Source organism: Phoenix dactylifera, chromosome 8 (assembly GCF_009389715.1).
Source record: "Phoenix dactylifera cultivar Barhee BC4 chromosome 8, palm_55x_up_171113_PBpolish2nd_filt_p, whole genome shotgun sequence".
In the NCBI taxonomy this organism is placed as follows: domain Eukaryota; kingdom Viridiplantae; phylum Streptophyta; class Magnoliopsida; order Arecales; family Arecaceae; genus Phoenix; species Phoenix dactylifera.
Window position 1 is genome coordinate 25,366,212 of NC_052399.1, and position 71,621 is coordinate 25,437,832.

At 39.1% G+C, this 71,621-nt stretch overlaps 5 protein-coding genes across 7 annotated transcripts; 3 read left to right on the top strand and 2 right to left on the bottom strand.

The window, feature by feature from the left end:
• The first annotated feature begins 257 nt into the window (after nt 1-257).
• On the top strand, nt 258-14,307 carry LOC103708610. 3 transcript variants are annotated; one of them, XR_001879545.3, is made up of 14 exons: nt 261-542; nt 657-753; nt 888-975; nt 4,923-5,072; nt 5,354-5,485; nt 7,398-7,548; nt 7,636-7,674; nt 7,759-7,833; nt 11,814-11,873; nt 12,039-12,103; nt 13,226-13,316; nt 13,397-13,579; nt 13,688-13,879; nt 14,014-14,307. XR_001879545.3 is itself a non-coding variant. In XM_008793621.4 (12 exons), exons 1-12 carry the CDS (start codon nt 426-428, stop codon nt 13,436-13,438), a joined length of 1,107 nt encoding a protein of 368 aa, XP_008791843.1. In that variant the 5' UTR covers nt 261-425; the 3' UTR covers nt 13,439-13,686. The 3 variants fall into 3 exon arrangements, 1 of the variants encoding a protein (XP_008791843.1); XM_008793621.4 differs by lacking the exons at nt 13,688-13,879; nt 14,014-14,307 and having other exon boundaries at nt 13,397-13,686; XR_003385981.2 differs by lacking the exons at nt 13,226-13,316; nt 13,397-13,579; nt 13,688-13,879; nt 14,014-14,307 and adding an exon at nt 10,301-10,570 and having other exon boundaries at nt 258-542.
• Nucleotides 14,308-15,169: 862 nt separating this feature from the next.
• LOC103708609 (non-functional NADPH-dependent codeinone reductase 2-like) lies at nt 15,170-19,297 on the bottom strand. Its single transcript, XM_008793620.4, has 5 exons — nt 18,870-19,297; nt 16,828-17,071; nt 16,569-16,748; nt 15,647-15,875; nt 15,170-15,547 (listed from the first exon to the last, which is right to left on the bottom strand). The coding sequence occupies exons 1-4, from the start codon at nt 19,175-19,177 to the stop codon at nt 15,657-15,659; spliced, it is 951 nt and encodes a 316-aa protein (XP_008791842.1). The 5' UTR covers nt 19,178-19,297; the 3' UTR covers nt 15,170-15,547; nt 15,647-15,656.
• A 7,764-nt stretch (nt 19,298-27,061) lies between these two features.
• On the top strand, nt 27,062-27,746 carry LOC120111743. The gene is made up of 2 exons (XM_039129628.1): nt 27,062-27,657; nt 27,731-27,746. The coding sequence occupies exons 1-2, from the start codon at nt 27,062-27,064 to the stop codon at nt 27,744-27,746; spliced, it is 612 nt and encodes a 203-aa protein (XP_038985556.1).
• Nucleotides 27,747-34,597: 6,851 nt separating this feature from the next.
• On the bottom strand, nt 34,598-35,621 carry LOC103723713 (2-keto-3-deoxy-L-rhamnonate aldolase-like). The gene is made up of 3 exons (XM_039129629.1): nt 35,602-35,621; nt 34,793-35,291; nt 34,598-34,621 (listed from the first exon to the last, which is right to left on the bottom strand). The coding sequence occupies exons 1-3, from the start codon at nt 35,619-35,621 to the stop codon at nt 34,598-34,600; spliced, it is 543 nt and encodes a 180-aa protein (XP_038985557.1).
• A 3,924-nt stretch (nt 35,622-39,545) lies between these two features.
• LOC103719266 (PHD finger protein PERSISTENT TAPETAL CELL 1) lies at nt 39,546-45,767 on the top strand. The gene is made up of 3 exons (XM_039129360.1): nt 39,546-40,521; nt 41,395-41,686; nt 44,212-45,767. The coding sequence occupies exons 1-3, from the start codon at nt 40,221-40,223 to the stop codon at nt 45,584-45,586; spliced, it is 1,968 nt and encodes a 655-aa protein (XP_038985288.1). The 5' UTR covers nt 39,546-40,220; the 3' UTR covers nt 45,587-45,767.
• The last annotated feature ends 25,854 nt before the right edge of the window (nt 45,768-71,621 follow it).

The window sequence follows — 71,621 nt, forward strand, 5'->3', positions numbered from 1 at the left end:
TACATCCTTCCTAATTTTTTTTCCTCTAACCTTTCTCACATCTCTAAAATTTGAGGCACAACAAGGTCTCGATGTGGGCGAATTATCCATTTTGCCCCTAAACATACATGATCATATAAAATGTCTCATATCTTAAATTGAACGAAAATGCATCACCATGTACTGATCTATGGTTACTCGACGCTTATTTTACCTCAAATAAGTCCACCACCAATTCAGATTTAATAATCGTGAACGCTGAAAGAGATCCCATTGTGGCAGAATGGAAATTCAAAGCACCCTCTGTCCGGCTAGTGAAGACGACGACAACGATGTAAATCTTCACAAAAGTAGACAAAACCCAAATGCGGTCTCCTCACGTCCATTGCATGAATCCGGTCACCGCCTCGCCCTGAGCTCCAGCCGTGCCGAGCGGCGGAGGATCGATGGGTGCCGTCACCTTCCATCCCATCTCCTTCTCCGCCTCCCCCGCTCTTAGCCCCAGAAGCCACCACCAGCGAGCATTCTTCTCCCCTTCTTCTTCTTCTTCTTCTTCTTCTTGGGTTAGTCCTTCTCTACCTCCTTTTTCTCCTCTAAAAATCTTAATCTTTTTGGGGCTTTAAAAAGAATTGGATCCCCTGACGCCCCTTTTGTCGCCCAATGTGCTTAAACCCTAGCTCGAGCTCGTGGGGAATCGGCGGATTCTTCTCTCACCGGGGCGTCTGGCTGTTCGATTTCGTCCTCTGCAGGCGGCGATTTCGGCCCGAAGAGAAGGTGATGGGCGGCTTTTTTTTTTTTTAAAAATAAAAGTTCGTTTTTTAGGGAATAGTATTCGAGGTGGATGCAGGCTTTAAAGCAATTAATCCTGTGTGTTCTTTTGGTTACTTCATTTCCTTTTTAATTGGCAGAAATATTCGACACTGAGCTGCGGTCTGTGCTTGAACTTGCTACTGATGATGAATTGTACGAGCTGGAAAGCATTCTCTTTGGGCCGAGGTAAGTATTCTCCTTTACCATTCTTTTCCTTTAATCTTTCAGAAATTTATTGTATTAGTCTTTATTTGGAACCCATTTTGGAAGAGCTAAAACTTTTCATTTTGTTTCCACACTGGTTTGCTACCTTTGTTGCCAATTAATTATGTCATTCTTGGTAGCTGGTACTTTACCAGTTTGGATGAGGTACTGAGAACCTCAAAATGAACGAACTCTACTGTGCTGAATTCTTCTAGCTTGGTTAGGGAAATTTATCGCTACATGAAAACATCTTATTCTGGGGTGACCTCATACTAAGATGTATAGGATGAATGAAATCAGAGTGGTGTGAAATTGCATGTTGTAGTTTATATATTTATGAATAGTTTTATCCTTGGATTCATATATCGTACCGGCTCAAACGGGCGGACCGTACCATACTAGTTCGGTACCGGTATTCAGTATAGGTGGTATATCGACACTTGGTATGCCAAAAAAAATTTGTATGTACCGTACTGACACTGTGCTAGTGTGGCACCGGTATGGGGTCCGGTACTGAGACGACAAATCTTGTTTGGATTAGTAAGCAAGAGGTTTCTTTTGGTACTATGTTGGGTTTGAATGCTAGTTAGCCTTCTTAACTTTTCATACTCCTAAGAATCTATACATAAACTTATACTGGGTGCATGATCTGAGGTTTCCTTACCATCATCCTTTCTTGCCCAATGTTGCAATCGCTAGTGATTTGGCGGGATAATGGTGATGGAGAGAGCATGGGTCAGAGGTTTAGGAAGAGATGAGAATGGTGGGATAGTGGTGGTGGTTTGCAAGAAATATGCTTAAATGCAAAGAAGCAAGATCTATCGTACTAACCCGTGCCACCCCTTGCCGACTGGATTGTACTATATTGATAAGTACTGATATAGAACCGAGGTTTGATTTAGTATATGAGCTGAACTAGTACAGTTCGATATTGGTCCAAATCTCCTAGTTTTGGGTGGTACCATGGCTAGGAGCGAGAAGAGTATTGGAAGTCTGCGTCAGTATAGGGTGCATACCATGTACCATACCGTATAGAATCAGTAACACACTTGTTCGGTTTTTGGTACTAGTTTTGTGGACCTTGTAAAGAGGAATAGGGGATAGAACATACTTGTACAGTTCTTGGTACTAGTTTCATGGGCCTTGTATAGAAGAATAGGGGATAGGAATGCATTGAGGAAAGGGTGGTTTTCTATTATGTGGAACACTCAGGAGAGATATAACTTTGAAAAAGCAAAATTAATCCAGTCAATACTCAGTTGATGCAGCTTTTGGTTTATGGATATGGCTTTTCTTCTCTTAAATTTTTAAATCATTGATTTTTCTCTTGGTTCCATTGTAAAATTGGATACATTAGTGTAAGATACATGAAATAATTGTGTTCTGTTACTCTATGAGTTTGGTCAAGAAGTTTAAGAATTCATTTTCTTAGTAAGTTTTAAATACATAGTTTGACCTGGTAGAAGGAAGTAATATCTAAAATCAAACTTGATTGTGGCGATGTTATTAGTACCCAATAGCCTAATAATATATTTTGATTGTTAGAAGATAATTAAATTAAGATCTAAAAACTGGTCTTAGAAGCTTACTAGGTTAGGTTTGGGTACTAGCTTGGCTTGGGCTGATAACTAGATAACATATATAAATTTGAATTATGTAAAGTTACAATTTTTGTATGTTAAAATATCTGCATTTTGCATATTGGTTTGTTAAAAGTGCTCTCAATTGATTTAAATTGGATACATCAAACTCAAGAGAATGAATACTTGAAATTCATACAAAAGGTCATGGTTGTCTATTTGTATTATGTGGTGACTACGTAAGAAATGAAAAATCCAAAACAAATTTTGTATATGAAAATCCTAGTTATAAAATTGATAGATGCACCGTTGTAAGGTTATGTTCTGTTGAACGCAATATTCAAATTACATTTTGAAGACCTTAAGGATTTGCATTCAGGGAAAACATAATTTTGAAATTATACTTTAGAGATATTCAATATCCAAAACCCTGTGAGAAAAAAAGACATTAAAATCCATACTAATTATCTTCTCTATTTTGAATTCAGATCGTCATGAATTCAATCGTTTTGCACCTTATAAGTTAGAGGCATGAGAAGTGAATGTTTGATGGACTTCATTAACTCTTTCATTGCAAGTTCATCATATGAGATTGGGTGGTATCATAGATTTACTTAATGGAACACTTTCACTTTTAACTAGAAGCCAAAAAACCCTACTTCCTTTGGAAATCTGACTTCCTAGTGGTCTCAAATTCAACAAATCTAACCTAGAGGCCTTATCCATCTACTGAGGGCTAGCTATGTAAATCCTTTGTCACCGTCTCTTTTGATCAAGAGCTATAGAGTGTGAGGTTCAGATAATCTCAAGAGCATATTTGGCTGCTAAAAAAGGAGCTGAAACTCATTTGCAAAAAGGTTGTCTAGATGCTTTAAACCAACCTCAAAGGCATCTTGATAGCTTCAAATCTCAGTGGAGTGAAATATTACAGGCAATATTGTAACTCGCCACTGCAGGTAATGTCTTTTAGCAAAATGCCCTTAAGGTTCAGATAATCTCAAGGGAACTTTTGGCTGCTGAAAAAGGAGCTGAAACTCATTGGCTAAAAGAGTGTCTAGATGCTTCAAACCAACTCCAAAGGCATCTTGATAGATTCAAATCTCAATGAAGTGAAATATTACAGGCATTATCGTAACTCGCCATTCTCCTATTTCTGTAAGAACAATTACAGATCTCTTTCTCTCTGAAAAATTGGTCTTCACTTCATTGCCGATGTCTCCCAAAGCAATTTTCTCCATCTCACAGACAGATCATGGGAGTTCTAGTGCCTATTATGATAGCATTATAGACATGGTAATGGAAGCGAGCATTTTGCATTTCATTTTCTCAATCTTATGGACATGTAATTTTGATCTTGTTGTTCTGATGAAGGTTTCTAATCCTTAAAAAAGAAAGGAAAAATTACTTAAATACCCTATCAACTTAGGGCTAGTTTTATTTAGTATCCCTCAAGTTGAAAAGTATCAAAGTTGTTTCTGAAGTTAGTTAAGTGGTTCAATATAGTCCCAAGCCTCATTTGATGTCCAACACATTTAAGACGCCATCATAAAGGATAACTTTACTCACATAGAAATGGCTTATTTATCAAAATATGCCTTCTCTACTCCTCTTCTCATCTCTCCTCACTCCCACCACCTCCTCCTCTTCCAACAATTCCTCCTTCTTTCTAAACCCCGCAACTGTCCTCATCCCTCCACTCCATCCCTCCTCCCTAACGTTGTCCACCAGAGCCTCATCCACTCCCACCTCCTTCTGTTCCAACACATCCTCCTCCTCCTTTTTAAACCCCACCATCATCTTCATCCCTTCTCTCCAGTCTCCACTTCCTCCTCCTTGTCTCTAAACTCTGCCGCCATCCTTATCCCTCCTCTCCATCTAACCCGATCCAAGCCCCACCCACTTGCACCACCTCCTCTTCCAACACCACCTTCTCCTCCACTCCGAACCTCCTCATCCCTCCTCATCTGTCCTCGCCATCCCTCCTTTCCATGTAAACGACTCCTCACAAGGGTATTTTCAGTCCTAAAAATCTTATGTGACTATTGCACGATGGAATTTCATGAGCTCAGATAAACAAAGATCGATAGCAGGATTACATGGAACCAATTAACTAACTTGAAAGACCACTTTGAAACTTTTTAAACTCAAGGGATACCAAGTGAAACTGGTTCTAAGTTGAGGGAGAGTCTAAGTAATTTTTCCAAAAAGAATTATAAAAACAATTGCATACATACAGCCAAATATTCATTTTGTCTACTGTACCTACTTTCAGCTCTTTAGCTCATAAAGGATTTAATCAAAGTATCCTTATTATCTGTATAGTGATTCAGATTGAACATTTTTCTGCAGCTACTTCAGTCCCTTGCTAAAATCATTTACAAGTAGAGAACATGCTGATTTTCTTATGGGTGGAGAGGCTATTGAGGAACGAGAAGATTTTATAGCACATTTAGAGTCAAGATTCTTGTACCTTGCAGCAGATGCCCGTTCAACATTGCGGTCCGTGAAGTTTTCTGGATTTTGAGTCTTTGTGCTTGACAGCTTTTAGTTAATTCAAACTGTGATTCTTTACTTATTCTTCTATTTTCTTCTTTTGGTGAACTTAGTCCATATAATGTTTTGAGCCTTATTGCCCTCAATTTCTTACATATGTTAAAGGATTTCCAAGTGCTCTTTCTTTTCTTTCTTTTTTTTTTCTAAAGAAAAAACCAATTTAATTTTAGTTTCCTGTGACGTACCTTTTGTATAAGTATCTGACCTTTTATGTCTTTTGTTGAAAGGGGTTGGAGACCATCTTACAGAAATGTCTTACTTGATGTGAGAAGAAAACTGGGTATTCCATGTTCAAAAAAATTGTCAGCAGAAGACCTTGAAGTTGAAATTTTTCTTCACATGTTGAATGAATATTCAAGGTAATTTTTATAAGTTTTGCCTGCTAGTAATATATATAAAAAATCAACATGGGAAAAGAGAACAAATTCATGCATGACATCTTTCCATCTAAATGGAAACTGAAATTCCATCTAAGCTAATAATCCGAGTTTGATTCATGTTGGCAATAAACTGATACTTCAAAATTATTGCATGTGTGACTTGTGACGAGAAGTATTTGTTGCAGAGACCATGACATAGATTGACCATTATGGTATTATCCTGAATGCCTGAATGGTCAAGAAAAAATGAGAAAGAGACCAAAGAAAAACCTCTTTGAACTAGGATCACCATACTCCAAAGAAACCATACTTGCAATAGAAAATCAAACAGACATCATGCAATCACTTTTATTTTGCTTCCTATTACATCATTGGGCATAGCATAGATACATGTCTTCTTGCTCTTGAAATCTTGCATGTTGTTTGCCCCTGAACTAGAAGCTTGAAATATTCTGTGTAGACTTCTTTATCTTCGCCTCTTTCACCCTTTTTTGTCTTGAGTGCTAGCCTGCCAAATTTCATCTATGTGATGTATATTCTTAATCCACTATATTCCCATCTATTCATTTCATGAGAAAATGAATTGAAGCCATTACAATGTTGCCATCAGTGGAAGCGCTCTGATCTGAAATTATAAATGTCTTTTTCATATTTATTTGGAGCAACCGAGGCCCACTTCACCCAAAAATATCAACCTCTCTAATAATGTCTTTTGCTGAAGCTTGTGTTGCCCTAAAGATTCTTTCATTTCTCTCTTTCCAAGTCTTCCACCAATCTGCCATCACCTACTTATCCCAGCCCAATCTGAGATTTTTCCTTAGTCTTATTTCCACCTCCAGATATCCCAAACTGACAATATAGACATAGGCGATGCACTGATATTCAGATACTCTTTGAATATTTGCATTTCAACTTAGTGAACTGGCATTTTATAAGGAGATTATAATGTCAAGCCTTGAACCCATCACCTGGGTTGGCCACGTAACATGGCCATACATGATCGTGAGGACCCATGCGGAAATAATACCTTCCATTTAATCTTTTTGGATGAGGTCCTGGGTTATTACAAATGGTATCAGAGCGGATCCAGCCCATGGCTTATATAGACTAGGAGATACTACAGCACATGCCTATTGAAGCTGACCACGGGCTGATTGTAGTGCTTGTGATTAGATTTGAATGGATTTGGATCCTTAACCTGGCAATGACGCCAATGCTTAAACAAGGGGAGTATGTGAGGATCCATGCAGAAATAATACATTCTGGCTAGCCTTTTTGGGTGAGATCCTGAATTGTTACATGTAACCTGTCTCCATTGCAGATGTTAATATCTGTTTGTTTGATGCCAACCACGAGAAAATGTTGACTTTGTCTGGTTTAGGAACTTTTCATAAAGCAGAAAAGTAATGATTAATTTGAATGATAATATCTCAAATATCTGCTTGTGACTATGTTTTAGCTTTAGGTATGTTGAGAGAGCTATACCATCTTCTGATACAATGAGAATGGCTAATATCATAATTTAGAAGTAACAACTGCAAGCAAGAATGAGTTCAGGAGGGGAAATTGAAATTTATGTTGTTCAGAGTTCAACATAGTGCAAGAATGAGAGTGAGAGGTGCACACTAATTTTTCTGTTGGTTAGCAGCTTTGCACGTAGGTATAATTTTTAAAACTCCATTACTATCATGAGATTCTTCATACCTCTAATTGATACATGATGAAGATGTTTAACAGTTAGCATGCGTTTTTTTTTAAATTTTTTTTAAAAGAAAAATAACCATGTAATTCCCTTGGAAAAGATTCCTTGTCTCCTCTCTTCAGTCTTTCATTTAGGTATTAGATTTTTCTAGTTTTTTTCTTTGATTTTTCGATTTGCTTTTGAAATCAGCAAGGAGGTGGGCACTATTTCTTTTCCATGGGATGGCAGCAAACATTCAAATGGTCATGGAAGTCTTGAAGTTGGACTCAGCCAGTGGAAGGTGCATGCCTTTCCTGCATTGAGATTTGGGGCAAAAGAACTCCAGCAAATATTTCTGAAGGTTTTCTTCTTTGAAAGCTTTGTATTCAGCCAAATTATGTTCTATTGTCATTGGGCTATCATAGTAAATCTGTTTACCTCTCAATAGGGTGGTGGCATGTTAGGTGTGGCAAAGATTTATGAAACGGTATGAAGGCATTTTGCGTATCATGACATGTGGAGTTATCTTCTTGCAATGCCTCAATTCTTTATTATTTTCCTTTTACGATAGTTAGCTCAGAGACTATCTGGAAAGATGCTACTGGAGGCTGCAAACTATGAGATAAAGCATGAAATTGTAAAACAGGTATGCGGTTGCATTTTTTCAAACATTACACAACTTCTTGTTATCCAATAAACAAGTTTTTTCTTTGACTTTCCTAATATTTAGCTTAGAATGAATCAGGCATATAACTTGGTTGATTGTGATATATTTCTGAAAATTATCTCAGTTTGTGATATTTGTTATATAGTGCAGCATGTAATGGACAAAGTTTGTATATTGTGTACGAACATCATTGAAATCCTAGGCTGCCTTGATAGAAACCAATTTTGTGTCAATATGCAGATTATATATGTATGCTATCTACCTGTCTATTTTTAAGTTATATTATGTGCTATTAGCATTCTGTTAGCAACTTGAGAGTCCCTTTGTATTTTCTTCTTCTTTTCCTTGCCAATACATTTTCTAAGTTATCTCATGGGTTTATCTTTGGTTGATTTAATTACTAAGATGCAGCGATTTTGCCCTTCTTCCAACTTTGAGATTGGAATAAATTTGATAATCTCTTGATACCTTTTTCTTGCACTTAGATATATGCGTCTGTAGCCACAAAACATTGCCGTATAACCTTTTCATAACTATTTGTGATCTGCTCGATGAATGTTTGCTCGAGCTATCTTTGATGTTATTACTAGCTGACACCCTTCTATATTAGGGACCCTTTAGTTCTATATTATACTAGTTAAAGCATGTGCTTTGCATTTGAATCATTAGTTTATGTTATATTTTTCCTTTTTCAAGAAAATTAATGTAAAATGATACAATATGTTTACTCTATTACTAACATAACAATAAATTCGTCCCAAATTTTAGCAGCCTGTAATCTAATTATGCATTATGATGTGTGAAGCATACACTATTCCATATGCACTTTATTGGGCCTAAACTATTGATTCTGAATTGTGATATTGTATAGAAGCTTCTTGATTCGAATATCTAATCTATTAAATAAACTTGATTCATCATAAACAATATTTAGTGTCCGCACTGCAATTTTGATGGCGCTCCATACTTTAGTCATATAGATGTTGAAGCAACCCTTGTTAGCCTGCATTTGTGGAATCTATGCTTCAAAAACCATTGAAGTGGAATCCCATGCTTACTAATGTAGATTAAGTTTGAAATATATGGAGATTTAATCATATTCTTTTTTTTTATTTTCTATTTTTGGTTAATTGCTGTTTTGTTGGTTCTTAGGATTCTTTCATTTAAATCCTCTAGGAGGTCTGTTATGTTCCTCTTTCTTATTATTTTCCTACTTAGTTTTTGTCTATTCTTTTACTAAGTTTTTAGGTCCCATTTTAAGTAAGAATATTATCTATTGGCGCTTCTATAGGTCTAGATTGCTTTAGGAAAGTTTAAATTGTATTTGGAGATATTTATGACTAATCCAATGGAGAGAAGAAAAAATTTTCTCAGCCTGCTTAACTCGAATTTCTCAAAAAAATTTAGAAAAAAATAGAAAATTTGGCGAAAGTAGGGTCTTAGTCCCCTTTTCTTTCATTGATGATCAAAAACTAAGGTACATAGCCTCTTTTATGCTGGTGAGGTCCGTCCTTACATAATTCGGGTTTGGATTACTCGTCTGGTTTAAATAGGACGAGCTTTCCTAACATACACATGAATAGTGGACATAAACAAAAATAGGCTAAAATTGTTTTAGAGGTAGATCTCAACTCCTGCATTTGCCTTTCATCGCTCCGTCTAGTTCTTCTTGGATTAAGAGTATGCCCAGTCAAAGTCTTTTTAGAAAAGAAATTTTTTGCTTTGATCGGCCTTGTCGGGGCCCAAATGATGTAATTTGGGCTTGGTCGCTAGCTATGCTGCGCCCATTGGGGCGGTGTCACGTTATAGAGCTCAAAAAGTTAAGTGGTTTACAAAAGAAAATCATCTCAATTGGACATCGTATGACCAAGTTATGACATTCGAAAGTTTGACACGTGAGTCGGCTTTTTGATGTGGTGGATCTTGCTCTTAGACTCTGTCCAGCACTACCTGTAGTGGCCAAAGTGGTTTATATCGAGGTTGGTGATCCTTCTGGATCAATGACTTTCTATGTTGGTTTTGTAAAAATACATATTTTTCAGTTGTCAGAAAGTTCTGAAAGTATTTTAAGTATAAATTGTATTTGGAGATATTTATGGCTTTCTACATTGGTTTTGTAGAGATAAAAAGTTTTCTATTATTAGAAAGTTTAAGTGTCTTATTCTCTATTTTGATTATTTCTTTCCTAATCAAGGAATTGTATCGTCTTATAATGTTTGTTAGCAATAAAAGCAAGAGAAGAGATGATGCAAAATCGGGTCTTGGTGAAGAATGAAAAGAATTGAATTCTCTTCGTGTATCTTGTCCTATCTTTTCATCTTCTTTTTTCTTTCGAGTGTTCAACCAGATCGTAAAAATGATCACCTTCTGGAGCTTAGGTTTGTTCCCTTTGTAGATTTTCCATGTGGGAATATGAAATTATTTTAGATGTCATGTTTAATTGCAGATCCGAGGTATTTTCAGGTCCCACTTATTGTGGATTGGACCTACATCTTAATGTCAGTAGATCAGATGTTTTATTGCTGAAACAATTCTTCGACAAATATAACATGGTGACTTACATGGATTATGACAAGAGACTATAATTACATAAGGATGTACTTGAATGATTGGATCCCACAATAGAAGACATGCAACAGCAAAATCTGGGACAAGCTGATGAGCAACATGGATGTACTTTGATGATCTTGAAAGATCTTGAAATGATTGGCCAAGGGTAAGTAATATCATTCTCTTGTTCCAAGTTAGAAGATAATTGCTAGATTAAGGCATATGTTATATGAGAAAAACAGTATCTATGTATCCTGGAAAATTATACTTTAAGATTTTTGAAATACAGGGTAGGAATATGCTGATTCCTCTTCCAAAATCAATCATATGCTGGTTATTGTTTCCTAGAGCAGCCAACTGCTGCATATGGTACTTGAGAACAGCTTGGATGTGTTCATGGATCCAAGTCATCATATACCAGAACCTGCTGAAAATGTATCCACAAAATGTACATCAAGAAAATTCATCAATCATACTGGAGATTAGTGTTCTTTTAATGATCATGATGGAGATTCATGCACCAAAATGATCCATTCTTTGCAACATTTTTTATATAGCACTATTTAATGTCAATTAGAAATCAGAGGCTTCAATATCTCAAATCCAGTTGAACCAGAGCAACCATTTGACGGACAAACACACATTTGATTCATATCCTTTATTTTTCCTAGCGAAACCATATTGGAAAATTTCCCAATGGATCTGACTCTTAAATTAGTAACTAGCCATGCCATCATCTGATTGCATATCCTGAACTCTGAGGAGGTACTACAATTTGAAATAAGTATAAATCTATTATTTTAGCGAACCGTTCATTGAAGTCTATACATGTAATGGTTGGGTGATTTTATGAGCCATAGTTTTTTTCCTAATGTATGTAAAATTTTAAAAAGAATTTCGTACATAAATCTTTCCTTATTCTATTTAATTGTATCTTTTATATAAAATGAATCATGCAAATAAAAATATGGAATATATCGAAGCTACTGGCTTTTATTGATTTCTGTCTGTACCGTTGCAATTGATACCATTGCAAAATTTTTTTCCATATTTTGGGTAATAACATTATGACAGATACATGTCCTACTACCTGTATGTTGCTAGTTCTGTTGCATAATATTGTTTGCATCTGGATTTCTCCAATTTGTTTGTTTACTTGTCATACTCGCATTAGAATGTTTGCAGTAATATCATTCAGGAAATATATTGCTTTGCAGTTTTCATATTATGAGTTGATAGTGCTTAGTGTGCTAGGTGATAATGCTATCAATATTTAGCAAAGGATATTTGATTTCATTTTGGTGTAGAATAACCAGCGAGATTTCTCAACTTATTCTGACAAGTACATCTTATTATACTACAGTAAATGGCTTCCTTTTCAAACATGTTTCCTTCCTTGTGGCTGTCAGGGTGGACAACTAGTAGCTGTTGGCCTGGAGTCAAGGGCAGCTGCAATTGCTGCAAGACAGGTCATTCTTTCTTTAGGAAGGCTCTTACACATTAAAAACAATGTTTTTGTCTCCAGTGCCAGCTTACTTTGAGTTGGAAATATGAATGCAAATCTGAATGATTTCTTGATCTGTCTGGTGATATTAGGTTAACTCTGCTAGTTCATAATTTTTGAACATGTGTAGGGCTTGGCTCGTGCTGCAACACGGTATCTTGGGCTGAAGAGTTTTATGATGTTACTTGGGCCACTGTATGTGTTTTCTTCTTTACTTTTACTTCCAATTTCAAAAGCATCATTGGGGGAATTTATTAGTTTGCGGCACGTACTGGGCATTTGATTTCAAATTCTTTCTTCAACTGAGCATTAAACTTGCTAGACATAAAACATTCTTAAAATGATAATGCATTAAACTGGTGAAAGATTTTTTGTTGATTGATAAGCATTATTCTGCGATCCTATTTATAATTATCAGTATGGCACTTCTTACTAGAAAACTTTTTTCCTTTTTCTGTTTTTTGAGGAAACTGATAATTCTCATAAACATTTTTTTACAACAGAAAACTTCAAGAAACTTTAGAGCCCTTCTGATTATACAAGTGAAATAGCGTATGTGGATGTTTATATTGTTATCTTTCCCGGGGTGCCAGCTAGGAATATGTTGCTCCCTATGGTTTGGTTTTGTTTTAACTGATAGGAAGCTCATGCATAATGCGGACCTTCATGATCACTTTTACTTGTGTTTGCAGCTCCATTGTAACCTTGTTTTATTGTAATCAAATTATTTTGTTATTTGATTTTGTCCTCTTGTTATTGCTTGTTAAATTTATATTTGGTGCTGAAATAAAGTCTAGATAGTGACGGACAATTGACCAATGCTTGAACTGGTATCATTTTTATAGCATAGAATGTAGGACATATGACTAACATAACGAATTTGTTACAGGCAGAGCTTGCTTGTCCTGCTTTCTAATTTTTTTTTTCCTCTAACAGTAGTTAGAAGTACAAGCTGTTTCAAGCACTTGTGAGCTGGAAAAATATTTTAACCTAGGATTTGCCTGTTGTACTTGTCTGCTTTGCTGTTTGCTCATGTTGTCTGTTTTCCTTATGCTTGATTCTAACATTACACAGTCTCAACAAGCCATTTGCAATTCCTTCCATCAGGACACAATTTATTTGCTATTAAACTTTGTTTATTAATTATCCATGGTTTTAATCTAGAGAATGTGGCTTGGAAACTTATCCTTAGTTGCAAACCGAGGTGAACCATAAACATAAAACTCAATTCTATGCAGTCAGATGATTCAGTTCTTCTATCATAAGGCTTATTTGCCACTTGATGATGAAAATTGTTGCATTGCGAAACTTATGCAGGATGTGGGGTACATTTCTGGCGGACATCATTATTCAAATGCTTGGCACTGATTATGCTCGGGTTCTGCGGGCAATCTACGCATTTGCTCAGGTAAATTTTAGTGATTTTTGTATGTCCGTGTCAATTGCATTTCGGATGATGCAACTTAATTCAAGTGACTATTTGAACAGATCCGCCTTACACGAACATATGGCTGGACTTCCAAACAATGAGTGATGAGTTGATGATTTTCTATTTTTGCATATCAATGTCTTGTCTGCCTTGTTTAGATCAGCACATATCGGATTGGTTGAAGCTGCCTTTAGGATGTTCTTTGTGGTGGCACTGCCCCTTTTGCAGCTCCGAAGCTCTCTGTAAATTTTTATTTTTTTTCTTGTTTTTTTGTTTGGTAAGATCTTAGATATATTATTGTTGCTTCTTTAACGCACGAGTTAAGTATAATTTTTCATCCAATTTGCTAGATCCAGAGAATGCAGTGGTAGCATGCTTTGGGTTATATACGAGTCACCTTCTTTCAAGATCATGTTGTGCATGAAATGCAAAGCATTCTTCGCATGCCTCTGTAGCAAGCTTGGGAAAGTATGATCGGGTGGAATAATCCTCTGATCCTTTTCCATCTTGTAATAAGAAGTGGCCCTTCTAAATTGTACATGGTAGGTTTTGTTTGGAGTCAAAGCGCAAGCAGGTGTTTTGATAATTATCTATTGACCTTTTACGATGCCTTATGCATGGTTGAGAAACATAAATTGATATCTGAAAGATATCTGACTGGATCAATGATGTGCAGACCGAAGGCGAGAGGAAATCGGGTTGGGCAACGAACAAGGAAGGATTTAAGAGCTGATCTTATAATTCTGTAATATTCTCGATTCATTTTGGTACGTTTGAAAGGCCAGTGATCATTCAAGTGATTGGCCAGCAGACCATTTCATGAACATCTCCTGTACATATGAGAAATAGGCGTAAATTAGCTGATATTACTGATGCACATTTTTCCAGACCTGTCATCATAAAGCCAGGAAAGTAGGTTGTACCAACTTGCCGCACTTATGCTTTTACCTAAAATTTGCCGTATCAGTCGGTACCATACCATATTATATTGGTACTAAAGTAGTATGTAATTTTGTATTGTACCAATATTCGATATGCTTCGTTTTCTTATATCATACTATATATTGATACTATAATAGGATGGTATCAATGTGAGGTCTGATATTGAAACATTGAGCTTTGCTTTTACCTTTTTGCTCGGCAAATTGGGCAGCTCAAAGATTCATGCTGTTCATTTGATGCAGAGGAACAAAATCTTGGTGGTGTAACTTTGGGATTTGGATTCTAAATCTGTCTATGATATGGGATTAAATTGTCTGTATGGATGTCTGGTAGACAAAGGCTGTCTTTTAAATAGTCAGCTAGCAAAATCATTCAGAAAGATAAAACTACGAATTTTGATGTATCAAACAGTGGATTAGGAAATATTTGATCGATCATCAACAACGAAGATAAAAAGGCCATATGGAACCTACAAGAGGAACAGAGATGAGAAAATCTTGTTATCTAGGAGAATGAGCAATAATCGGAAGTTGGCCATGCCAAAGCCCTGCACACCACTTGCAGGTGAAGATACTCCATGCATCAGAAATTATAAGCCTCCTCTCTAACTTTGTCACTGATGGAGACCCTCTCTTTTTGATCAATTAAAATTCTTTCCATTGTGTAGCAGACCAATAAGGCTGTTCCTAGAGATAAAGCCATTAAAAGCACCCATTGCTCGACATGCACCACAATACCAAACAGCCCTTAACTGGAGAGATTCAAAGCCTCCATGGCTCCATAAGCCAAGTGAGAAAAGCAGCACTTCTGAGATATATGCAAATCTTCGACCCTCTAAGACCGAAGAGAGTAGTATGACAACTACAGATTGAAACTACCAATAAAGCGTCTAAAAACAACCTCATGATGAAGCTACTTGCTTTTCCGACAAACAAATACTCTTATCATTTTATATTTTCAAGGTTACTCGACACTCGGAGAAAATTATTGAATTACATGCTAGTGAACTTGTAAAAAAGCAAATTAAGGGCATGCTCATACATCAGCATTCTCTAAACATTCCAAGCGTACTAACACATTCCATTTGGGCTAGAGCTTATTAAAGTTCAGGCTGAAAGCTAAACTCCTAGAGCTTTTGGCCACATGCAACTTCTGCTGGTAATCCATGGATTTATAATTTGCTGTTTTCTAGCTTGCCTCCTTTTGTCTACATAACTTCTTGGATCAATAATCAACAAAAGAGGAACCTTTTTATTCATATGCTCAACCTACAAACAGGACAAAAAAAGAAAGGTAATACTTAGGGTTGCATGTAAATTTTTATCCTTGGCATGTAATTATGTTTGTCTAAATTCCATAATATTTACCTGAGTTTTATCACTCAATATCTGAAAGGTCAGGAGATCTGATAGACCCTCCATGGGAGAGCACTAGCTGTAAGGGATATTTCTTACTTTGTGGAATTTGACTGATTTTTTGACGTTCTTCATCACTTAACTCCCAGTCGAAGATCTCGAGATTTTCCTTGAGCCTTTCCTTGTTGCGGCTTTTGACTAGCATGCTCACTCCTTGCTCATATACCCATCTTAGGGAAACCTAAAAGAAAAATACAAATTAAAACAAAATAAAGAAGGATGAATATCAACTATCAATCCAAGGTAGTGTAATATTTATTTACTTTTTTAAATTTATTTGTGCTTTTGAGATGAACCCAACTTCCTATTTCAAAAGTTATAATCTTATTCCTTTTTTTGGGCTCCCTACCAACCAACCAATTATATGGATTTCATGGCAGATCAATCTTTTTTAAATTTGTCTAAGCCTGGAACCAGAACCAACTTCAGAGGGCCGACAACCGGTGTTAGAATCTTCGAGAATACTTCCATGGATGATGGAGTGTCCTCATTTAATTTGCTCGATTGATGATGCTGCTGGTGGTGATGATGATGATATCCATACAACATGAACTAAATTTTCTTCAGTTTATTATTCTCTTCATATTCATCACTTCCAAAATAGATAAAAGTGTTCTTTTTTTTTTTTATCATACAATCTTATGATGGCATATGACCCAAAGTATGATGTTTACTTGATATAGGCTAGGTTATTGAAAATGGATAACTACTAGTAAATAGCAGGGCTCACCACCATACATATCTTTGAACAAAGCATGTAACAAAGTTGACAAAGAAATTTAGATTTGCAAAAAGTCAGACTGCAGTTAATTTCAATTTGAATAGCTGCAATTTAAGATTCAAGTTCAAACTAGGAAAGAGACATGATAAGTACCTGAGCCAGAGTCTTTCCCTTAGCCTTAGCTATCTCTTTGAGCACCTCTGACTCCATCACAACGTTCTTGCTTCCTTGGAAAGATTGGCCTCCTATAGGAGAGTAAGCAGTCACATGAATACCCCTATCATCGCAGAATTTCCTCAATTTCTTCTGCTGCCAAAGTGGATTGATCTCCACCTATAATATTAATATTCTCTTATTAGCATCAAGACAATAGATTTAGATGTCTCCCATTATAGAATAATGATTAACAAACCTGGTTCACAGCTGGAGAAATTTCAGCAAACCCAAGCAATTCTTCTAGTTTCTTTCCTGAGAAATTGCTAACCCCAAGTGACTTTACTAAACCAAGCTTTTGGCACTTCTCCATGGCTTCCCATACAGACTTCAAGTCAAAGGGAAGAATGTCTTCCTCGTTTATAGGGAAATTATATACCCCAGGCTTTAAGCACATAGGCCAATGGATGAGATAGAGATCGAGGTAATCCAATTGAAGATTTCTGCGCCGTGAAAGAAAGTATCAAAAAATATGTGATTGCAAGGTGGAATGGTAAACATGATCATAGCATATCGGTTGCACTCATCTTCCATTCAGATGTTTTATTCTAAAATTTGAGAGGCATTTTCCTAAGTGTTTGATATGGGTAATTGTTACATCACTTCAATAGAGTGATTGGTGCTATTGTTGCCATAATTTTTGAAAAAGAAAAAGGAAAGGAAAGAAAAGAAAGGAAGAGGAAAGGAAAGAAGTAAGGAGAAATGTAACATTATCTAGGAGCAGTAACAATTCAGGCTTTCTACTTTATTTTGATATTGAAGGCCTTTTGTTCCTACCTTGAATTGCGTTACATTATTTTTCATTTTTGAAGGACCTGATCATTGTATCAACAATCCTCATTTTGGAGTTCTTTTTTGTTGAAAAAATCAAGAGCATTCAAATATTTGATTTCTTACATTTTGCACGAGTTTTTTTCGTACAAAAGTCATATAAAATACCAATTTAACTAAAGAAACAAGTGAGGCAAGTCGATGAGCATCCCATATATACACAATTTTTGTCGTATATCATAATAACATTATATATACCTCAAACCACCCTATACCATTTACGGACTGTACATGAGAAACAAGTAATTAAAACTGGTGAGAAAGAAGGATTCCTTTCTTTCACGCAAATCCACCATCGGATCGTTGAAAAGTCGCTTTGAGATCTTTGCAGATGGAAGAATGAAACAATTCATGCTGCTTTGAGATTTGTGCAGGAAGCGATCCAATGGTCAACATTGTGAAAGAAGATCAATTGTTCCTGAGCCCACTAAAACTTTTCTCAAAGGAAACAGGTAACAATCATTTCCTATGTAGTAGAATGTTGTATAACAAAAGACAAAACAAAAAAATAGCTATAAAATTCTAAAAGAAAATGCATTGTATTGCAGTTGAACAAAAAGCAAAGGAAAAAATTTAACTAAAAGGTATTAAAAAGGAAAATATATGTTTATATTATAAGATGGGATACTCCCCTTTGTCTCACCCTTTCTCATAGCCACGCATCAATAATTGGTCTTGGTAACAGCCTGTTATATATGGTGCTATAAAAAAAAAATGAAAAGCATGCACATACAGAGAGACAGAAGGATGCTGATGAATGTCCTACTAAAATCATACAAGGATATATGACTTTATTTTTTTTTTCTTTTAAGTTGAAGATAAGTATCACTCAAACTCAATAATTCATACTCAATTATCAAATAGTTACTTGATATAATTCCCAAAAAGTCATAACCTATTGAATATTGTCACTGATTGGGAGAAAATCAGTAAATGATACTACCATTGAAAGATAGTAAACATTAACATGATGTATTAATATATTTTGAATGAAAAGGTTTCTACCAAAAAAAATTAAGAAAACAAAAAGATTAAAAATGCCCCCTTGATTCATTTGTAAAGATAATTGGAAGGGTATGAAATATTAACAAGATTGGAATCAAGATTCGCCGTCTCGATACTAAACCTCGTATCGGTATTATTTATTATAGTATCAATATGCTTGGCTTCAATATACTAAGTATCAGTATGATATGGTACTGTATAATGATTCAGTACAAATCTTAGTTGGAATACACGTAGAATGTTACTAATATTTAATTAATTACTACATATCAATACTTTGCTGTCGCATCTCCACAAAAAAAAAAAAAAAAAAAAAAAAAGAGCAACGCAGAAAAGAAAAACTTGTGATGTTCGTCCGATTTGCTCTCAGAAATGGTGAAAGAACGAGAAGCGTATAATGATTACCGGAGGCTCCTCTGAAGGGAGGGGAGGACGAGGTCAGGGTGGGCCTCGCTGCACCACAGCTTGGAGGTGACGAAGAGCTCGCTCCGAGACTTGATGAGGCCGCGTTGCAAGGCTTCGGCGATGGCTTCTCCGAGCGGCTGCTCGGATTGGTAGACGGAGGCGGTGTCGAAGTGGCGGTAGCCGAGCTCGATGGCATGGAGGACGGCGAGCCTCGCGTCCTCGGGCACAGGGAAGCCGCCGGTGCCCATGCCGACCAGGGGAATGGAACGGTAACCTGAGCTCAGGGCCACTTCCGGAATGCTCGCCATATCTCTTGGAAGGTAATTGTGGCTCTAGTTTTCTGGATCCCGGAATCGTTTTGTTGCCGGCATTTAAGAAACTTTGTTATGGCTCAGTTTTCTTCAGTTTGACCTTGGAAAATGACTTGCATAAGATAAGCCCACAATTAATGACCTGAGATGCTTGGAGAATACGATAGCAATGACGCTAATTGGGTAGGTTTTACCGGACCGGCACATCCAAGGCAGGCAGGTACAGAGAGTGGTAAAACCTACTTCCATCTGAATATATATTTCTTCATAATTTTTTTTCTTCTTCAGATAAGGACATATTTATATAAAAATAATTAATTTTTTAGTTTTACTCAACTTAATTTGTCTAATCCATATCGGTTCGATTAGTACGAAATAAATATAGGTAATAGTCTACATCGATATCTAGCAGGTAGAAGCCTTCCTCATGATTTTGTTTTTTAAAAGGCGCCTTCTGAGGAAAGGGTAATCGAGCCCTCCATTTAAGGCACAGACCTTTCCGCTATTCAGTCGATGTGGGACTAAGTCCGAGACTCTTTATTCCCACAGTAATACCTGACTCATTACTATTTCTATTCCAAAAGCATATGCCCGATGAGGCATGAGAGCAAATAAAATTAAAAAAAGATTGGATATTAGCCGAAACAAAGGATTTGCAGGTCCGAGGGATCATTTGGGTTAGGTTGAAACAAACACGACACAAACCCAACCTAGCGCGTTTAAGTTTGGACCGGATCGGGCATATATCTGGTCAAAAATTTTGTTCCAAACTTAGTCACTCCGGTGCACACGTTGAGGGAATGGATGTTAATTAATGGATCCAGATCTTGTAGCTTGTCAATGTGTTTGGCAAGGGAGTAATGCTATCAGGAGCCCGTGTGCACATGAAGAGTTCTTGCCACATAGCAAGAGGAGATTAATATGGTTTGGAAGGTTAAAATTTACTTAGCTACTGCTTGGTGCATCTTTTTGTTAGGTAACCTATCATTGACGACATTACCACACCTAGAAAGACTTGTGGAAATATGCTTGCTGTTAGATCTCCAACCTCATCTTCCCAAAATCTAATTGTTCTACCTCTCTAATGCTGAAAAAAATCCAGTTCCAGAGTCGTGGCAGTGTTTAACAAATATTCCACCAAATTTTGTTACTGAAATGATGCATTTTGAATACCTGATTATAAGTCTACCATACTTATTCAGATACTCCCATTCAATTTGGACAAAAAGAGCTAAATTAAATCTAGGACTCCTTTGGTACGAAAAAAGAGAAAGAAAAAAAAAGTGTGGCCAATGGAAAAACAAAAAAAAATTTTCTTATTTGCTTAAAATTTTCAAAGAAGAAAGATAGATTGCAATATTTTATGAAAAAAAATTTAAAAGAAACATTAGAAACCTAATTTCTCCCCAGTTGGGAATTAAGTTTTTTTTTCTAAAATACACAACTTTTCTAAAAAGTAGATGTATAACAAAATATAAGCCACTATAAAATATACTATTTTCTCATGTTCTACTAAATATGTCCAAACTATTTTTTTAGGCATCATATTCTCAAAAATTAGCTTTTTTTAAAAAATATTTTAATATATATATTTTTTACGAATCAAACGAGTTTTTAGACATATTTTTGATATAATGCAGATTTGCAATCCCACGTCTTGTGGTTACAAAAGTACAGTTGAAGTCCAAATACTTTCATCATGTCTAACATCGGTTAGCCTTTCTTACACTACTTCTTGTGTCTAAGTTATGGCCAATTTATTGAAGCAGCGTCACGACATTCTTAGTCAGAAATTTGATAGCATAATCTGTGACATCAGATTTAAGATGATGACAGTATTCATGACATCATATATTACTTCCCACGTCAAAACGTGCGTCATCAAATCGAAGAGGGGCTGGGCAATGAAACTTCCATCACTTTGATAGATTGCTGCCACCTCGTCCCTAACAAATCCAAAGGCCAGTCGAGGCCTCACTAAGCTGGGCTATTCAAGGAGTTTTAAGCAACTGGACGCGCGACCCAGAAAAGAAAGAAAGAAAGAAAGAAAGAAATAGAACACTGGCGTCCCCTCAGATAACTGCCCCATTGGTTTAATCCTCTTCCAATCGTCTTCTTCCACTACCTATTTGCAATAAAAAAATAACTCTTTCCCAACAAAAAAATCTTTTGTTCTCTTTGACCGTGGATTGCTGCTTCTTTTTTATTTTTTATTTTTTTTTATTTTTTATATGGATCCCAATACTGTCGCAACTGAGAACTGATGTAAAAAAAATTAAACGCGTCGATCTCGAATCATATCTTTTCTTTGACCTGGGATATAAGCCGAAAGGAACAACATTAGCCCCCAGCCGAGCAGCGGATCAATCAAAGTAAATTACCTTGGCATCGGCTGAGGAGCTATTGGCACGAGTCGATAATGACTGATTGCCCTAACAACCAACAGTCTTGGCAGCCCACAGTCGCGGCAATACCACGCCCTACGTCAGACTTGCACCGCACGCCGCCCACGCAGATTGGCGCCTATGTCTTGGTCATGTGACCGACCGTTAACTAGCTATTATTGCACGCAACGTCGGCCTAGGTAATGACAAAACTAGCTCCCCTATGCATGAGTTGAAAAGGACTGACATCCCTAACAACCAACAATCCTGGCAGCTTGCAGTCGCGGCAACACCATGCCCTACACCAGACTTGCGCCGCACACCATCCGCGTAGACTAGCGCCCATGCCTCGGTCGTGCGACCGACCGTTGCCTGGCCTTCATTGCATGCCACGTCAGCCAAGATAATGACAAAGTTGCTCCCCTATACAAGGAGAATAACCCAGGGAACTTGAGGTACGCAATATGCACACAACCATTCTGATAGAGCCCTCGCTCAACTAAAATTATCTTCTTCTACACTATTGCTTTCGATTCTAACTTAGGCATTCGAGGATCCCCGCTGGAAACTCTCCGGCAAGCGGACTTTTATAGGCCTCACACGGAGGAGATCCACCCTCCGCATCTCGTTCTGCCTGCTCAACTCGTCTCCTGCCGACCTTCGGGTCGTCGAGTTACGCTCCAACCTCAGCCTAATTTCGGTAGCAATAAGAATAATTGCATCAACTCCACACTACAGAAGAAAGGATATCTCCCGGCGGTTTTTTTGGTCTCTACCGACGCTTTTAAGCGTCGGCGAATTTTCAGCCCACGCACCCCAAAGCGTGGGTCAGACGTCGAGCAGGTGGGCGTGGGTCCGATTTTTGCCGACGCTAAGAGAAAGCGTCGGCAGAAACAGGGCTTTTCCGATGCTAATAGAAGCGTCGGCAAAAACGACATTCGCCGATGCTTTAAAGTGTCAGGAAAGCCCAAAACGTTTTGGGTTTTCGCCGACGCTTTAAAGCGTCCGCGAATGTATTTTGGCCGACGCTATAAAGCGTCGGCGTAGGTGTGCCACAACTTTTTTTTACTAACGCTTTAAAGCGTCGGGATTGCTATTTAAAAAATAAAAATAAAAATACGAATGTAAATTAAAGCCATATCAACCTGTGCTCGGATTATGAGGATGTATGCATTCCTAGCGGCACCATTTAACACTGAATCTGCATCGTCATGCCTTAGGAGCTTAAGAGCCTCCTCCTCTTGCAATGCAAAGACCTTAAGAGCATAACACAATGGGCATGTAAGATGAAGTTGAACAAGAAAAAATGTATAGACTTAAATTATCTCTATCCAACCACAGTTAATACTCTTCTTATGAAGATATTAAACAAAATGACACAGGAAATCTTTTAGACAGCGTTCAACTGATGTTCCTCACTGTAAGTTCTACTCAAATCTTGATTGCAGTTAGATCTTCAAATGGAACCTGATTGCATCTCAACAGGGCAACGATATGCGGTGTGGCAAAAACATATAACATAGTAATATTAAGTAAAAACTAACATTTTGAAATAATGAATCAATTTGGACAAGGAAATAGATAAGGAGAGCATGCACTTGTGAGAAGTCATTAGAGCTGGTTTCCTTTCGTGATAGCTTGTAATGGTGAATTGCCTTCTCAGCTTCTCCCAGTCTGTGAAATATGTGCAGAAATATCAAGTTTTGTTTAAATAAGGCTATGGAAGAAGTAAAGTATAAGGAAAGATGCCACCCTTCCTTTGAGTTTAGTACTCCACATGGAAGAAGATCATTTAGAATATAAGCCAATCATAATTAAATCAATATGTAAATGAGAACCTAGTGAGTACCTTCAGCTTACGCAGAGACTCAGAGATTTCTTCTGTCAAAAGAATCTGAAGATGATCAAAGCACATATTAGAGGTTCTAAGCAATTTAAAACAATCAATTCAAAATTCACAAGAATCCCCCTTTTTTTTTAGCAAAACAGAGGGAAGGACCACAATACATAAGAGTTCCAGATGTTTGGAGCAACTTATCATAACAGTGGTGCCAAGCATAACCAGGTAGTGCTGGAAACCGAGAAGGATAGCCTCCGCTGCATTAGAAGAGCCACAAAATTATTGATGTTGCATCGAAATTTCGCCATTAAGCCAAACAGGTGACGCTAACAGCCAAAAACCCACACCAGATGGAAAACAAAGTAATGAAACCCTCAAAAGCAGAAAAAGGAAGAACATTAAATAAATCCTACTGAATTAGCAACAAAAGACTAAATCTAGTAGGAGCACCTACCCAGATAAGAGAGTAATAATACTTCAACTAGATACTGTAATGTCCGGGCCCACAACCTACTAGGCCCAATAGAAAAATAGGCCCAGTTAAGGGTTGGGCCCAAATTTTACTGTAGCCAGTATAATGATTATTATAAAAAAAAAAAAAAAAAAAATCATACTGTAGCCAGTACGAAGGGATAAGACCGACAGGGAAGGGTGACCCCCACCCCTGCTGGCAGTCGATGCCGGCGCACCGGAGACAGAGGGGGCGGCGGCCATTCCCGGAGAGGGGAGGCATGGAGCGGATGGGACCTCTCAGAGAGGGGGGTCTCATCTTCTAAACCACTATTTAAGTCCCTGCCGGCAACCCTAAGTCGGAGGCCCCCAAGAACACTGAAAGAGAGAGAGCCGAAGCCCTGGAGCCTAAGGCGGAAGAGCTCTGAAGCTCCAAGAGGAAGGAGGGACTACGAGGGGGAGGAACGGCCCAACGGTAACCAGCAAAAATCCAGGTAAGTGGCCCTTAGGTTAAATAATAAAGTTTTAGGGAGTGGAGATACCCCTCTGTAGGGTATTCTCCCCTCTGTTTCACTGATGAAACAGAGGGGAGGAGACTGGCACAGAGAGAGAGAAGGAGACCGGCACGGGAGAGAAGAACAGGAGGAGGGCCGTGGGCCGGACCCACAGGCTGCGGGCCGGACCAACAGGCCGCGGGCCGGCCTGAGAACGGCCCAAGCCGAGCCCACGCCACCCCGGCCGAGCCCAGCCGGACTCGGCCTGCGGGTGACAGGCCCCGGCCGTGGCTGCCCTAGGGCTGAGGGGCAGCCAAGGGCCGCCGGGTCTGCCGTGCCGGCGACCAACGCGGCCTCAAGGCCGCCAGCCTCAGCCGAGCCCCACCTCTCCGCCGGCCGAGAGGTGGTGGCGAGACTCCCACAAAAAAAAAAAAAAAAAAAAAAAAAAAAAGAAGAAGAAAACGGAAGAGGAAGAAGAACAAAGTAAAGAAAAAAAAAAAAAAGAGAGGGGGCACTTACCGCGGACCACGGCCTTACCTCGCCGTGGTCGGAGCCGGAGAAGTTCTCCCGGAGGAGATCGGCCTCGATCCCACCTCCCGGCTCTTCTCCTCTCCTCCGGCATCACTTCGAAGGAGAGGGAAAGGGCCGGCCTCCCACCGTCGCCGCCCCGAAGGGGAAGCACCACTCCGGGCTGATAGATCTGGCCGGGGAGGGTTCGGTGAAGGTCGGAAGGAGGAGGAGGCGGCAGATCCGGCCGGAGGAGAAGAAGAAGGCCACAGATCTGGCCGGAGGAGAAGAAGGGGAGCCGGAGAAGAGGGCCGGAAGCATGGGCTTCGGTAGAGACAAAGAAGAGAAGAGGGAAAGAGAGGGAGTGACCGAGAGGGGGAAGGCCACAGATCTGGCCGGAGGAGAAGAAGGGGAGCCGGAGGGCCGGCCGGAGGTATGGTTTCGGTGGAGACGACGGAGAGAAAAGAGAGAGAGAGAGAGCGGCCGGATGAGGGAGAGGGGGTCGGGAAGGTGAAGAGGCGGAAGCCTCTGGAAGGGGGGAGAAAGAACCCGATAACGGGTTCGCGGGTCGGATCCGAATCCGAACCCGCAACCCGTTAAGCCCAAAGAAAAAGAAAAAGAAAAAGAAAAAGAAAAAGAAAAAGAAAAAGAAAAAGAAAAAAAAAAAAAAAAGGGAAAGGGTTTAGCCAAATTTGACTAAACCCGAGCCCAATCAAATTGGGCTAAGTCTGGACAAGCCAGACTATAAATTAAACCAAAATTAAAGCCCAATTTAAGCCAATGTAATTAATTTGGGGGCCAAATTGATCCCGGATTGACCCTGACTCAGGCCCAAACGGGTCACAGTGACCCTAAACCCGAAATTAAACCCAATTAAGCTGGGAATTAAGCTTAGTGGCCAATCGGAAGGCCAATTAAGACTTATGAGCCCAGCCAAGACCCCAATACAGAGGAATTAGGCTTGGGCTAAATTTCAGATAGAAAAGGAAATAATATATTGTTATTATGACATGATTGTAGGTGACTTAGGACACGTCACCAGGACGCAGGAGACCTAGGAGAAAGGCGAATCACGGTAAGTAACCTGTTCTAATCCTATTATAGATCATGTCATGTTATTAATGTTTTCCTAAGCATTTATTTTAAGTACATATGTTTCATGCATGATATGTTACAATGCATAAGTAACTTGCATGATCCCAGAAGCTATGGCTATGTATGCAACCTGATGATATTGGTATTTTAATCATGCATGTAAGTTTATAAAGTCTTAGCTAGCCCCAGAGGCACTATAATGGGCTCAAAGATGCTACTGAGAATGACTGAGCCGCCAGTGGCTGAATAGTAACTGAGCTGCCCCGCCAGTGGCTGAATAGTAACTGAGCCTGCCCCGCCAGTGGCTGAATTGGAATTGGGCCTGCCCCGCCAGTGGCTGAATAGTAACTGAGCTGCCCCGCCAGTGGCTGAATAGTAACTGAGCTGGCCCCGCCAGTGGTCGAGTCTGACTTCGCAGTAGCATCCGAGAGAAAAAGGACCACGGCATGCCGGGGCACGGTTTCATATGCATATTTTATGAAAAATTTTGTGATTTGCACTACTGCTTTGTTTAAATTGCATACTTATTATGCCAGGATGATTTTTAGATAAACATGCATGTCAGCTTCTCAAAACCCTAATTTACATGTTTAGTCTACTGGTTGATCCGGTAGGATTATGCAGGATTACTTACTGAGCCGTGTAACTCACATCTGTTTATGTTTCGTTTTCTTTCAGATCCTCACCAGTGATTGCCATCAGACATGTTTTTATTTTGTTACAGAGCTTCGTATTTTTGGAGAAGCTTATATACTTCTGTACATATGAATAGCCTAGAAGTTCTGTATTTTTGGTTTTCAAACTTGAAGGTTGTACTGCAAACTTTTAATATATATATATAAGGATAAATCCTTTTGGCTACCTGTTACCCTGTATGAGGCTGCGTGCTACTGTGGGCGATAGTCGGCAATAGCACGGCCGTGTCACGGAACCGGATCCGGGGCGTGACGTCTAGTGGTATCAGAGCCTTAGGTTAAACAATAGAATAACCATAAAATGCCTAAGGAAAAGGGTAGTTAAGAATGTCACCGTTATAGAAAATGTTATAATATGCTAGTTATCATAACCTCACTTTAAAAAATTTTGACTGCTAGGTGATCATTAGGAAAATATGGATGACGACCGGAGACCACCCTCCCCGGAGCCCAGCGAGCGGTCAGTTTCCCCGGATACTCCACGGTCTGCAGCAGGTCAGGCAGGCCTAGCCGGAGTGTATCAGCTTATGGCGCAAGTGCTGCAACAGCAGCAGATGATGCAGTTGGCCGCTATGCCATCAGCAGACTCCTGCTATGAGAGGTTCCGCCGACTGAACCCCCCGACCTTTGAGGGTGGGTCTGACCCTATGGCGGCTGAAACATGGATCCGGGAGATAGAAAAGATGTTCCGAGCCCTCCACTTTCCTGATGAGGTGACAGTCCGGCTGGCGACCTCTATGCTGACAGGAAACGCCGAATACTGGTGGACGGCCATGGAGACGGCTTATGCCGTTGACAGACTCACCTGGAGGGACTTTAAGGGGATGTTTTACAATCAATACTTTCCGGACTCAGTGCACCTGGCGAAGCAGAATGAGTTTTTGACACTAACCCAGACTGACCAGATGTCCGTTCTGGAGTACGCCAATAAATTTAACGAACTGGGACGATTTTGCCCCCAGTTCATGGAGGATGAGAGAAGTAAGGTGAACCGGTTTGAGCAGGGATTGAGGTACGGGATTCGGTCCCGAATATCCTCCCATTTATTCTCAAGCTACAAAGATGTACTGGACCGAGCCTTGAAGGTTGAGGCTGACCTGATACGGTCCGGGAGAGAGAGGGAGGACCTGAAGAGGACCCGGTCATCAGGAGCACCGAGTAGTGGGGCTGGAGGTAGCAAGGGGGCTGTGCCCAAGAAGAGACAGAGCAGAGGCTGCCCCACCTGTGGCGGAAACCACAGGGGTACCTGCATGAAGAAGACCGGAGCTTGTTATTCTTGCGGGCAGACAGGACACATCGCCCGCAACTGCCCTAGCCGAAAGAAGGACGAGCCCCGACATACTGCACCAGAGGACCAGAGATCGAGGGGTAACCCTCGGGTTTTCGCACTGACTCGACAGGATGCCAGTGCTAGCGATCAAGTGGTGACAGGTACACTTCTGGTCAACTTGATTCCTGCCCTCATTCTATTTGATTCTGGTTCTACGCATTCTTTCGTGTCGGTTAGCTTTTCCAGACAATTACATAGCACATCTGAGAAATTAGTGGAACCATGGCATGTTGCTACACCCCTTCAGAAAACCGCAATTGTTGACATTAAATATAAAGATTGCATAATTCAGATAGGGGAAAAAGAATTAGAGACAAATCTTTTACAGCTTGACATGCAAGACTTTGATATTATCTTGGGCATGGACTGGATGTCACAGTATCACGCCCACATTGATTGTTACCACAAGAGGGTGGTATTTCGGATACCTGGGGAGCAAGAATTTTTCTTTCAGGGCGATATACCCCTTCAAGATGCTCCTACACTACACTTTATTTCTGCCTTGAAAGCTGGAAAGGCTGTGAGAAAAGGGTGTATGGCCTATCTGGCCTGTGTAATGGATACCCAGAAAGAGACCAAACTGGAAGATATTCCAGTAGTCAGAAAATATCCGGATGTCTTCCCGGAGGAATTACCAGGATTACCCCCAGACCGAGAGATCGAATTCACAATCGACCTCGCACCAGGAGAGGGGCCAGTCTCCAAGGCTCCTTACCGGATGGCCCCTGCTGAGTTAAGGGAATTGAAGGTACAACTACAAGAACTCCTGGATAAAAAGTTCATCCAGCCCAGTGCGTCGCCATGGGGAGCTCCTGTCCTATTTGTGAAAAAGAAAGACGGGAGTATGCGACTATGCATCGATTACCGGGAATTGAACAAGATAACCATAAAGAACAAATATCCCCTACCACGGATCGATGACCTGTTTGATCAGCTGCAAGGCGCCCAGGTCTTCTCCAAGATAGATTTGAGGTCAGGCTACCATCAGCTGAAGATCAAATCTGAGGATGTGCCAAAAACTGCATTTCGAACCAGGTATGGGCATTATGAATTTCTGGTTATGCCTTTTGGACTGACCAATGCCCCGGCTGCATTTATGGACTTGATGAACAGAGTCTTTAAACAATATTTGGATCAGTTCGTGATAGTTTTTATCGATGACATTTTGATATACTCAAAGAGCCGGAAGGAACATGAAGACCATTTGAGGATAGTGCTACGAATCCTTCGAGAGAAGAGGCTGTACGCCAAGCTGAACAAATGTGAGTTCTGGCTGGACAGTGTGGCGTTCCTCGGCCATATAATCTCCAAGGAAGGAGTGTCAGTGGACCCCAAGAAGATAGAAGCGGTGGTGGATTGGCCTCGTCCCACCAACGCCAAGGAAATAAGAAGCTTTTTGGGATTAGCCGGGTATTACCGGCGATTTGTGGAAGGGTTCTCCAAAATAGCTACCCCCTTGACCCAGTTGACTAAGAAACGGGCCAAGTTTATCTGGGACGGCAAGTGTGAGAGGAGCTTCCAGGAGCTTAAACAAAGGTTAGTTTCTGCCCCAATTTTGACATTACCGTCCTTAACTGGAGAATTTACCATCTACAGTGATGCTTCCAAGAACGGGCTAGGCTGTGTGCTGATGCAAGATGGCAAGGTGGTAGCCTATGCCTCGAGACAGCTGAAACCCTATGAACAGAATTACCCGACACACGACCTAGAGTTGGCCGCAGTAGTGTTCGCCTTGAAACTTTGGAGACATTATTTGTATGGCGAACACTGTGATGTGTACACCGACCACAAGAGCCTGAAGTATATATTCACCCAGAAGGAATTGAATATGAGGCAAAGAAGGTGGTTGGAACTCTTGAAGGATTATGACCTGAGTATTAAATACCACCCAGGAAAGGCCAATGTGGTGGCGGATGCCCTAAGTAGAAAGTCAGTTATAAGCTCCGCCGCTTTACTCACCACTCAACCACAGATTCAGAAGGATCTCGATGAAATGCAGGTTGAGGTGGTTACCCAAACTACAAAAATTTTGCTGGCCGCCTTGAGTATACAACCAACCTTGATTGATAGAATAAAGGTTGCCCAGCAGTCTGATGAGCACATTTGTCAGCTCAAGGATGAAGTGGAGAAAGGGTTGCGACCCGAACTCCAAATGCACCCAGATGGCACTCTAAGGTTTGGCCACCGACTGTGTGTACCGGCAAATGTTGACCTAAAAAGGGAAATCATGGAAGAAGCCCACCAATCCCGTTTCTCTATTCATCCAGGCAGTACTAAAATGTACCGGGACCTTCGGGAACATTATTGGTGGAAGGGGATGAAGAGAGAAATAGCTGAGTTTGTGGCCCGATGCTTGACCTGTCAGCTAGTAAAAGCAGAGCACCAGAGGCCAGCAGGGTTGCTGGAACCAATAGAAATTCCTGAATGGAAGTGGGAGCACATCACGATGGACTTTGTTACAGGACTCCCCAAAACGGTGAGAAAGAATGATGCAGTGTGGGTGATTGTTGATCGCCTTACAAAATCAGCTCATTTTCTGCCATCCAGAATTGGTACTCCTTTAGACAAGCTGGCCCAATTATACATCGATGAGATTGTACGCCTGCACGGAGTACCAGTGAGCATCATTTCTGATCGTGACCCCCGATTCGTGTCCAGATTCTGGGAAAGCTTTCAGAAGGCCATGGGTACCGGACTGAGGCTCAGTACAGCATACCACCCCCAGACTGACGGCCAGTCAGAGCGGACAATCCAAACTCTGGAAGACATGCTGAGGGCTTGCACTGTGGACCTAGGTGGAAACTGGGATAGTCACATACCACTGGTGGAATTTGCTTATAACAATAGCTACCATTCCAGTATCCAGATGGCCCCATACGAAGCTCTCTATGGGAGAAGATGCCGATCCCCCTTACACTGGGATGATGTCGGGGAGCGGAAAATGCTAGGACCTGAACTGGTCCAGCACACCAGAGACAAGGTACTACTAATTAAGCAAAGGCTTCAGGCTGCCCAGGATAGACAGAAAAGATGGGCTGACAGAGGAAGAAGGGCCTCGGAATTTTTGGAGGGGAACTTTGTCTTCCTAAAAATTTCACCATCAAAGGGTATTACCCGATTCGGAAGACACGGCAAATTAAGTCCTCGCTACATTGGCCCATTTGAGGTTCTTGCTAGAATAGGCAAAGTTGCCTACAAATTGGCCCTACCTTCAGAGCTATCAGGCGTACACAACGTCTTTCACGTCTCCTTGTTACGGAGGTACGTCCCGGATCCCAGCCATGTGGTACCACATGAACCTCTGCAATTAAATAAAGATTTAACCTATGAGGAGGCTCCCCTGTGCATCATAGACAGAAAAGAGCAAATCCTCCGAAGGCGCACCATTCCCTACGTTAAAGTCCAGTGGACCAACCACACTGAAAGGGAAGCTACCTGGGAATTGGAGGAAGAGATGCGACAACGCTACCCTCAGCTCTTCGAGAATCAAGGTATGTTTAATTTCGAGGACGAAATTTATTTAAGGGGGGAAGAATGTAATGTCCGGGCCCACAACCTACTAGGCCCAATAGAAAAATAGGCCCAGTTAAGGGTTGGGCCCAAATTTTACTGTAGCCAGTATAATGATTATTATAAAAAAAAAAAAAAAAAAAATCATACTGTAGCCAGTACGAAGGGATAAGACCGACAGGGAAGGGTGACCCCCACCCCTGCTGGCAGTCGATGCCGGCGCACCGGAGACAGAGGGGGCGGCGGCCATTCCCGGAGAGGGGAGGCATGGAGCGGATGGGACCTCTCAGAGAGGGGGGTCTCATCTTCTAAACCACTATTTAAGTCCCTGCCGGCAACCCTAAGTCGGAGGCCCCCAAGAACACTGAAAGAGAGAGAGCCGAAGCCCTGGAGCCTAAGGCGGAAGAGCTCTGAAGCTCCAAGAGGAAGGAGGGACTACGAGGGGGAGGAACGGCCCAACGGTAACCAGCAAAAATCCAGGTAAGTGGCCCTTAGGTTAAATAATAAAGTTTTAGGGAGTGGAGATACCCCTCTGTAGGGTATTCTCCCCTCTGTTTCACTGATGAAACAGAGGGGAGGAGACTGGCACAGAGAGAGAGAAGGAGACCGGCACGGGAGAGAAGAACAGGAGGAGGGCCGTGGGCCGGACCCACAGGCTGCGGGCCGGACCAACAGGCCGCGGGCCGGCCTGAGAATGGCCCAAGCCGAGCCCACGCCACCCCGGCCGAGCCCAGCCGGACTCGGCCTGCGGGTGACAGGCCCCGGCCGTGGCTGCCCTAGGGCTGAGGGGCAGCCAAGGGCCGCCGGGTCTGCCGTGCCGGCGACCAACGCGGCCTCAAGGCCGCCAGCCTCAGCCGAGCCCCACCTCTCCGCCGGCCGAGAGGTGGTGGCGAGACTCCCACAAAAAAAAAAAAAAAAAAAAAAAAAAAAAAAAGAAGAAGAAGAAAACGGAAGAGGAAGAAGAACAAAGTAAAGAAAAAAAAAAAAAAGAGAGGGGGCACTTACCGCGGACCACGGCCTTACCTCGCCGTGGTCGGAGCCGGAGAAGTTCTCCCGGAGGAGATCGGCCTCGATCCCACCTCCCGGCTCTTCTCCTCTCCTCCGGCATCACTTCGAAGGAGAGGGAAAGGGCCGGCCTCCCACCGTCGCCGCCCCGAAGGGGAAGCACCACTCCGGGCTGATAGATCTGGCCGGGGAGGGTTCGGTGAAGGTCGGAAGGAGGAGGAGGCGGCAGATCCGGCCGGAGGAGAAGAAGAAGGCCACAGATCTGGCCGGAGGAGAAGAAGGGGAGCCGGAGAAGAGGGCCGGAAGCATGGGCTTCGGTAGAGACAAAGAAGAGAAGAGGGAAAGAGAGGGAGTGACCGAGAGGGGGAAGGCCACAGATCTGGCCGGAGGAGAAGAAGGGGAGCCGGAGGGCCGGCCGGAGGTATGGTTTCGGTGGAGACGACGGAGAGAAAAGAGAGAGAGAGAGAGCGGCCGGATGAGGGAGAGGGGGTCGGGAAGGTGAAGAGGCGGAAGCCTCTGGAAGGGGGGAGAAAGAACCCGATAACGGGTTCGCGGGTCGGATCCGAATCCGAACCCGCAACCCGTTAAGCCCAAAGAAAAAGAAAAAGAAAAAGAAAAAGAAAAAGAAAAAGAAAAAGAAAAAGAAAAAAAAAAAAAAAAGGGAAAGGGTTTAGCCAAATTTGACTAAACCCGAGCCCAATCAAATTGGGCTAAGTCTGGACAAGCCAGACTATAAATTAAACCAAAATTAAAGCCCAATTTAAGCCAATGTAATTAATTTGGGGGCCAAATTGATCCCGGATTGACCCTGACTCAGGCCCAAACGGGTCACAGTGACCCTAAACCCGAAATTAAACCCAATTAAGCTGGGAATTAAGCTTAGTGGCCAATCGGAAGGCCAATTAAGACTTATGAGCCCAGCCAAGACCCCAATACAGAGGAATTAGGCTTGGGCTAAATTTCAGATAGAAAAGGAAATAATATATTGTTATTATGACATGATTGTAGGTGACTTAGGACACGTCACCAGGACGCAGGAGACCTAGGAGAAAGGCGAATCACGGTAAGTAACCTGTTCTAATCCTATTATAGATCATGTCATGTTATTAATGTTTTCCTAAGCATTTATTTTAAGTACATATGTTTCATGCATGATATGTTACAATGCATAAGTAACTTGCATGATCCCAGAAGCTATGGCTATGTATGCAACCTGATGATATTGGTATTTTAATCATGCATGTAAGTTTATAAAGTCTTAGCTAGCCCCAGAGGCACTATAATGGGCTCAAAGATGCTACTGAGAATGACTGAGCCGCCAGTGGCTGAATAGTAACTGAGCTGCCCCGCCAGTGGCTGAATAGTAACTGAGCCTGCCCCGCCAGTGGCTGAATTGGAATTGGGCCTGCCCCGCCAGTGGCTGAATAGTAACTGAGCTGCCCCGCCAGTGGCTGAATAGTAACTGAGCTGGCCCCGCCAGTGGTCGAGTCTGACTTCGCAGTAGCATCCGAGAGAAAAAGGACCACGGCATGCCGGGGCACGGTTTCATATGCATATTTTATGAAAAATTTTGTGATTTGCACTACTGCTTTGTTTAAATTGCATACTTATTATGCCAGGATGATTTTTAGATAAACATGCATGTCAGCTTCTCAAAACCCTAATTTACATGTTTAGTCTACTGGTTGATCCGGTAGGATTATGCAGGATTACTTACTGAGCCGTGTAACTCACATCTGTTTATGTTTCGTTTTCTTTCAGATCCTCACCAGTGATTGCCATCAGACATGTTTTTATTTTGTTACAGAGCTTCGTATTTTTGGAGAAGCTTATATACTTCTGTACATATGAATAGCCTAGAAGTTCTGTATTTTTGGTTTTCAAACTTGAAGGTTGTACTGCAAACTTTTAATATATATATATAAGGATAAATCCTTTTGGCTACCTGTTACCCTGTATGAGGCTGCGTGCTACTGTGGGCGATAGTCGGCAATAGCACGGCCGTGTCACGGAACCGGATCCGGGGCGTGACAGATACAAGCGGCACATATACGAACATTTATTTTCATATTAGTAATCAAGAAGCATATTAAAGATACAAAGAGAGTCAAGCAGGTCTCGAACGAGTAAACTAAATTCAAACAAATAAAAGTTAAAAAAAGAGAGGAAACAATCAGTTCTTATACAGCAAACACAATATAAAATAGCAAAAATTCGGGGAAAGAGAGAGAGAGAGAGAGAGAGAGAGAGAAATGGTGGTTTTGGGCTCACGCCATGGAGGAGGACTGGTTTTCTCGTCAACCCGCGCCAGGTAGCCGTCGTCGATGCCGTAGGCGGAGGCGCGCACCACTGTGTGGACGGATCCGCGGACGCCGCGCGGCGGAAAACGGCAGAAGGAGACGGCGAGCTCGGCGGCGCCGGGGGACTCGATCATGGGGAACATGAGTCCCTGGGGGTCGAGATCAAGGGCCTTCTTGGCCCAGGCGGCGGAGAGCTCCGGAAGGCGGAGGATGGCCGGGGTGCGGGCGGCGGCGAGGGCGAGGAGGCAGGGGAGGGCCTCCGCGATGCCGCCAGAGCCGTGCTCCATGTCGACGACCACGTAGTCGTAGCCGGCGAGGCCAGCGATCTCGGCGAGGGTTGGGGAGGAGCACAGGAGGAAGAGGCCGTAGAGGGTCTCGCCGGTGATGAGGCGGGACTTGAGGATCCGCGGTTCGAGGGAGAGGGGGGCGAGGTCGGGATCCAAGGAGGCGGCGAAGAGGCGGGCGAAGATATCATCGCCGGAGCCGTTCTGCTTCTTGAATCTGGAGGGGGTTAGGGAGGGGGGGCGATGATGATGAGAGAGAGAGAGAAGACGAGGAATGGACGAGGAATGGGGATGATGATCCCCTCTTAAAAAACTCTGGAATGGGTTGAGGGTGGAGGGCGGTGGCCGGGAAAACGGAAAGAGAGAGAGGGCTCGTTTCTGATGACGCTTTTTAGCGTCGTCTTATCCGGCGACTACACCGACGCTTATTAGCATCGTCCTTTGCCGACGCTTTTTATAAGCGTCCGCAAATTTTGACGCTAGACCAAATATTGCCGACGCTTGTGAAAAGCGTCGGTAAAACCGACTTTTTCTGTAGTGCCACCATCTTGCTACCACTTTTGCTGCTCCCAAGACAGCTAATAAACCTTGTTATACTATTATAATAATAGAAAATTTCGTACTATCTCTCCAGGTTCTCGCAAAAAAGGCTAGTTACAAAATATTATTTAATTTTTTTGACCTTATATCAAGGACTGTTGTGCCGAAACCAGAGCTAGGCGGCAATACATTATAGGGGACAGGGGAGAGAGAGAACAAGAGAGAGGAAAAAAAAGAGAAGGGAGAGAGTGGGAGGGAGGCTGGCGGAGGACCGACGAGTCACACAAAGGTGGGGCTCCACCTTCGATTCTCCTATTTCGTTTGAAATAGGGTCCCGGAGGGGGCCTCTTTTTATTTTTGTAATTTTTAAGTGAAAGTCGATGCACGACGACTCTCCGGCCTTCCGCCGGCCGGCCTCTATCTCTCTCTTTTTTTCTTCCTCTTTTCCTCCCTTCCTTCCTCCCCTGCTTTCTCTCTTTTTCTCTCTTTTCTTCTCCTTCTCCCCCTCCGTCGTTGGTTTATTATTTTGGTTGCTGAAACCATCCTGGTCCGCCACCGGCATGGTTTGGTATACCCCAAACAAGGCGGTTTAGGATGGTTTCGCCAACCATGCCATATATAAATATATAAGATAGATTTTTTGGTCCTATATAAGTACCTAAGATCTATTAATGTATAGCTATGTAGAACTAAAAACATCCTCACATTCTCCCCTCATATAACTCAATGGAGTCCTTGCAAGAGTAAATGTCCAAATCTATTCACAAGAACTATAAATTCAATTACAAGCACTACGAACAATCTATAACTAATTCAAGTGGGCTTATATTGCAGTGTTCCCTAGTCCACATAGACCATGAGTTAAATTTGCTTTAATACTATTTATAATAAACCAAGACTTTAGCTTAAAAAAGCTATTTAAAAAATATTTTTTGAGTTTCTTGTCCCTCTATAACTATCCAAAATGTACCTAGCGTAGCCGATGTATGACTAAACACAACTTACATGGTCCCCACAATATAAGTGTGCAAATTTATGCATTAAGATTGAAAAGTTATCTTTATATATCCTCTTTTTCCTTCTTTTTGCGGGGTGTGTTGGGAAAGAGGGAGATGTTAGAAACGTGATCCAATCGAAGAGAAGGAAGAATTTTCTTAATCTACTCAACTTGGATTTTTCAAAAGAAACTTAGAAAAAGATGGAGACATTATGGAAGTACGGTTTACATCTCCTTTTTTTTTTCATTGATCAATTGATGAATTAAAACTAAGTTACATAGCCTCTATTTATAGTAGTAGTAGTGAAGTCCGCACTTATACAATTTGAGTCGGATTTTTCTTTTAATTTGAATAAGACTAGCTCTCTAAAAATTGATATAATTAGTAGAAATAAACTTGATGAAGCTAAAATTCTGAGGTAGATTTCGACTTGTATATCAACTTTACTTTCTATTGCTTCGCATGATTCTTCTTGGATTGATCAAAATCTTTGTCGATTTTTTTTTTTTTTTTGGTTTGGCTCCAGAAATTTGGATCATGGTTCGGCTTTTTGATCTAATGGATCTCGTTCCTGGACTCTATATCCAGCCCTCTACGTGGTGGCTAAAGTAGTTCTTATCAAATTTGGTGATTCTCTTGGTTCACAGCATTATAAATAATGATCGTTTAAGCACAAAATTCAAGCCATAATAATTCAAGGGCAAAATTTTTGTAAGAGAAAATTTAAGGATCACATCAAGTTGTTGTCCTGGGAATATTTTAAAATATGTTAAATAATTCAAGAACTCAACTTCTTGCAGCCCTATTTCTGTTGGCTAACAGCCTCGTGCTCTAATTCTTGTCTGTGAGACAGCAGTTTTTTCGGAATATACGGGGAGTTCGTAACCCAATCACAATGCCGTTTTTTCAAGCCGAGTAAAAAGTGTGGGCGCAGGTACGGCACCTACTTTGCGTCAAAGGGACCAAAAGTGGGTTGAATTCCTTGCATAGCTATTCTGTATTGCTACTGACTTCGGTTCATAGATATCTTACAGGGAATCAATTAGAAGAAGATAGATAGTTCTCCACGAGAACAACGTCAAATTTGGACTTATTGGAGAGATAGTATGAAAACTTGCGTGGGCATATGTTTAGTATCATATCGGCTATACAACAATAGATTTTGAATCTTTATATAGAGCCATAGAATTCACATAACATTTTCAACTTATTTTTTCAAGTAAGATCTTGAGTTATTAATAATAATATCATAGGGGACCGGTTCATAGCTCATATGGACTAGTGATATTGCGGCATAAGTTCTTTTGAGGTTGATCACAGGCTAATCATAGTGTTTATGACTTGGGCTAATTCTTTCGGAAAGATTGTGAGAACCTATGTGGATATGTGTTAGTTCCACATCGGCTACGCACTTGGTAGATCTTGGACACTTATATAGAGCCAAGGAATATAAATACTAACTCACTTTTTTGGATGAGGTTGTAAATTAGTATAGATAGTATCAGAGCGGACCCATCTATAGCCCATGTGGACTAGGACACTATAGTACAGGTTCATTTGGAGTTGACTATATACTAATTATGGTGTTTGTCATCGGATTTTATTAGATTTGGACCCATAATCTAGTGAGGATACATACTAGGGCTTAAATTAAGAGAGTGCGCGAGGACTTGTGTAGGTGTATATTGGGTTTTTTTGCATGAATACCCTTCTCAAATTGAGATTTGCATGTATATCCTCATAGAACACTTGTTTTGCTATTCTACTCTTTTTTTATCCTTATATTTTGCATATGTACCTATACCATCTAATGCCGTTAAAAAATTAATAATTTCAAATTAAAATGACTAAAATACCCTTAATGGGTAGTTGTACAAAAAGAATTATTTATAAGACGATCACGTTGTATTAGAGGCATTTGTACAAAAATAGTATTTTATGAGGATACAAAAATAAATATAAATTTTAAGATGGTATTCATGCAAATTTGAATTTTTAGAAGGGTATTCATGCAAAAAAAACTCTATATTTAATCCCACGTTGGTTGTGCATGGTGTAGACCTTATATCTTATACAGAGCCAAGGAACTCAAATAACAACTTCCAATTAGTCATTCTGGGTAAGATCCAAGAGTTATTACATGTAGTGGTCCCCAAAACAAATATTTTGTTCCATTCAATGGCAACCCGTCGATATGCTATAATCCTAGGCTCTATCAAATGCATGGTTTCTTAAATCTTGTTTAATATGCTTTAACTCCAGGCTCATTTAATCCTATAATTGCATACTATCGGATGTTTGATTGTTTATTTCACAGAGGAATTAGGGGCATAGTTTGAACTTCTTGGTCTTGTGGATGTGTTTGTGTTCAAGTTTTTTTATTTCTAATGGCAATACGTTAGTTGCACATTCACATGCAATCCATGTGCTAAAATTTTTAGTTGCATTCAATTACCTAGGTGTTTTTTTTTCCAGAAAAATTACTTAATGTTTGATTTGTTGTTTAGTAATCAGTAACCTAGTTTGGCCATTACTAATTAATCATTTTAAAAGAGGATTATACTGGCATTTCTAGGGTTATGGATCTTACATACGAGAGTAATCATCCTCACATAGGCTATTCTCACCTTGTATGTGCTTGATATATACTTTCTTGTCACATTTAATGTGACTAACATTTGGATCAAGTTGATGAAAGCATGGTCAATTCTCATGAAATGCATACAGATTATAGAGCGTTTGAATTTGAATCTGAACAGGATGCATGTAATGTGAGATAACTCGAAAAGAATATAACACCTAGAAAATTCACAACTTGGACCAAGCCAATATGTAATGTGAGATAACTCGAGCCCATATAGATACAGCTAAACACATAAAACGTGGTTTCATTTTTATTAAGCTTCGATTCTTCTCCTAGTGCCAATGTTGTGATCGCTCGAACCAAGACAATTTTTTTTTTACTAAAATTCAGTTTCTTCCAAACTATGAATGTAGATTCCAGATTGATTCTCTTCCACTTGGTTCCTCCCTGCAATCTTCCCCTAACTAATTTGCTACCTAACTCAAAGAAACCAGGAGGAATTCATACATTTCACATAGAGGAGAAGTTATAGAAGAGCATGCATCCCATTCTCCTAAATTGAATAGTAATCAACTCCTATAGGATGATTCTTTAAACTAATAACTTCTCGATGGTTGGTTAGCCAAGGCACATTTTATTTTTCTTTATCCTTGTTCCATCTCTCCATTTTTGAGATAATGTCGGAGACTATGGAGAAATTGATGACTCTCCTGGTGATCGCTACGAGCCTTTCTCACCAGTGAGAGGTGCATGAACGAAAGCATGGTTCGATTAAAAAACTCGAATCTTCCATCATACCATAGGCTCCCACGACATGATCGAAGGTCTATTTGGAGTTTAGAAATGGATCATGCTGAAAGCAAGTAGTCATGCAAGCCAATTTGATAAGGCATTGCATGTTTGGTTCCTTTCAAATTTAATAGCTAGGCACTAAGTGTGTGATCAAACTTTATAGACTTACATCTCATGTTCATGCACATCTAAATAAAAGCCTCACGTTCAGTTCAGCTCTGAGATTCTGTTCATGGCAAAGATGCATAACAACCTTGGAGGTTCAAGAAAGAGGAAGCGAGGGGACCAAATCTATACGTTCGATTCCTTCGGTGAGCCTGGACAGCCAACCGATTTCAATGGCACGTTCCAAGAGAACATTGAAGCCCTCTTAGGGTATGGGCACCTAGAGGCTCCTGATCATGAAGATATGAAGTTTCGATCGTTTCAACTTGAACTCCATCGCCATCCTCAAACAATTTTGAGGCTGTTCATCGTCGAAGAACTGGTTGGAATGTCACTTTGCCGCCGATGTCGCTATTGCCATTCTGCTGGTACTATCATATGGGCATCTTAGTTAATTTGTCTTAATTTTTGTTCACCTGAATTTGAATCATCTAAACATCAAATCTCAATTATGATTTAGTTAATTGATATGAACAATGATCGAAGCAAAGTTTTACTGCTAATCTAATACTATGAAGAAGAAGATGAAGAGAAATATACTAAAAATGCTGGAGGAATCCCTTACATTGAACCTTAGGCGACCCGGTAAATGTAGAAGAACGTACATGTTGGTCATTTCAGGGCTGGATTACTAACTACTAAACATTATTTCCAGTTTTTTTCTGGTATATATAATTTCTAATTTACTAGAGTAAATTTTCTGAATTCTCTGTTCTAGAAAGAAATTTAGACAATCTTAATGGACTCTTTGGTTCTTTCTTTCTTATTTACCTTCTTAGCAGGCTTTCTGCTGCATTCTTTTGTATACCTTTGCCTTTACAACTCTACCAAGGTGCTTGTTGGGTTCTTGACTGTTTTGTCTTACCTCTGATGAAATGAATCCCTGTTGATTAAACAATTTCCACTCAAAGGGAAAAAGAAAAAGGAGTTGTGAGTTAAACTATGAAAAATTGAATTATTTGCAGAGTTGAGGCAACATTATTAATATAACTATATATTAAATTTAATAGCCGTTCTTTCATAGCTAATCTTTGGAAGGGTATTTTGATGAAATTTTACTTGATAATCACATCTGGTAAAATACCAGTTCCATTTCCATTAAGATGATTTTTCTCCAAACATTTACTTCTTTTTTGAGGGAAATTCAAATATTTGCTTCTGCCATAATCTTCTAGAAGAAATTTACTTGTATTCTTTGGAGAAATTATGATTTGTTTTCCTTTGAGAGGTCCACCTTGTAGGTTGGGGTCACCATATGATCTGCAACAAGAGATATCACTTTGTGTTACCTGCAAAGGATGCTATAACAGAAGCGGAGGAACTCAGCATCAAGGTTAGCAATGAAGGGTTCAAGAAAGCAACAACAGGATCAAAATCACAGGACTTGGAAGGCCACTTACTACATGGCGTAATTCATTCAAATGGTTTTGGGCATCTGCTTTGCATCAATGGCTTTGAAGGAGGTTCTTATTTCGTTTCAGGTCATCAAATTCTAGATTTATGGGATCGAATATGCGGCGCATTACAAGTAAGGTAGCACACTGCCCTCTCTTTTCCATTTGAATTAAGAGGAGGAATATAGAAAATAAATACAAAATAACATTACATGTTAAACTCTATTAATTTGGAAACTTGGTACCTGATTACTGCTGGAAATGGTCTCGGGCCAGCCCGAGGCCCATTGGGTCGGGCTTCTGGCTAGGTCCGAAAGAGTTCAGATCGGATTTGGACTTAAATGTAAAGCCCATTTACTTTTCGTATTAGGTTCGAGTATGTTATTGACCGGGCTCGGACCTGGGCCAAGCCTGAGCTCGAAGAAAGCCGGAAATAGAGCCTGAATTCAAGCCCGAATCAACTTATTTTTGTATATTATTATTTAGATAGAATAATGATGAAGTAAAAGACAAACTAAAATGACTTTAGCTGAGAATAATGAATCATGCATTATTTACTTGTGTTATAGGAGAGAGCCTAATTTTTAGCTACTCATTTATTTTTAAAACACTATTATGAAATATCAAACTTCAATTGGATTTAGGCCAGCCCTATTTTTGGCTTGAACGGATAATTAAGGCCGTCCCAATCGGATTCGGGTTGGGCTCGGGCCTAGGCTCGGGTCGGATTTGAGCTTGGATTATTCAAAAAATTTTGGGCCTAAGCTCGGTCCGAAACTCGAAAAAAAAATTGGGTCGGGTTTGGTAGGGGCATGGCCCGATCCTACTCGACCTATTTCTAGCCCTAACCCTAACTTCAGAATTAGTTGTTAAACAATGCCAAGTGTGCATGTGTGATGGCTCAATATATAAATTTTCACTATTGTGAGGTTTGGAGAGGGTCACATGTATGCAGCCTTATCTTTGCACATAGAGAGGCTATTTTCGTATTATAGACCTATAACTTCTAGGTTAAAAGAGAGCAACCTTCCAAATCACATGATTTTTTAATAGAAAACAATTTGGAGATCACATCCAACAATTCGATCCATTGGTGCTGTGCCCATATATCTATATATCTATATATATGTATGTATTTGTGTATGTATATACATGTGTTAGGATTTTGATATAGTACTTCCTAAAATCTATACAAAATAACTTTTAGAATTTTTTCTCTACTAGCTAGTATATAATGAATGTCCCCTGATATTTCCTATGACAACCGGTTAAAGCTGGTGAGAAGCCCAGGTAAAAATGGCAAATACCATATTTTGGAAAAAAATGGAGGATCATAATTGATATCCTCCCATTTTTCTCTTCTGATCAATCTAAAACCCCTCCTTCTCATCGGCTTCCTTGCCCTAATCTCTCTCCACGCAATTCTTTCAGCCATCACATTCCCCTTCCACAGCTGTCTAATAGTACCATTTCATCACCTCTGGCTTAGATTCCCCACCACCGTGCTCTTAGTCATGATAATTCTTTATGAAAATAGCTTCAAGACTCTGATTTACTGCCTCTTTCCCATCTCTCTGTCTCAGGCTCCAAGCCGCCATTTCCGGCAGTCCATCTCTACCTGATCTTTCACCATTCATGCATTACCACAACTTGTGCTGCTCCGATTACTCGAATGAAACCGGATTATATGCAGAATTATATTCTTACCCCTTCTCAAATGGATGGCTAGGCTTCATGAGTACCACCTTAAAATATGTTAAAAATATCTCATAGCAAAATCCATACATGTAAATATGTATGCCTTTTTAAATAAATAGGAGAGAGAAACCTCTACTTTTTCCAAAATTTAGAAAAAAATCCTAAAAAAGCCAAGCACAACATATCTTAAATATTATTTTTGTCATTTTTCCTTTTTGTTTTTTGCACTAATTAAAGGCATTGCACCTTGTTTCATTTTTCTTTAAATTTATTTTACCCCTATCAGTCCTCACTGGTTTCAATGTATTATTATATATCATGAATATTAAATAATTGTGTAAGAGTTTGTTATTTTTGTTATTTCATGTTTTTCTCCCTTTTTTTTTGAGTAGTGGAAGTCCAGATTATTTCATTTTTCAAGAAATAAAATTGGAAGCTCAAAGCAAAAACTTTTAGCAATGGAGATGCAGGGTGTCACACCCCGTACACCTCTCGCATGCAAAGCAAGCCCTCTGCCATTTGAGCTACATCCCCGTATGTACTTCAATCTATGAGATACTCAATAATTTTCAACTTAGCCCAGATATGGATGTATGCTTTCCCTACATACACCCATAACTTCCAGAGACCATCTCTTTAGATTCATGTGGTACCAAAATAAGTTTAGAGGTAGAGATCATAATTGCAATTAGAAAAAGACATGGTTTTTGGTTACAAAAATCATAATTACACAAGCGTTCCCTCCTTCCAGTTCCACAGCTTCTGATTTGCCATACATCCTGAATGTAAAAACTCTGGCCTTAAATGGAATGCATGTCCAATATAGATTAGCCTGGTTCTAATTTCCAATTGTTACTAAACTCATTTCTAGAGAATGCACGACATAAACCTCATGTGATGATTTTAGACAAAAGAAAAGAGAGAAAAAAACTCAAGCTGAATTTTATCTATTCTTATTTTTTGAAGGAAGGTGAGCTTGATTGACGAGGCAAGGAAGGGAACCATGGAGCTAAGGTTAATCCATGGGGTGGCCTATGGTGAGTCTTGGTTTGGACAATGGGGCTACAAATTTGGCCATGGAAGCTATGGGATCACTCATCAAATGTACAAACAATCTCTTGAAGCCTTGCGAGCCCTCCCACTCTGCCTTTTAATTCCCCACTTTGCCTTCTCCAGTCATGAAATCTCAATGATTGTCACCAGATATCAGGGAGTCTGCAGTCACACACTTGGAACCCTAGGCCAACTCTTTCACTTCATGATTGAACTGAAGGCACGCCTACCCCAACACCCTGCCACTGCTATGGACTACCATGGAATTATAACCGAAGCTACATGCAGATGGTCAGTGAAACGTGTGGAGATGGCTGCTCAGGTGATTGTGGAAGCACTTAAGAAGTCTCAGTTCAAATGGGTAACAAGGCAAGAGGTCAGGGATGCTGCTAGAAACTACATTGGCGATACGGGCCTGCTTGACTACGTGCTCAAATCGCTTGGAAACCACATTGTGGGGAACTACATTGTTCGAAGAATGGTGAATCCAGTAACCAAAGTGTTGGAATACTGCTTGGAAGACATTTCAAGTGTGTTTCCTAACCTCGATGGCTTGCCATCAGGCGGTCATTGGAAGGCGAGGGTCGGATTCCAGATTACAAGGGTGCAGATCATGAGAGACATGCTGTATCTATACAAGCACATCCTCAAAGAGCAAAGGCCAACAACAGCCACAGGTATATTTGGTGCTATTCCAATGGCAGTAAGAATGATCCTTGACATCAAACACCTTGTGAAGGACTGCGAAGAACCATTCCCGTCAGTCAGGGAAGTTGAAAGCGAAGGACATATGAAACTAACGTGCATGCTCCGGATCAGAAACGATCAGACTAAAGTGGAAATTACCATGAAGGAGTTGCCACCGTACGATATAGTAGCTATACCTATTCATGCAAGGATGGCCAACTTAAAAGAGGACGTTGAGAGGTACTTCAGGGAGACTTATTGGGGTCTGAAGAGCTTCGTAGCTGAGATGTTGATCGATGCCAAGGGAGAGGACTCGGATTTGGTTTCTGAGGAGATCAAGTCAGGGACTAGCATCATCGTTGAGGGAAGAATTGAGAAGGATGAAGAGGAGATTTATGAATGTGGGAAAAATAATGGGATGGTAGATTGTCCATGTGGTGCAAGGGAGGAGGATGGTGAACGGATGGTTTGCTGCGATATATGTGAAGTTTGGCAGCACACTCGATGCGTAAGAATTCCAAATGATGAGGACATTCCTCATGTCTTTCTTTGTAGACAGTGTGAGAATGGCATTGTTTCCTTCCCTTCTATTCACCATTAGAGTGCGGTCATCTTCAATGGTTTAGTAGTTATTGAGGGCTTAGTTGATGATAAACAAGAATTATACTGAAGTATGCATTGTATTAACAAGATAATTAAAGTGTTGCTTGTGGTTACAGATGTCTGATTTTGATGGGAATACATAGAATTGGGGAACATATAGGGTGGATCCCATCGGGTGAGGAGTCATGCCTTCTGCTGTCCCAAATGTTTCATCTATATATGAGACATATATCATCCAGTTGAAGCAACTCCGGGTCCCTTGGAAGCTTAACTGAGGAAACATTGTGGTCCTTCAACCAAGAAAGCAAGCCAGATTGGAGAACTATCCAAGCATAAAAATAGAAGTTTAGAGATCCAGTTCTTTGTCTGGAACAAGACATCATCAACGATGGATCCTTTGATGTACGTAGGAGAGTTCAGGGAATCAATAAATTAGCACTGCGACTTCTCCGAAGTTGCAATAAGAATCCTTTTTGAGAATTGTAGTGAGGCACAACGGCCACTCTTCCATGAAAGGTTACCATGATCTAGATTTATATAGAAGCCATTAGCTGTTTGATCCCTTGGGAGCAAATAAGGGGTAGCGCGGTAATATGCACTAGCTCTCCATTAACAATAGCATTCAGCCTACGAGCGACATGCTTCTAGTGTCGTTTTGATGAACAACCCAACATTTGTTACTACCCAATACTATGTCATCTTGGATGATCAGTTTTCTTGTGAAAAGCTTACACAGTTAAAAGCTTAACCATGTGAATGTTTGTAAGGGCGTGTATTTAGTACCACATTAGTTATGCATAGTGGGTATTTTGGATACCTATATATGACTAAGGAATCCAAATAATATATTCCAACTAGCTTTGAATGAGGTCATGTATTATCAAAAGTAATATTAAAGGGGACCCAGCCTATGCGGATAAGGGATTATTGTAGCATAGACCCATTGACCACAGTTGATCGTACACTACAGAAAGAATAGTTATTCCCGACACTTAACTACTGATTTTGGCCAGCGCGCCAAAATTTGCTGACATTTCTAAATAGCGTCGAGAGATACCGACGCTTTCCCCCCGAGCGGTAGCCAGATTTAGATGACGCTAAAAAGCGTCATTGGAAACCAAAATGGCCCACGACGCCTTAGAATACGTCGTTGGAGGCTAATTCCCCAACAGTGCTTTTTAAAGCATCGTCGGAGGCTGATTGCCCAACACCCTCCACCCCCAACGACGCTTTGGAAAGTGTTGTTGGAGGCCCTCCCCCCTTCTTACAAATCCCTAGCCCCCTCCCCTCCTCTCTCCGTCGCTTGCCTTCCGATCCCCGTCTCTTCTATTTATTTTGTTTGTCTTGCTCAGAAGAAAGGGGTAAGAGAGACAGAGAGAGAGAGAGAGAGAGAGAGAGAGAGAGATATCCAAAGGCTTCGAAGGAGATATCGAAGCGATATCTACAGTTTTAGGGGAGGCGATTGACCGGAGGAAATGTTCAATTTTGGGGCATGGATGATAGATCTCCTGCGGGGGGCGTGATATGGCATCGTTGGAGGTGACAATGAGGGGAAACGACAGTAATGGAAAGGGGGAAAGCTTCTCCTCCATATGTAGCAAGTCTGTCGCCGACGCTATGAGGACCCCGACCTCCGCTGCTCCCAGGAGTGGTGGATCTCTGCAGCCGGCAGAGATGGGTATCCGGAGAGTAGGTGAAATTCCTTTTGATTTGAGATTTAAAAAATAAAGCTGCGGAGTTAGGGATCATCCCCATCTCGCCGACCTCTTCTCTCTTGCCCTAAATCTAGGTCTCAGTCCTTTCCTGCATCTGATCGTAGGACGGACCTGGCATGGTGGGTGGAGATCTGGCGGTGCTCATGGACGGTGGGTCTCGGTTCGGATGCTAGATGCTTCTCAGCAGATTTGCCTCTTCTTGGATATCTCAGCTTCTCGCCTGTATGGTAAGATATGCATAGTCTCATCTCTTCTCTCATCAGATCTCTTTGGGGTTCTTCCCTTCTTTTGCTTTTCTTTTACTTCCATTCCCCCTTGGCCTATGGATCTCCACTTTCTTGGCTTCAAAGCCGAGGTTAGGACGGCCGCTGAGGGATTGAGCTCTGGCTTGCTGCCGACGGCTGGCCGTCGACCACCCAGGCTCGGTCGTCGTCAGACCTTCTTCTTCGGCCACTTCCTTCTCCTTCTTTCCCTCTCTTTCTTTCCGACTTCTTCTTCTTCTTCTTCTTAGTTTTTATTTGTTCTTCTTCCCGTTCTTTCTTTTATTTAATTATTAATCCCTATAAATATATGAATTTTGCTGTTCTTTCCTAAATTGCTAATTTCTTTCTTTGGCCCATGGGCCAGATGTTGTGATGATCTATGCCACTATGACGGACCCAAACCCATAACTCTAGCAAAACCAGAGCTAAGATTCTCTCCCCTCTCCTACTTTTTCTCTCTTCTCCACTCTTTTCCTACAGGAGTTTCTCTCGCTATAGGACTTTCTCTTTCTATGAGACTCTCTCTAGACAAGCTTAGGGATGCTAGAGTAAGCACTGACTTTCTTGTTGCTCGGATCCAAGTTGATCCAGTTTGAAGATCCTAAACCGCCTCGATGCTCGGGCGATAGACTGGCCCATTACTTCATCTCCAGCTAGATTTAGCCATTTTTGATCTTCACCTAATTGACCTGATTTAGAGGCATGAGTTTGTTCGCTAGTAGTGTTTGATTTTGACTTCACTTGATTTTTTCGATAATGATGAAATTTATGATGTTTAAATTATATTTAAACAGGTGCATCTAACTCGTCTAATTGAAGTAAAATTTTTGAAGCAAGAAGAGGTAAGTAGCTAATGCTTCAAAGTGTATTTTCTAAATTTTTGATAAAATAATAATTAGTTAATTAAATATTAATTATAATATCTATTTCATATTTAGTTAAATAGGTCAGGTATGTTAATATTATGATTTTAAAATATATTATGTGCTATATTATGAAATATGAAAAATATGATTCGGAAAATCATAAAAAAATTGTTATATAAATATGCATTCTCAGCATGGCTATGATTTGCTTTGGCTCCACGAATAAAGATTATTCGTTGGCCCTGTCGACTTGTAATCTGTGAGAAACTGATTTCGATATTTCATCCCCCTTGATTAGAATAGTAATATTTGGACACCGTTGCGGCCACCTGTGGTTAATAATAGTGGTTTCTGAAACTTTGTACGACCCATGCCACTGAGTTATATGGCCATAGCTTGATTTCTGATTCCTGATTCTGTTTTTGGCATTTCTTGTGTAAACTATAGTATATTTCAAGAAATATGCATTATTTGAGAAATAATTTAGTTTCTAATTTAAATTTGTGCTTTTAACTAAATTATTTGACATGCTTTGATCCCACTTTGGGGTATTATGTTGCTTACTCGGCTAGTGTAGCTTATTATTATATTTTTTCTGTTTTGTAGATCTAGATGTATGACGGCTCGGGACTTGGGATGTGTGTTAGTTCTTTCGAAAATACTTTCATTAGAGTTTTAGTCAGTCTAATTAGAACATTTTATTTGAGTTATGCACTTGTTGGCTTATGTCATGTTTATAGAACTAAATCAAAACTGATAAATAAGGCAATATCAACTTATACTCTGGGACTAGGTATTGATCACATGTGATGCTTATGCCCCGTGATTAGACATTGATAACAAAATGTCATGTTTATGCCTTGTGATTGGGCATTGATAACAAGATATCATGCTTATGCTCCATGATGGGGCATAGCTACTACATTGTCATTCTTATGCCCCATGATTGAGTATTGATCACATATCACACTTATGCCTCATCTTTGCATTGGTAAGAAGATGCCGTGTTTTAGCCCCATGACTAGACATCAAAAACAAGATGTCCCACTTACACCCTATGACCATGCATTACTAATATTTTGTCATGTGTACATTACGATCGGGCATCAATCACATATCATGCCTACGCCTCTTGACTGCTCATCAATAACAAGATTTCGTTCACAAACCCATGGATGGGCATCGGTAACAAGATATCATGCTTACACTCCATGCCCAAGAATCACTAATATTATCACAATTATATATTGTCACATGATCGGGCATTAATGATATATTGTCACAATTACACCCCATGACAGGCATCGGTAGATGTGATTAGTTATCAAACACATGTTCAAGCTATGTACTCAGGTAACCAATAATTCTCTACAATTTCCAAACAAAAAGCATATCAAAATACTAAGTAATACATCGGTTACATTCATGATTCAATGACACAAAATTTTTGGATTTGTGTATTTTCTATCCTCAAAATAAATAATGTCCATGAAATTTTCAGTGAATCATTGAACTAACCCCGCCTACAACATACCAAATTTTTGGTCCTAGTTCCATCTCTAAACAGAGTAACAATCACCGGTATTTCAGACTTTCAAATCCTGCGTCTTTCCAGCAACCAGCAAGGACAATCTTGAAACTTTATAAACATACCAATTGAATTAATTTGATACTTTCCAGAACTGCATTACACTACTATTACCAAAACTTACCAAATTTTATGTGAAAATACTAATTCTGTGCCAGGTTTTGGCCTACTCTAGTATCAACTTTGGAAGCTGACAGGTTCTGCAGAATATATAGATGAGTTCATGTAATTATTTGACCTTCAAAATGATATCAGGAATTCACAAAATTTCATATACTTAAAAGGTACATAATGCACATTACCTAGATAAAATCTCATGTTGAAATTCCTCATCAATGTCAAGATATAATTTTTTAATTATAATAGGCATAATCTACCTGCCTTGAGATCATTTGCATAGGCATCCAAAACCACTAATATTCTTACCTTGCTACCTTACTTCTACTTGGGCTAAGCCTGATTTGGGCCTGGGTGTCATGATTCCACTAATTTTTGAAACAAAACGGTAGGTATATCACATAAGCCCTGCTCATCTCGGCATCATCTACAAACTCACTATACTCGTGCCATTATATAAGGTTTGTAAATCTCCATATTCATGCTTAAGGGATTTATTTGATGAACTATTGGCCGTAATTTCCTATAACAACTAAAGTATGTTCATATTGCCCATCGATTTTTAAAATTTAGGAGAGCTCTCTTTCAGCTAATAGGAGATTGAGGGTAAGGTGTTCGACCGATCCAACGTAGACAAGAAGAAATACCGAAGTGCACATAAACAAGGATTTGATGTTTTGATACTTATACATTAACATCGTATTATCATTTTGAATATAAAGGACATGCCTCAAGTATGCACGCACACGTGTGTGTACAAGCACGCACTCACGACAAAAATATAACCAAAAAACAAAAAATCCATCTAGGTTAATTATAACAATATCTTGGAAACACACAACAAAGATGCACATGCACATGCAGACATGGACATCATGCATGACAGCATGTGTACAGGGGAAAAAAAAAAATATTCCTAACTAGATTATAAGGATGGCCTACACTACATAACAGCCCAAAAAGCAACCAAAGAGAGACATACATCAAGTCCCTCAAAGGAGGGTAGTTCCCTAGTCACAAGTCAGCACATCACAAAATGTTTTTAAGTGATTCAGAAGCTATTAGAGTAGTGAGTGACCCAAGGTGGGGTTCCATTTGTAAAAGGAGTAGCTCATCCCAAAGATTCCAATGTTTTGACTTTTCCATTTTATAGGTAGGGGCTTCACATGGCTTGTTTGTGGCCCCAAGGTGGTCACACAAGGACCTTTAATAAAGGAACTCCTACCAAGCTTTACACAGGTGCAGCGGCCAATGACCCCGAGATGCCCAAATAGAAGGATCCCCAACCCCCTTGAATGATTCGAGTCTATCTTTGCTAAAAAGAAAGCAACCACCTCATTATACAACTATTTGAACCCCTGTACCACAAAGTCTTCTTTAGATCCTTCTTTTTCCCCGGAGCACCTCCATTTGTCTCTGTCACACTCAGACATTACTTTTGCGTTGCATCAAGACCCTCCTTGGTTCTTATCCATCTCCTCTCAGTGTGACATTGCACCACTCTCTCTTTCTCTCTTTGTTTTATTTTTTTTGTCTTTCATGTGAGATGATCCACCACCACGAGTGAGGTTGATGGGAGCACATGGACTGGTGGCTCATACAAAAAGGGACTTGACAACCAAAAGAAGAGAGGAAGGGTGGAAGGGACTAGTAAAAATATAGCAAAGGGGAAAAGAAGAGAACCCTCCATCCACTAACTCTAGATGCTTTAGACCCATTTGTTTTAGTTGTCTTGTTCTCTTTTTTATGACATGTATTCATGAATCATTATGTCTTTGTTAAGGAGAGTGCAAGTTATGGGAAGAAAGTGGGGGTTAATGAGGAGGGGGGCGCAGACGAAGGCATGAAAAGGTATGACTATTCCGCTGCAACGGCAGTGCATCTATAAAAGAAGGGAATGGCGTCTCAAAGATCTTAACCCTCCATGGACGTTGGCTTCACTGAGCAAGGAGTAAATAGAGATTCCAAGCAACTTCTAGGTGGGGATGTTAATAGACTCGTGTCGTAGTGTCTCCTAGTTCATATAGATCATAGGTTGAGTCTGCTCTGATATCATGTGGTAACAACTCAAAATTTTACCTAAAAAAGCTAGCCAGAAAGTACATTTGAGCTCTTAATTTATTTCCGTATAAATATCCAAAATTTACTGTTTAGTGTATAGCCGATGTGGCATTATTTGGGTTCCTTCAATATGTAATGACCCATGCGAGCATGTATGTATTTATATGAAACCAAAGAAATCAATTTCGGGTTATTATAATTTCTATTAGAGCAGACCTAGCCTATGACCCATGTGGACGAGGCATGCTTGAGTATGGGCTTATTTAGGTTGTCCATAGGCATTATGATACCTGTAATTGGATTTAAATGATTTAGACGCTTAGCTTGCCAAGGATGTGAAGGTTTGGATAAAGAGTGTATGTGAAGATTGACGCAAGCATGTGTTTAGTCTCACATCAGTTATATAATCGGTAGATCTGGGTAGTCATATGAGACCAAAATATCTAAATAACATCTTCTGACTAGTTTTTTCGGTTGAGCTCGTAGGTTGTTGCAGTTTAGCTTTGCTTATGCTTTCTAGATGGCTCATATGAAGCACTACAATGACAGTGCTTTTTTACTTTTTCTTGTGGTTACAGGGAAGCAAAGCCACAAGAGCAAGAAAGAAAATAGTAAAGAAGAAACTAATGTCTTTGAAAGCTACAACTCATTCAGTCAGCATGGATCAAATGTTGAAGCAACTACGTATGGGGTTCAAAACTGGGGACTGAGATGTGTTCCAAATATCATCAGATGGGAGTTGGAAGGAAAGCCTACTTGGAGGAGGTTTGACAATTAATCCAGGAATAACAGATGCAGAGTTCCCTTCGAGCCAGATTTTAGAGTCTTGATAGGTGCAGCACATAGACCTTTCCATGCTACCCGAAGGTCTCCTTCTATAACGGAGCATTGAAGGAGCGCCGAGCCCAGCATGTATAAGGTTTCAATTTCAGTCTCTGAGAATAAACCCAGCATTTCTGTCTCTCAGAATAAACCATCAAAAGAAGCATTTCTTTACTATTTAGTATGTGGTAACAGATATATATGTGGAATTTGCTTTCTTCTGACTGTTTGGTGTCAACAGATTTAGTTATGACACGCTTAATTAAATCCAACTTTGTTGAGATTTTGATTCAACTTAAGAACTTCAAGATGACTTGCAAAACCATATGTTGGGTTTGGGTTGAGTATATAAGGAGTTGATTAGCTTTGAAGTTATTGAATTCAAGTGCACCTTTAATATGTCAACTTTGGGAGACTGTTTGATTGCTTTTGAATTTTTCTAAGCTAGATAATTATAAAACATAATTTTCTACAAAACAGGTTTTATATAAAAAAAGGAGAATATATATATATATATATATATATATATATATATATATATATATCTTATTAAACTCAACAACCAGGCTATATAATAAATTTGCAGAACTTGTCAACCAAACAGTGCTTGGACGAAGTAAATCCATTGTCCAATAAGGAAATAATGCAAATCATATAAGCATAAGCCAAATTTAAGCTTTTTTTTTTTTTTAAAAGAACCTTTTTGTATAAAGCACCTTTATTTTATTACAAGTTATCAAACAAATTTTGTTTATACAGTAGTTCTATAATTCATAAGTTATAAAAATGTTTTTTAAACATCAACTACACCCTTTTAGGTGCACTTGGATGCTTAGCTCTTATATATATGTATATATATATAACCTAAACTGCTTATTCATGAAAAATATATGATTTAAAGATCCCCGGTATATGAATTGAGTGAGCTATTTTTGTGTTATTTAAACTGCCCAATTTTTAACCACTTGATATATAAGATGAGGATTTCCAAATCATATGATTTTTTGGTGTATATCAGCTGAAAAATAGTAGTTCACATCTAATGAATCATCCTATTCAAAAAGGGTGCAACTTTTATAGAGTTACACTAGATGTCACTTTAACCTACCCTATATATATAGATATAAAAGAATCAAACATATAACCTCTCACTTTCTAAGTAGAGATGTGTGGCCAGCGGACGAAGCCCTTTTTTATTTTTGTGAGTAGTATGGTGTCAATATGCCCTCATCAAAGCTAGGACCCTATGCCTCTCCAAGAGCAAGCTCTTAATTAGAAGACAAACACCAACCAGTCGGGCTAATAGTTATTGTCCTAGTATGCTGTTCTCACTTTACTTTTTAATGAAAAAAAATATTTTATATGTAGATAATATGTTAAAATAAAGTAAGTGGAATAGATAGAACATTGGATCATGCCACATCACTTATTCTATTCTATGAGAAGTTTTCTTGAAAAACTATTATTTATTGGCAGAACAAAGAAAAATTGATTCAGAAAGTCAAGCCCAAATTTTGAGGAGTCGGTATTAATTTATGCCTGATTGCTCCACATATAGTTCCTCGAACCGCATCTTCTAAACGAATAAGAGCCAATCTGAATTGATCCTGTAATAGGTTTGGTTGGAATAGCATCCGTTACATTGTTTAATTGTCATCATCATCATCAATATTGTCAACAAAAAAAATGAATCTCACTACTTCCATCTACCAAAGATCTTCACATTCAAAACTCTTGCATGTTATCATGGCTACTCTGAAAATTTCACCCAGCTACAAATTACTCCATGTTGGTGGTCCATGACTATAACAACCACTTTTAGATCATTAAACAAAGTTAAACCATTCCCAAATATTACTAAGATAAAGCATATCGAAACTTAATGTTTTCCAAACTTTACTGTATATATAGACCTTATATCCTAGAGGGTTGGTACAATGAGCCACTGTCCCAAAAATAGAACCAATCAATCACTTTGTTTTGCCTCATTGGCGGTTGAGATGGCAATTTATACTAACTCTAACTTAGAAAACATTCTCCAATAGGTGTACTATAGATCGACAGCAGCTAGACGTGTCTTGCATTCCATTATTCTCATTGATTAGCTTCTGCTAGATGGATAGATCGTAAAAGCCATAACAATCAGATGATTTTTGACACAGGACTCATATAAATACTCGCCCCCCCTTCTATAAACTTGTTCTTTTATTAAATTCTCATGGATCTACAACAAGAAGAGGCCCACCATTGCACTATAAAGTGGAAGCTAGATTTTGTCCCTTTAACACCTAAGACCTTTACCCTTTTTGTTGGGACATGCTTTCTGGCAGATGCCTTGGCTAACATGAAGAGAAGAATATAAATAATGTGAGAGCTTGTTGAAGACAAAAGCCAAATTGTTGTTCACACTGAATGGATACGATCATCCAACATTAGGGTTAGGACTTGGCCCAACGATCGAACAATCTTAATCGAATTAGACTGACAATTGTCAATGATGCATCTAAACAACCAATCTTGCAAGACTAGCAAGAAACAGACTAACAGATGTGCCAAGGCCTGAAATCAAATCTTCTATTCAAACATAACAAGTCCACTAGCTAACATGGTTGAGGGAATAAAAATTATTGGAGAGATTGACGGGCACAAAAGCCAAATTGGCAACCCGATCGGATGGCTATGATCCCCGCGGCATCCAGAAGTGGAGCTGGCCCATCCGATGGACCGTCTCGATCGAGGGTACAGGTCTGCAGAAGAGCCAAATAGGGCAAGGTCTCAACGCTAGTCTCTTGCTAATCGGATTTGATGCCATTTGGCGTGATTGGTGGGCCCACAGACAGGCCCAATCTATCTATTGGACGATCGAACTAGCCCAAAACAAGGTGATGGGTGCGGGTCTAATCTTTGCTGTCTGCCAGCTGGAACCCACGCCAGGCTGGGCCCTAGTTTGGTCTTCCACTCACTAAGGTCCCTGACATCCGCCACGTTTCAGCCAGTTCCTTTTGTCATTACGTGGCCAGATGGGACAAAGCCGGTCGACGGCTATAGGAGCCTTGGAGACATCAAATCATGTAGAGGTCACCGTAAGATGATGGTATTTTTTGTGCAGGGTTACAATTTTTTTTTGGATTAATCCGACATTTCATATAGCTCTTCAGTCGTACAGTCAGCCAAATCAAAAAAAAAAAAAAAAAGATAAAAAAAGAAAATATCAATGGTCGTGGTCCAGATAAAATCTCCAGAGTATTTGACGGACTGTAGCTCGGTTTGCCTTTCGAAATACATGTACAACTTGAAAGAATTTTATCTTCCTGATCAGCTTGCGAGTCTCATTGATCAACGGATGACCGTCCCCGCAATGGTCCATGCAGGGTTACAACTTTGTAGTTGCCAAAATGTGGGTAAATTATACCCCATACACCAATATAACTGTTGCACTATACCAATTATCTCATTTCCTTTCTATCCTCTTCTTTTTACTAGTTCCATTTCATCATCATATGCTTCTTTTAGTGGTTGGTCGATAAAAGATAAAGAAAAATAAGCTATCGCTGCATGATGCACACGATATAAGATATAATTTTCTAATTTTTCTAAAAATTACTATGCCATCGCCCTATAGTTTACAAATAAATCACTTATAAGAAAACATGATGGTTCTAATTAGCTAGCAGATGTGCTGATTGATGACACAAACTAAGCGTTACCTTCTTAGTGGCAAACAGGGACAGATCTGGTTAGCAGTATGCTGCATGCAAATTAAGTTGTTAGTTGGTGAAGGAACATGGTGATGCTTCTTATCTTTGAACTAATAGTTGTTTTATTAGCATACATGGATCACAAAGCTAATCATGGATTGACAGGTTTCGTAACTATTAGTTCAGTTGATTGGTATTCCTTTTCATTTAATAAGTAGAAGGCTCGGATTCTACTGATGATATTTCCACTGTATAACTCAAAAATAAAACTCATATTATAGATAATAATAATCTGTAATTTTTAGAAGGGTTGTAATGAAATATACAATCTATTTATCAAAATCTCAGGTTGAGATTAATAACAATTTAAAGAGAAAGCATAGATTTGCTGATGTTTAACCTAAATGTTAGGACTCAAATTATGGCAAGCTTAGGCAATTTGTCTTTTGTTTATGAAAACAAGTAAAATGTAAGTTGTGCCGAGAATTTATAAGTGAGCTCAATTTTTTTTTATTTTTTTTTGATGCGTTCAAATTGGAATTATTTCCGTCGAGAGCTTAAGACCCAACGTAAATAAAAATGAAACACATCGAACCAAACTTTTTTCTGAAGGCCTCGAGTGAGCCGTCACAGATACAGCTGGTCGCACGTGGGGGCAGCATAAACTTTGTGCGATCTGCATGGATCTCACACGTGGGTGGTGATGGTGGGGGGAGGGACTTTAGACGGTGCGGAACGGTGGGCCCCCACCACTCGATGCTGTCGACTTAGTGGGCACGTGTTTGTGCGCCGACGCTCACGTGAGGTGAGCCCGGCGATGGGAGATAAAAAGGTGAAAAAGTGAAAGAAACAAAAAATTCATACACTTTATTGGCTTGTTTTTTTTTTTTTGGTACGGGGAATGAGGAAAAGTCAAATGCAAGTCAATGGCGTCTTTGACTTTTTTTTCTTGGAAGGAAAAGCGGGTGTGTGTATGCAATGATTGTATTTGGTGGGCCTACAATTTTAAACGCTTCTCCTTTTCTTAACTTCCATGCTATCTCTTTTGCGTTCGCCTTTTGTTGGCTGCCATTTTCTCAAATGTCCTTCACTATATGATGGAAATATGAAAGCTTAAAAAAATATAAACATAAGTTTATTTTCAGCATTTGGACACAGTTCAACAATTGTTAACAAATCAAGTCCCAAAGTAATTGAAAAAAATTATGAAAAGAATGAAAAAAGTTGTCATAGTCGAATATTAGAATAATAACAATCAAAATAGAAGTATAATCTTTCTAACACGTTAATGTTTTTCTTTATGGTGGCAAGAATATTAGTATCACAAGATTATAACACAAATAAATCATCAAATCTATGTACAATTTGTGAACAATTGGGTTGTTTTGGATGAATTTATGGTGGAAGAATAGCTTGCACAACCCATTCAACCTGAGAAAAAATTGAGAATAATCTGAGATTTTTCAATAATCTTTTAGCAGCTTGGAGAATAATGTGATCATGCTTGTAATAAATATCCGTGGAAGTGAAATAAAGATTCCAACTTTTGGCTAATAAAGATACAATATTTGTCAAGGATTAAGACTCAATTTTGATTTCGGTTGCAACAATTTTTAGTGCTATTTCGGTTCTAAAAATTTTACCTCAACTTTCAGTTTTTTGGTAAAAGAAATGGAAAAAGTGAAATAAGTTTAAAGTAGTAATTCCATAACATTTTGGAGTGCTATTCTTTTTTGAGTCAAATTTTATCTCTGCATATGAAGAAGCTATTTCTGTGGTTTGAACCCATAATCTTCGGATCACAATAGAGCAAACATTCACATTATGCCAATTCTCACCCTCTAATTTCTTAAATTATAATTATATTTTTTTATTATAAATAAATATAATATTTATATATTGAGCTTAAGTTGTTTAGAATTTATTATATTTAGCAATTGTGATGAATTTTAGTGCTCAGCATAACCCATTTTTGCCATTCTTGTTTATAACTCGCAATTGAAGAAAAATATAATGTTTTGAGAGGCCTCCCATTTGTCAAAGATTATATGCATCATCTATAAGCCAGTATCTCCTCTCTAACTCAAAAAAAAATATAGAAATGACTTTATGAGGTCATATAGACTATATACTGAAAGAAATGAAAGTAAAATGTTATTAAGGATATAGTTCAGAGTTTTGCCCCTTCTCTTGTACAGAAATGGAGCTATCATGGTATTCTAATGGTATAGTACCAAGGAGAAAGCCTAATCTTAGAATCTCATGTATTCAATATCTTAAATTGTTCACTTGCAGAAATTAATGGAACTTGAGACATAAGACAAAGATGGAACGAGCAGCAAGGACGTTTACAAGGAGACAACGGAGTCTAAGAAAGTATGATATAAAGAGGTTAAGACCAAGGAAATAAAGGATCTCAAGGGGGAGCATGAGGATCTATCGGGGAATATATTTAATCCTATATTTATTGTGCATTGTGAGGTTTTTTTTTTGTACTTATATAGGGTCAATAAATTTAAATAATATTTTTTGATTAACTTTTTTGGATGAAGTTTTGAATTGTTAGAAATAACATTAGAGCAGCTCGATCATTGACCTATATGAACTAGGAGATATTGCAGCATAGGCTCCTTTTGTACTAACAATAGATGGATTATAGTGCTTGTGAATGGATTTGAATTTTTTTTTAATCTAATGAGAATATGCTAGAGCTTAAACAAGATAAGCATGTGAGGACTAATCTAATTCACATGTTTAGTCTTAAGAGTGTCGACCATTTTTAGGATGGCAATGCTTAACCGTTTAATTATTTACTTATTTTAATCCATTGCAAATCGGATTATGTTACTTATTTAATAAAATAGTTGTATTTTAGTTAATTTTTTTGATTTATTTTAATAAATAGGTTAGACTTGGATTGATAGATTGTTTATCTATCATGTATCCAATCTAATTCATATCTGCGATCTGGTTGCCACCCCTAGACAATCTTTATATTCCATCCAATTGGACTGGAGCTGTACATCTTATCTTAGAAATCCTCCCTCTGTTCTCTCCTAATAAACAAAAAGAAAACAGTTTTTTCTTTGCTCAGCGAGCAAACCAATGTTTAATCAAGCAAAACTTTTTTTATTCAATATAAGTAATTTACTCCTACTATTCTGAATAATAAATACATGAAACTTCCCTCTTTTACACTAAAAAATATCAATAATTTACAATCATCGCTTCACGTTCTTCAAATGAATTACAAAAGCTATGGATCAGAGTTTTTCTCTTGCTTGCGTAGGAGGGATGTGATGGGATGTGCAAAGCTTCCTCCACAAACAACTTCCGATCTTAGAGAACCGCAGGACTGCCTTTCTTATAATAGTATACAACAGGATAGAACTATCCATGCACGTAGATCACCTTAACGTGCATGTTCCCTTCAACATTGTCTGCAGATTTTGCAGTCTATATGTCACAACCAATAGAACCCTTTTTTTTTCCCTTAAAGACAATATACAAAGAGAATCTTTACAAAATGAGAATAGTTTTCTTACACTTTAAGTTAGATCTAGGAAATTTGAATCATATCTAGGTGCAATCAACAAGAATCTTCACCTTCAACTCCTCCCTTGAGAAATGATGTTTTAGTACCTAAGTCACCTAAACAATGTGCAGAGCCTCAGTTCTATATATGTTACACAATATAATGTGATGTCAACACTATAAACTAACCCTTGGATACCCATAACATTCTGGTACGATCTTAATCCAACCACATTTTTGGGGCTCAGACAGACTGAAAAAAAGAATTCGGCACTAGAGCATCCCATGTCTCTTTTATAAGAGTTTGCATATTATGATCTGAACCTTATGTTATTGCAGTGCTTAGATCACTATTATTTATCTGAACCTTATTTATTTAAAGTTATTATTTAGAAATTAATTTCGCTATTGATATTTCAAATAGGTCTAGCGGAGTCGCCTAGCGAAGTATGACAATGAAAAGAGATAAGTAAGCTTTATACTCCTTACTAATTTTTGAACTTTTAAGTAACTCTAACACTCCTTATTAGTTTTCAAATTTTTACTTATTTTTTAATATTATGAAAATACAAAAATAATATTAAATGTTGATGATATCATGTTTTCTTAAAATCAATGATCAAGTATACGATATTATGAAACTCATGATTTATTGCGAAATAATTGTTCCATGATTGTTTTACCGTTAAGCACTATTTATAAACTATGAACTCCATATTTATGAAATTTGTATTTTTGTTATGAAAAGAATAATTTCATGATTATTTTACTATTAAATACTTATTATGGGCTATGAACTCTATAAAACTATTTAGTATTTTATTCATGTATGATTCAAAAAATATTTTAAACAAATTATTTTAAGAACTATTGGAATAGCTAAGGGCCCTGATACTACAACTTGAATATGGAACCTACATGCTGATGCTCATGATTTCAATAGTCATACCCAAAAAAACTCTCAAATAGCTATGTATGGCCTCTAAAAGAGGGGTAGATCGACATCTAGTTCCATATGACTCTGCTAACAGATAATAGTAGTTGGCATATAACTCTGCCAGGGAGTAATAGAGTTGGCATATGACCCTACCAGTGAAAAATAATAGTTGGCATACGACCCTATATAGTTGGCATACGACCCTACCAACGGATAATAGTACTTGGCATACGACCCTACTAGCGGATAATAGTAGTTAGCATACCACCCTACCAACGGGTAATAGTAGTTGGTGTTTGTCGGTTACGACCCTGTCATAGGTATAATAGTGACCTTAGCATTTCGTTTGAGATTAGTAATTTGATCAATGATATGGTTAAATGGTAAATAATTTATATTTTTATTTATGCTATACGCTTGGAACCATGTTTATGGCATATTGATGATTTATATATGTATAATTGACTTTATGACTTACTTTATCATATGATACTATGAAATGTTCTATTTTGCAATAATTATTATTTTCACATTATGATGTATCGATTCATGCAAAAACTTATGCTTGATCTGGTAAAGTAGTAAAATGTTTACTTACTGGGCTGTGTTACTCATATATCTATATTCTTATTTTTCTCTCTCCAGACGAATAGGGTCGATAGGAATGTAGAATGGTGCAGATTTGGAGTTCGCACTAGCAAGCTTGACCAATTTGTGAAAGAATTTTAGTATTTTAAATCGACTATAAATTTGTAGTTAATGATTTTTTGAATATTGAGGATTATGAGTTTAGTATTTATGTTTAGATTTATATACTCTGAATCAATATTGAATGCATTAAATGGACAATGAAATTAGACTTTTATTTATTACATTTTGTTGAGAGGAATTTGAAAGTTAAATGAAACGTTTGGCTTTGTATAATCATGGATTGTATCCCTCGGTAGCACGATCATATCATGCTTCGGATCTATGGCGCAACATATTATGAGGTTGTTTTTCTGCCAAATATTATCTCATTTTAAGTGCATATAAATGTGAGAAAGCTTAGATAGGGTACACATCAGTATTGGAAGGGAAAGTGCTGTGCACTGTTGTGTTGTTTTTTTTTTTTCCCTTGAGAACCAGGGCATCTTATTCTGTCCCCTGCTGTCTTCCGTCGCTCTCTCTTCCCCCTTCCCACATTCCTATCTAGATATGATTTCCTCTTGGCCTTTTGTTCTCCCTCGGTGGAGGAAGCTTGGCTTTTAAGGCTCCACTGACACTGCCCATCCCTCGCTACATGCTGTCAACTTCCTCTTTTTCCTCCGCGCCCTCTTTAAAAACATCACTCGCGTTCGCAACAAACGTAAGCAAATGGGGAAGAAATGAAAGAAAAAAAAAAACTCTGTTCTCTTTCCTTATATACTACAAAATTATAGACAAGAGGTGTGGCCTATTCCTTGAACCTGTCCTTTCCAAACCCAAATTTTGTGAAATAAGTGAACTTATCTGTCGTTCTGCTAAAAATTTTCTTGGGTCCTCAAACATCCAGTGTAGCTCAAGTTTATGATATTTACATACAAAAACCTCTTAGTGGGGCTTTGTTCTGAAGTCAAATGATTCTCTATGATGCATGTTTTGCACTATAGAGTGTTGTGCAACTCTGGACAACCCCTATATCATCTATTTTGAAGATGGACAACTATGGCTATGCTTGCAACTCATCGTGTTTGACATCCTCTATGACCATTTCTATTGCTGTGATATGTTATAACCGTCCATCTTCGAGATGGATGATGTGGCAGCTTCATGACGCACGACAACATACCCCACAGGTTTAACCTATAGGACAAGTAGGCCCAAGAAAAATTTTAGATAGTACCAGTCTAGATAAACTAAGATACTAGAACTTCTTATAATGATAAAAATTCACAATACGAAGTCCAACATTATTTTAAACTCGACTTATGTTGACTACATAATATTTTATTAAAAATACAAGGGACTGCTTCTAAGACCTAGTTTTCTTGCTCAACCCAGGATCCCATCTACACTATTTGTTGGTGTCTAAAAAGGACAAGAAAAACGAACGTGAGCTAATAGTCCAGTAGATCACCTATATCTCTTGTTCGATCAAACATATTGTGCATGAAATATCGATTTCATAATATAAGATTTTCAAGCATGCTGATGAATGCAAAATATGTAAATCATGTATATCAATATAACTTTCAAAATTTTTTAATGCATCTAATTAAGAGATAGATTTTCTAAATCAATGTAGACGAACCATCTATTTTCTCTCCTAATTATAACTTTGGCCACGATCAGCACATGGCAAGATCTCGAAGAGGCTAGATTCTGACTACAACATGCCCTCAATTAGCATATGCTAGTGATCGCTTCATTGATGACCTAGAAAGAAACTAGCTTTGAAATCACATAGAAAATATGCTTCCATCAGCATATGCCAGCAATTAGCCTCTACTGGCCAAGCTCGAAAGAAAATTAAGTATTATAAATATTCGAATGTAGGTGTAGAATTAAGCAATAAAAAAAAATTATATACATGATAAAATACTAGGGTAGCGGTGCTTATTGCTTAACTCACAAAGCACAAGAAAATTATCCAACCATATTACGCACAACCTAGATAGAATGCATTAACTATTAGGTTTAATTTCATTGAAAGAAAACATAGATAACAATTTAAAATCTTGGGCATACGAAGGATCCTTTGGTTCATGGAGCCCACCTCAGGTTCCACAATTCAGAAATCTTCTAAATCAGGAGTTGTGACACCAAATCCATTGGTTAGTGGCCAAGATCTGAATGCACAATCTTGACCTAATTTGGCCACGAACAATTTTCTATAAATCTAATATTTATATTTATCATAATTAAGTTAAACATCCATTTAACGAAATTGATCCTAAATTCTATTTTTTTCTCTGAACATCACCATTCCAAATTAATTTATCAAAATTAATTAAATGAGAGGATCACAATTTTTATCAAAATCTAAAATTTGAGATCACAGAATAAGATAAGATTAGATGATTTCCTGGACGACCACTCTCCTACAAAATTTGAGATCATATGATTAAGGAGGAAATAAAATAAGAAAGATGGATTCGGTATCCTAAATCTGATTAGATTTGAGGGGCACCCAACAAGATCAGAGGAAGATCCGATCCGAGTATGGACACATCGGCCAAGGCCATTGATGGCCCATGGGTGGGGGCCTCACAACAGGAATCAATGGTAAAAATAGCATCAGGGGAAGGAGGAGCAAGAGAGAGAGACGAGGGAAATAGAGAGGAGGTGGGGGGGTCAGGACGCTATCTGCATTCTGTGCCATGGCCACAGGGTGGGCGGAGGACCCACCTTGCCGGCCACATGCACCTGAGAGAAGAGGAGGGCGGGCCCGACGGCCATTGGGGTTGTGTCAAGCATGGTGGCGATCGACGAGAGGAAGGAGATAGCCGGCTTAGCTCAAATCAGTCATCCAAGAGAGCGACCATGTATGACCACCTTGCCGGCCGGCAAGATGAGCGAAGGCCAGAAAGAGGGGAAAAAACGAGTGAAATCCGGCAGGATGCCGCCTGCAAGATATCCGTGGGAGGAGTAGAGAGAGAAGAAGAAAAGGATAAGAGTTCCCGGCGAGTTTACTAGGATTGGAAATGAAAATTCTTTGCTTGAAACAAGGCAAGGTGGTCCTTCCATTTCCTCGCCGGAATCTGGCGAGGAGAAAGTGGTCAGCGCAAGGTCAAGGGCTGAGAAGGTTGAAGGAGGTGAAGAGATGATATATGGATTTGGGCAGTGGTGAAGAGCATTTGAGGGAGCGAAAGGGAAGAGGATTTGAAGATTTGGGCAAAGATTCCTTAGCATTTCTGCACGCTCTCGCCGATCGAGATGGCGCTGACCCGAGATCTCCCCGGAGGTCTCGTCTTGACCACCGCACATTGGTGGGGCTTCAGCCACTCAGGCCGGATTCGGCATCCTTCCCGGCTAATAAGTTACTGCTAGATTGACTCGGCTGACTCGGTTGAGTCGAAGCCGAGCCGGCCTGAGTTGGAGGCGGAGTTAGGGACAACACTTGCACCTATGCTATTTCCATCGTTATCATTTGATTATTTTATTTCTCGCTAATCCAATACCAGTGGCATGCTCACACAATCACCAACTTAGTTGGTAGCTTGTGCTCCTATCTCGACAGGATAGAGGGCAACAGGCATATGCTCAAAATGATTAGAAAATTTTCAAATATAAGAAATAGATGACTATTTGGACTTAATTTGGTAGGATACAAATTGGTTAAACTAGAGAATTAATAAACAATTTTGTTTAATTTAACTTATCTAACACATAAACTGACAAAATTTATGCCAAAATATTAGAACTAAGTATAGAAAATTGATCAATATTGAGGGATGAATCCTCTAATGTTTTGGGTGGGGATTGATCTAAGTTTGACCTAAAGTTTACTTAGGCTTTTAGTGTACTTTTGGCATTTTTTCTGGTCTTAGCCTAGGAGAATTTGGGTGCCACTGGGTTAAGGTTTTTGTATTTCCATTCTTAAAGGAGTTTTCTACTATCCAAGGATTCCTCATGCCTAGGGTTGTCTAAAAATAAACTATAATGAATGGTAAATAATTGAAATCAGCAAAAAATAGTGACAAAATATAACTTCCAATGAGGAAAGTTTTTTCAATATAGATGTTTGTCTTTTTTTAATGAGACAACAACAACTGATCAAACAACCATTCTTCTTGAAGGATTCATGTGCATTATATATGAAAGGATCACTCATTTACTATTGTCGAACAAAGACTTCTTTCCCATGGACAACTCACATGTACCCCGCCTGCCAGGTACTACTGTCTATATAAAACTCTTGGATGATAACTCTAAAGTGAGTAACATTGTGCAGAGCATAATAAAATTTAGCGTGTTATTTGTAAGAAATAAGGAAACTTTGATATGTACCCTCTCTGTTCTAACCATCATCCTTAGTGCGTATATAATATATGCTTATGCTTATCTCTACAATTATCATGCTAAAATATCGAAGCTTCGTTTATGCTCCTGAGCCTTCATCAGTTGTGGAATATTGCCAATTGTCTATTCTCAAGATGTTCGTTTTGTATATATTAGTATCCAGCATGTGCGATGCATGTGTAAGAATTCTTTCTCAAGGAAATGTTTCGTCATGAATAAAAGGATAAACATATATTTTTCCTATTCTAAGGATATGATATTTAAGAATTTAAATGCAACATCTGTTGCTTTTAAACATTGAGCTTTAGAGTTCCGTATTGTAGGGATCCTTACACACTTCTTCTGTTTAAGTACCGACATTCTCACCAAGCTAAGAGTCTAAATCTATTCAAATCCAATCACAAATACATCAACTCTATTTTCTGTCACTTCACTTGATTCTTCTCGGATAGAGAGTTATGTCCGGTCAAAATATTATCCAAAAAGAAAACTTTCAATTCGACCAGCCTATTTTGGGGTCTAAATGGTGGAATTTCATTTCAGTTCAAGCTTCTATTGTAAATCTCGAAAAGATACCCAATTTTAAAAAAAGATCACCTTAATCGGGTATCATATGATCAAGTTATGCCCTTCAAAAGTTTGGCATGGGACTCGACTTTTTGATGCGGTCGATTTCACTTCTGAACCCTCTCTAGCCCTGCTCGAAGTGGACAAAGCGTTCCACATCAAGTTAGTGATCCTCCTGAATATTCTTAGTAGCCAAAATTATCTACATTGAGTCTGGTGATCTTTTTGAATGTTAGTGGCTAAAATATTACATATCGAGTTTGGTGATCTTTTTGAATACTCGTAGTGGGCAAAGTAATCCACATTGAATTTGGTGATCATTTTAAATACTTGTAGTGGTCAAAGTGGTCCATATTGAGTCCGGTGATCTTTCTATATTAGAGCTCTCATTTTTTAGAAAATTTAGCTCCCGCTAAATCAGAACTAAAAATGAGAAAATGGTTGCTTTCTTGCTTTGTGGCTGAACCACTTAGTTTTGCTCGAAGATAGAGTGGTTGGTGCTCGCATTGAAGGCGTCACCAATCAAAACACAATCTTGGTGCGTTGGGCTATCTTCTTCTCTAGTTGCCAGAGATGTATCATCATTTCATCATCCATTGAGATAGAACTAGCAACCATACTTATCTTTATCCTTTAATATACTTCAAGCATGGATAACCCCAGAGATGTATCATCATTTCATCATCCATTGAGGTAGAACTAGCAACCATACTTATTTTTATCCTTCAATATACTTCAAGCATGGATAACCCCTCTCCTTATTATTTGTACCGCTCACGCATCTGAACCGTGCACTAAGGCTCTCATAGATGTAGAGGACTAAAGCTTTGATACCAAGTTGATTCAATCAAGGAGAATAAATATTTTTTCAATCTGCTTGACTCGGATCTCTCAAAAGAAAGATAGAATAAGATGGAAAGAATCGCAAAAGTAGGGTAACACAATTTGGGTTAGATTTCTCTTTTTAAATTTAGTAGGACTTTTTTTTCTAAAATAGACATCTCCAGTAGAAATATTTTAAAAAAAGCTAAAAATTTTGAAGAGATAGATCTTAACTTCTAATCAACTCTGTCTTCGGTCACCTCACTTAATTGTTCTTGGATAGATAGCTACGTCCAGTCAAAGTATTATCCAAAAAAAAAACTTTCGATTTGACCAGCCTCTTTTAGGATCTAAATGGTAAAACTTCATTCCAATTCAATTTCGTAGTTGTAGATCTCAAAAAGATACCCAATTTCAAAAATAGGTTATCTCAATCGGACATTATATGACCAAGTTATAGCTTTCAAAAATTTAGTATGCAACTTGGCTTTCCACTGTGGCGGATCTCGCTTTTGAATCTTGTCCAGCCCTGCTCGTAGTGGACAAAGTATTCTACATCGAGTCTAGTAATCATTCTGAAACTCGTAGTGGCTAAAGTGATCTACATCAAGTCTGATTATCCTTCTAGATGCCCGTAGTGGTCAAAGTGTTCCACATCGAGTTTGGTGATCCTCTTGGATATGCATAATGACCAAAGTGATTCACCTCAAGTTTGGTGATCCTCCTGGATACTCGTAGTGGTCAAATTGGTCTAAATTGAGTCCGATAATACTTCTGGATCAAAAACATAGCAAAGTAGTATTAAAGACAATACTAAAATAATATATTGGTCAATGTTGTAAAAATACATTACCCCCTATCCCGTTAAAACAATATGATCAAGCTTAATCTAATCTCCTATAATACAACTAGATCAATTTAGCATATGCAAATTCACATGTGATGCATCGACTGTTATATAAATAGTTGAGATTAAATACACAATTTTTTTTTATTCTTTATCCTTGATGGTGGTATACTTAACAAAATAGTCTATAAGCCCCTTGCCTGAAACAAGGGTCTTAGATCCGCTCTTTCTTAATTAGATAGAAATATTGTAATTTTCTCTCTAGAGTCTTTAAGAGAGAAACGAAGACAAGAAGACAAAATTGGAACATCATAAAGTAAAGCCATTGATTTTTTTGTTGGTTTCAAAAGAGGGATTGTGGGGCAATTTTTTTAACAAGGAATGCAATTACTAGCTAGCAAGTTGGGGAGCCATAAAAATTTTAACTATTGAATTTTTAATTTGCTTTACAAAATATAGATAATAGGACCAACTAGAATCAAACTGATCCTTAGATAAGGTGGAAACTTGAACCTTAATTAAGATCCTTATCAAATTCAAACAACAACACACTGTAATCAAAATTTTAGCCCACTATCGAATTTTTTCAGTATATAACTTCATGCGAACATGTCTCATTCTTACAAAGCAATTTCCAGAGATTCTCCATCAACAGCAGTATTGTAGCTTTCTAATTGCCTTTGGGATCATAATCCTAGCCAAGTGATGATTTGTGGTGCTCCGGCCCGATTGCATAGATCATTCCTGTCGGTCTCACAGTCTTAGCTTTTCCAGTCTTTACACGTAGGTCCACTTGTTATTGCAAAGGTGAGGTGCTACAACCGCCCAAGCCAAAGTAAGTAACGTGCTACTGCAACTCTCCAAATCATGACCCAAGATAAAATAGATAAAGATGAGCTTAGTCTAAGTCATCTACCAGCAAGGCTGCAGAAAAGTGAGAAGAGAGACCAAGGAAATTAACAAAAATAAATTAAAAAAAAAAATATTGTTGTTAGAAGAAGATGAGATCAGCGAGAGTTTGGGATGAATTTAATTTAAATTAAGAAGCCATGATTAGATTAGGGATTGAGAACGCTTGGGATGGATGATTGCCGGCAGTATTCTCTTTCAAGGGAATGCATGTGTTGAGATCCCCCTTCCATCATACACCCATTTGCCCTGACCTAATAAACAAACCAGAATACAAATTTACTTACACAAAGGCCAACCTTGATTAATAAATCCAAGTAAACGCGGCTTTCTCATATTCTTTTGTATGTGAGAGCATGCGACTCTTTTCTAAATGCTTGATATAATGCCAAGGCTTCAATCGCATGGCTTTACTTGACAACTGTGGATATTAGGATAAATTATGCTATGAAAAGTATAAAAAGCATCCTTTTCTTGATGTGAAAGTATAAAAAGCACCAGATAGCCGAATCCTGAGTATTCTCAGCTCACAACGTGCTAGCATTTTATCAAAGTATGCCTAATAAGAAAAAACTAGTGGTCTTTTTTTTCCATAGAAAACCATTATATAAACCTTTGGATTATTTGAACAATAAAAATATATAGGTCTCTTATTGTGGACATCGAGTCTAGTTAATTTTAAGCACTAGAAAGTACAAAAAAGATGCAATCATATCCTGAGCCTAAATGTTAGCCTCTTTGAGCAATATTAATCCCATAATAACTAAATTTTTTCCAATATTGACCATTTGATTTGCGAATCTTTTACCCCACAAATTCAAGTCGATATCTTCTTGTAAAGCCTTGATGGATATTTTAAGACACTAGTTCAGAATGCCTATTTGTGGATTTATGTGTCCAAAATTCATTTTGTAACAATATAGGGCCTCACCTAAAAAGTATGGCTAGAAGGTGTTATTTAGGTTCCTTAACTATACTCCTTCCGTTTAAGCCGGGATACTCTTGCTAGGTTAAGGACTAAATTTAATCAAATCTAGTCATAAACACTATGATCGACTTGCGATCAGTCCCAAATGGTCTCGTATTTAGTGTCCTCTGATCTAGGTTCGTTTGGATATTATTTATAACAATATAGGATCTCATTCAAAAAAAGCTAGATAGAAGATGTTATTTTACTTCCTTGCCCTATATATATAAATATGCAAGATCTCTTCAATATATAACCAATGTGGAAATAAACACTGGGTGATGAGTGTGACAACATTTGCTAGAATAGATTTTGGATACTTATACAAGGACAAGAAACTTAAGTAACATCTCTAATTAATCTTTTTAGGTGAGGTCTTAGCAAATGTAGACTAGGAGACACTACGATATTGATTTTCTTTGGGCTGATCATAGGTTGATCATGATGTTTGTGATTGAATTTGGTCCCTTAGTATGCCATCTATTTAGTCCTACATTAGTTATGTACAAAGTAGATCTTGGATCATATATAGGTCCAAGAAATTTAAGCTAAATAAAGTCATATTTTGAGCAAAAATTGCAATTATCAATATGGTCCCGTCATTTGCGGGGAACATCCCTATTAAAGGAACTAGCTCAGGAGTATCTCCCTATCAAGATATGCTATGAGAAGCATCCCAGTTTTTGCCATAAGATATTAAAGCAAAAATGCAGATAAAGTGCCAATATCCACCTATCAAGTTGACTAAGAGAACACATAGACTATATTCCATACTACCAAATAATATGCAACAACGAGCCACACAACATACCAAAGTGAGGCATCATCGATCGCCTATCCTTAAACCGAAAGGCCGTTTAATTAGATCATTTAATCATGAACATGAGAATGCAAAGGCTAACTTCCACTGAACCGCACCGCCGACCAATGGGCTACCATGAATAGTCTTAATCAATGTTGCAAAGTGTTGTGTTTATTATTGTTCCAAAGGCATGGTCCATTTTTACCAAAAAGTTGCCTCCTTTGTGTTTAAGTTAATCCGGCCAGCGGCATGAGGTGGGAGAATAATGGAATGAGCTCCTGTGGGTCCTAAGCTTCCTTTTCGCACCCAGCAGCCACCAAACATGACACATAGTCCTGGTGTCCGGGTCACCTCCCACCCTATCTCTTTCTTCAAAAGGAATCCGGTTGTGATCACCACCAGGTGAAAGTTTTGGACTCCATTCTTGTTCACAAAAGAGGCACTCATTCATATATAGTTCGTTCAAGAGAGAGGCTAGAAACCAACGAGTATATATATATGCATCACAGGGTATCCAAGGTAAACACTCTTGTTC

Excerpts from the sequence above, each read along its gene's own strand:
- LOC103723713 (XM_039129629.1), bottom strand. The coding sequence starts at position 35,621 with ATGGTGGCACTACAGAAAAA. Across the intron at positions 35,292-35,601 it reads ATGGTGGCACTACAGAAAAA|ATTCAAGAAGCAGAACGGCT; the intron begins GTCGGTTTTACC and ends AACCCCCTCCAG. Across the intron at positions 34,622-34,792 it reads ACGACGGCTACCTGGCGCGG|TTTACTCGTTCGAGACCTGC; the intron begins GTTGACGAGAAA and ends GTTTGAATTTAG.
- LOC103708610 (XM_008793621.4), top strand. The coding sequence starts at position 426 with ATGGGTGCCGTCACCTTCCATCCCATCTCCTTCTCCGCCTCCCCCGCT. Across the intron at positions 543-656 it reads CTTCTTCTTCTTCTTCTTGG|CTCGAGCTCGTGGGGAATCG; the intron begins GTTAGTCCTTCT and ends CTTAAACCCTAG. Across the intron at positions 5,486-7,397 it reads ATGTTGAATGAATATTCAAG|CAAGGAGGTGGGCACTATTT; the intron begins GTAATTTTTATA and ends TTTTGAAATCAG.
- LOC120111743 (XM_039129628.1), top strand. The coding sequence starts at position 27,062 with ATGGATGACGACCGGAGACCACCCTCCCCGGAGCCCAGCGAGCGGTCA.
- LOC103708609 (XM_008793620.4), bottom strand. The coding sequence starts at position 19,177 with ATGGCGAGCATTCCGGAAGTGGCCCTGAGCTCAGGTTACCGTTCCATT. Across the intron at positions 16,749-16,827 it reads TTTCTCCAGCTGTGAACCAG|GTGGAGATCAATCCACTTTG; the intron begins GTTTGTTAATCA and ends TTAATATTATAG. Across the intron at positions 15,876-16,568 it reads AGGGAAAGACTCTGGCTCAG|GTTTCCCTAAGATGGGTATA; the intron begins GTACTTATCATG and ends TTTTTCTTTTAG.
- LOC103719266 (XM_039129360.1), top strand. The coding sequence starts at position 40,221 with ATGGCAAAGATGCATAACAACCTTGGAGGTTCAAGAAAGAGGAAGCGA. Across the intron at positions 40,522-41,394 it reads TCGCTATTGCCATTCTGCTG|GTTGGGGTCACCATATGATC; the intron begins GTACTATCATAT and ends TCCACCTTGTAG. Across the intron at positions 41,687-44,211 it reads TGCGGCGCATTACAAGTAAG|GAAGGTGAGCTTGATTGACG; the intron begins GTAGCACACTGC and ends TATTTTTTGAAG.